The sequence below is a fragment of the Pongo abelii genome, chromosome 6 (genome assembly GCF_028885655.2).
Source record: "Pongo abelii isolate AG06213 chromosome 6, NHGRI_mPonAbe1-v2.0_pri, whole genome shotgun sequence".
NCBI classification, from domain to species: Eukaryota; Metazoa; Chordata; class Mammalia; order Primates; family Hominidae; genus Pongo; species Pongo abelii.
This window is the reverse complement of record NC_071991.2, coordinates 79900234-79968078: the sequence shown is the minus strand read 5'-3', so window position 1 is coordinate 79968078 and position 67845 is coordinate 79900234. Positions and strand designations below refer to the sequence as shown.

The 67845-nt window shown below is 38.3% G+C and overlaps 1 non-coding gene across 1 annotated transcript; it reads left to right on the top strand.

The window, feature by feature from the left end:
• Positions 1 to 27105: 27105 nt before the first annotated feature.
• Positions 27106 to 27169, top strand: LOC112134471 (U7 small nuclear RNA). Its single transcript, XR_002915896.1, has one exon. It is a non-coding gene; the product is annotated as a U7 small nuclear RNA (small nuclear RNA).
• The last annotated feature ends 40676 nt before the right edge of the window (positions 27170 to 67845 follow it).

Genomic DNA, 67845 nt, shown 5'->3' with positions numbered 1-67845 from the left:
TTTATTGTTGCTGTTCTTCTGTATTTCATAGACCTTTAAAACCACCATACTTATTTGAGTGATTTCAACTAATATGTGTGTCCAAAAACGATCAGCCTGCAGAAGGGGGTGAGTTATAAAATTTTCCATGAGAAAGTAAACCCAAACTCAATTCTTAAAACATGGCTTCCATGAATCAGTTCCACTTCCTGCCACAAAAGTGCCTGATCGAATGTTTCGTTTAAAAGTCATGATTTTGTCTGACTGGGCATGGTGGCTCACACCTGTAATCCTAGCACTTTGGGAGGCCAAGGTGGGTGGATTGCTTGAGCCCAGGAGTTTGAGACCAGCCTGGGCAACACAGTGAGACTTCATGTCTAAAAAAACCAAAAACCATGATTTTGGTTTGTAAAGAAAAGTTTTATTGATGAGCACTTTATTCATCAGAATTCCAAGGGCAGGCCAGGTGCAGTGGCTCATGCCTATAATCCTGGCGGACTTGAGCTATGATCACGCTGTTGTACTCCAGCCTGAGCAGCAGAGCAAGACTTTGTCTCTAAAAAAATAAAAATAAAAATAAATAAATACATAAATAATTCCAAGGGTAGGGAGGATTTTTTGATGAGCACTTTATTCATCTTTTTATCACTTTACATCATCTATGATGAGCATTTTTATCATCTTCAGCTTTTATTGATGAGCACTTTATTTATCAAAATTCCAAAGGAAGTGGGGAGTCCTGGGGCAGGGAAGTTGGTCTAGTCCAGCTGGTCTAATAGAGACGAAACTGCGGAGAGAATTTGACTACACATCTGAGGAGTGCACGCAGCTGCAAGATCATAGGGTGGTAGGGTACATTTTTGGACGGCAGTGGAATGTGAGAGGGAGAAACAGTGGAGGGTTTGACAATGCTTAGTGAAGGTGTTTCCACTACTCTTCGATTCTTTTCTTAAGTTACTCAATTCTAAACCATGAGTGTGTTGAGATTCCTTGTGAAAAGCAGCAGAGTGACTCCAGGCAGAAACAAGGTGGTTTCTGACGATGGAGATGCAAAGAAAAACAGGATCCAAAGGCCAGACATTAGCAGAAATCATGAAGAAACTCTGGATTTGCAGAGGCCCAGGAAATTTTAAGACTAATTAACCTAAATATCCAAAGTCCAGTGAGGTCCCAAATGACAGTTGCATTGTCCATGCGTAGTCATAATTCTGTTTCCTGAACAACGAGGTCTTTGGTGACAGATAAAGACTGTAGAAATCCAGTTTTCCTTATCTTTCTATTTGCAGCAGGTGAAACTACCCTACTCCTCTCTTTAAAACCTACTCCCTCATTACTGGCTCACAAATTCTAACAGCGTCATTTGGTTCTTAGATTTTAAGTTTCTTTTATTATCCACCTTAAAATATATTTAAAATTAGAAAAGCAATAATCATTTCAAACAGGCAAGAAAGTTACAGAAGAAAATTACATTTGGAATCCTCAGAGGTAATTACTGTTTAAATTTATTTTGTATATTTTCAGACATTGACCAAACATAATGTGTGTGTGTGTGTGTGTGTGTGTGTGTGAGAGAGATATATTTCTTTAACCAAAGGTGTTCTCATAATTCAAAGGTCTGCAACTTCTTTTATTCGTTTAACAACACATTTCCATATGAATACAGACATATAGACATCTCTTATTGTGTTTACTGTTTTTGTTGTAAAAAGTTTCTTATATATGTAAAAGAACATATAAAATGTATATGAAAAAAGTTTTTCTAAACATAGTTTTCTATATTCCAATTTTGTCAATTGTCCCCATTATGTGTTTACAGTATTTTGCCCTCAACAGTATAGAATCCAGTCCAGGATCACATACTGTATTTAGTTTTCATGTCATTTTGTTCAACTTTAATCTGGAATAACTTTTCTTGACATAAAGAATTTGATGAACATGGACCAGTTAGTCTATAAATATTCTTCAGTCTGGTATTTTTTGGTTTGAGAAGACAAGTTAAAAATTTAGCAAGGGGTACATATTTGATACCGAGTAATTAGAAAAAGTGAAAATGGGGAATTGGCTTACCAAGGAACAAATTCACAGAACTTAAAATACAGAGTATGCTTATAACGATCCATTACATTGACGCCAAGAACTATTCTCTTTAATGACAAAGAGAAGGCTAACATTTATTGAGTGCCCATTGTTCGTTAGAAACAGTGATAAAGATTTATTTCCATTATTCCTCTTAGCAACAGAATGAGGCAGCTACTGCTTCCATCTTACAATGTAGGAACCTAGGATTGATGTGGTTAATTGATTTTCCCCAGATCACACAGCCAATAAGTGGTGGAGCTGGCCCTCAAATTCATGTTTCCAACTTTCATTTTCCATTATACTGTGGCCTCTAAAATGCTTTTCCTCTGGCACAGTTGTTATGGGCTGTTAATCCTTGGAACAAACACTACTCAGAATTTTCTGGGAAATAATTGGTCCCAAATACAGTCATTCTCAGCTGCATTTGACTTACCATCAACAGATCATAAATTCTTTTGCCACTTGGCCTCCAAGATAATCTTGTCTGGTGGTTATCCTCATTTCTCTGATCACGATATATAGGTGGGACCCAGGGTCAACCTTGGATTTCTGCTCTTATGTATTCTCACTTGCTCTTGCTGCTCCCATCTGGTCTCATGGATTTACATACAATCTACATGCTCACAAGTCCCTGCTTTACCTCAAACTACTCCCTTGAACTCCTGAGTATATCCAAGTGTCAAATAAACATTTCTACTTTGATAGAGGAGAGGCAGCTCAACTTGGCATGTCCAAAAATGAACTCCAAATTCTGTCCACCTCAAATTTGTTTTTCTCATAGTCTTCTTAAGAATATGACAATCCCAATTTTTTAATTGCTCAGTTACAAACTTCTGAGTTACTACTGACTCTTTCTATTACAACCCTCCTTCAATCCATAAGCATCTCCACCTTAAAAAAATATACCCAGAGGTGACTGGGTGCAGTGGCTCATGCCTGTAAGCCCAGCACTTTGGAAGGCCAAGGTGTGAGGACTGCTTGAGCTCAGGAGTTCAAGACCAGGCTGGGCAACATGGTAAAACTCCATCTCTACCAAAAATACAAAAATTAGCTGGGTGTGGTGGCACATGCCTGTAGTCCAGGCTACTCAGGAGGCTAAGGTGGCAGGATCACTTGAGCCCAGGAGGTTGAGACTGCAGTGAGCCATCATGACACCACTTCACTACAGCCTATTGAACCCCTGTCTCAAATATATATATATATCTAATCTCCCACTGTTTTTCCCCTGCTTCTGCCTTTGTGTTATAGAACCAAACTGGGGCCCGCTTGCTTGGCAAGCTAAGACCAAATATCCACACCGAGTTTGCAGCAGTACAAAAAAAGGTGTTTATTTGCAGGGTGCCAAGCAAGAAGGACTAGGCAACTAATGCCCAAATCTTGACCTCTCCCTGGCTTACAGGTAAGAGGTTTTAAAGGCACAGGTAAAATTCAGGAAAGCAGAAGTTGTAAGCAAAATTGTAAATCAATACATGGAGCTTATACATTTGTTTTGGCCTAAAAGTGCAAGATACCTTGAAGGGGGAAGTCTTACAGGTCATAGGCCGATTCAAAGATTTTTCTGATTTACAATTGGTAAAGGAAGAGAAATTTTGTTTAAAAAGTTTGGATCAACAGAAAAGAATACTAGCTCAGGCTGAGGAGAGGGGGTGATGCCCTCCAGGACCCTCAGGAAGAAATTTAATAACAAAGAACAATGGTCAGAGTTCAGCCTTCAGTTCTCTCTTATCTGAGGTCTACCTGCCAGTGAATCCATTTGAAGGGTGTATTCGTCCATTCTCACACCGCTATAAAGAACTGCTGGAGACTGGGTGATTTAAAAGAAAAGAGGCTTAACTGACTCACAGTTTCACATGACTGGCGATGCCTCAGGAAATTTACAATCACGGTGGAAGTCTAAGGGGAAGCAAGTACCTTCTTCACAAGGCCGCAGGAGAGAGAAGCATGAAGGAAGAACTTCCAAACACTTACAGAATCATCAGATCTCCTAAGAACTCACTCCCTATCACAAGAACAGCATGGGGGAACCACCCCCATGGCCCAATCACCCCTCTCCCTCAACAAGTGGGGATTACAATTTGAGATGAGATTTGGGTGGGGATACAGAGCCAGGCCATATCGGTGGGGGTCCAGGTTTCTGAAAAACAACTCAGGACATCTTTTAAGATGTTATCTTGGCCAGACATAGTGGCTCACACCTGTAATCCCAGCACCTTTGGAGGCCAAGGGGGCAGATGCAGGAGTTCAAGACTAGTCTGGGCAACACAGGGAGACCTCATCTCTATAAAAAAAATAAAGAAAGTGAGTAAGGAAGAAAAGATATTATCTTTAGTTTCTATAGGGGAGTAAAAATTCTCCTGACTCTAACTTTCTTGGCTATTGTTTTAGGTTACTATTACCTCCTTGCTTATCAAGTTGCTTCTTTACTTCCAGGGTTAGCTAGGTGTCTGCCATTTCCCTTCAAAGAACTCAAGATTTCCCTTTATTTCCATGCTTGGGGCCCACAGGCCCCTACAAAAGGGTTCCTGCACCATCTTATTTGCTTGTCTTTAATCTGTCCCTACCACAGTAGCCAAAATGATCCAGAAACATAAGTCAGATCATGTTCTTTGCCTGCTGGTGGCAACTCCTACTCTTTCTGCTGCCCATAATCCTCCAGACTTGGTCACTTTGCTGTATCTAGAACATGCTAGGCACACTCCTCCCTCACGCCTTTGCACTTGCTGCTCTTGCTACCTGGAGTTCTCTTCCTTCAGAAACCCACAGGGCTCACATCTCACCTCTTTCAGGTCACCTCCTTATTGAGGTCTTCCCTGAATACCCTATGCAAAATGCCCCACCCTCCAAGCACTCTATTCCTCCTTGCTTTATTTTTCTTCTAATGATTTAGCATTATTTAACATACTATATTGTACATATGGTGATTTTTAATTTCATTTTACTTTGGTCTGTCTCCCCCTTTAGGATGAAAGGTCCAGAAGCAAGAATTTTTATCTGTTCTGTTCAGTGCTGTGTTCCAAGTGCCTAAAACTGCCTGGCACACAGTAGGTGCTCAATAACTATTTGTTAAAAGAATGTACAAATGCCTGAAGGAATTCTTTAGCCAACTCAGGCTAATTTTTTTAAAAGAACATTCATTTATCAGAGGCAGTTCCAAGTATCTGTCTGTCCAAGTATCAAGCTTAAGAAAGTTTGAACTTCTTTCTTTTGAATAGGCTGAGAATTATATACAGATACGGATGAATTGCATAATTTCTTATTATAAAAGTAACACAATTATTGTAGGAAACGTGGAAAATGCAGAAAATGAAAATAAAATTAACTTGTAATGCAGCCACCCAGAGACTGGTAATATTTTGGTATGTTTCTTTCCAGACTCATTTAATTTCAATGATATTTTATGTTCAAGTTTCCTTATCCCCATGACAAGGAATGGAACAAACAAACTGAGGACTGTGGTTTCATGCTTCTAGCAAAATACCATCCTCACAGTTCACTAACAGCCGCAAGCACTTCCATGGAATTTTTGGGCGCTACTATCTTCCTTTTCCAAGAAAGCATGCTATAATTTGGATATTTAGGTTACCCAAACTTCCACAGAAGGATCTCCTTCTAAAGTGACCTCAGAATTCCCAGAAAACTAAATATTTGGAACTCGAGAGATTCAAGTTGATTAATATTATCACAAACTCACTGGACTCAAGGCAGAAGCCTGGGATTATAGTTCCAGTTCTACAACTTCCTGGCTGTGAAGCATTGGGGAGGTCACCCTTTTAAGCTATGGGTTCCAGAACTGAAAAACGGAGACAATAATATAGCCTAGCTAGTTACTGCAAGGATCAGGTACAGTAATGGATACATGCTTTAAAAACTTATGGGGCAGGCGCAGTGGCTCATGACTGTAATCCCAGCACTTTGGGAGGCCGAGGCAGTCGGATCACGAGGTCAGGAGTTTGAGACCAGCCTGGCCAACATGGTGAAACCCCGTCTCTATTAAAGATACAAAAATTATCCAGGCGTGGTGGTGCAGGCCTATAATCCCAGCTACTCAGGAGGCTGAGGCTCAAGAATAGCTTGAACCCAGGAGGTGGAGGTTGCAGGAAGCCGAGATGGTGCCAATGCACTCCAGCCTGGGCAACAGAGCAAGACTCTGTCTCAAACAAAACAAAACAAAACTTATAAAGGGCAGCAAAAGTGTAAAAAATTAACATTGTAATTTAAATGTGAGAAAAGAAAAATAGCTCAGAGCAGAGAGAGATATGTGAGGTATGAAAAATGTATCAGCCCTAGAGAGACCTGGGTATGGGACTTCAGTCATGCCCCTGTTCCAACCTATGTCTGGGGCAATTATTTAAAGGCATTTTGTTTCTGACTAGCTGCCTCACCCATTATCTTCATGTTCCTGGAACATGTGATACAAAGAATATCACAAACAATGTGTAACCAATCAATAGCTTATGTTATTTTAGTGTAAATTCTTGGTGAACAACTTAGGAACTGCCTCTTCTTTGCTTGCATTTATTTATTTATTTATTTATATTGAGACAGGGTCTCACTTTGTCGTCCAGGCTGGAGTGCAGTGGCACCATCAGTGCTCACTGCAACTGCGCCACTGCAACTGCGCCACTGCAACCTCCACCTCTCAGGGTCAGGAGATTCTCCCACCTCAGCCTCCGGAAGCTGGGACTACAGGCGTACCACCACACCCAGCTAATTTTTGTATTTTTAGCAGGGACAGGGTTTTGCCATGTTGCCCAAGGTGGTCTCTAACTCCTGAACTCAAATGATACTCCTGCCTCAGCCTCCCAAAGTGTTGGGATTACAGGCATGAGCTACCATGTCTGGTCTTTTTTCTTTTAAAAACCCATTTGTAACTGCTGCTAATTAGAATGTACATTCAGGAAAATTTGAATAATTGGCCCAAATAAACTGTCTACTTACATTAATTTTGCCTCAGGGTTTTTGTTTGTTTGTTTTTTAGATAGAGTTGTGTTCTGTCACCCAGGCTGGCGTGCAGTGGCGTGATCTCAGCTCACTGCAACTTCCACCTCCCGGGTTCAAGCAATTCTGCCTCAGCCTCCCAAGTAACTGGATTACAGGTTCCCGCCACCAGGGCTGGCTAATTTTTTACTTTTAGTAGAGATGGTTTTATGGGCAGGTCTTTGTTCTCAGAGCTCCCAGGATGGTGTCAGGCCACTCCCAAGACGGGGCGGCTGCTCCCAAGGTGGCGGGAAGCCTTTTGTTCTCTTACCTGGGGTTCTTGGCCTCATGGATTCCAAGGAATGGAACTTTGGGCCATGCAGTGAGTGTTACAGCTCTATTAGAAGACTGGGTCACAGAAGAGAACCATGGAACCCAGAGACCAGTATTCAGCTTGATTGGGACGAGCCTAGGCACTTAGCTGTGCAGGAACAATGGCGAGCCTTTAGCCGGATCGGGAGCAGCAATGGGTGCCTCGATGGATCACAAACACAGCGGACACCCTGCCGGATCCAGAGGGGTGGAAGTCAGTGGCTGGTCTGAGATGGCGGCAAACAACAGTGGTGGACAGTGAGCGAAAGCTCAGCTTGAGCCATAACAAACACGGACCAGAAGAGTGTGCAGTTGCAACATTTAATAAGAGTGAAAACAGAGCTCCCATACAATGGGAGGGGACCCAAAGGGGATTGCCCACTCCCTGCTCGAATGCCTGGGTTTATATCCTGATCATTGTCCCTCCCCCTGAGCTCTCAGGCGATATATGATTTGACTGTTTCTTTACCTCCTGCTTTAGCCTAATTTGTATTTTAGAGAGCCCTATTTACTACCTGATTGGTTGGGTGTGAGCTGAGTTACAAGCCCCGTGTTTAAAGGTAGGTGTGATCAGCTTTCCCAGCTAGGCTTAGGAATTCTTAGTCGGCCTAGGAATTCCAGCTAGTCCTGTCTCTCAACAGGGTTTTGCCATGTTGGGCAGTCTCATCTTGAACTTCTAACCTCAGGTGGTCTGCCTGCCTCGGCCTCCCAAAGTGTTGGCATTACGGGTGTGAGCCACTGCACTCAGGTTTTTTTTTTTTTTCTTAGGTTTCCTTTAGGGCAGTCATGACATATATGGGACATGCCACCACTCTCAACAAGCCAAGGAGAAAGGCTAATCAATCGTAGCAGACTGTCCCATTCTGGCCCTAGAACATTGTCTAATTATGGATATATGGTTTTCCCACCAGAATATGGATTCCTGAATGAGAGAAAAACTTTCTTCCCCGTTGATGTGTCCCTATTACTTATCACAGAAATTCTCAACATAAAAGATTTTTTTTTTTTTTTTGAGATGGAGTCTCACTCTGTTGCCCAGGCTGGAGTGCAATGGCGCGATCTTGGCTTACTGCAACTTCCACCTCCCAGGTTCCAGCGATTCTCCTGCCTCAGCCTCCAGAGTAGCTGGGATTACAGGTGCCTGCCACCAGGCCTGGCTAATTTTTTTTTGTATTTTTAGTAGAGACGGGGTTTTACTATGTTGGCCAGGCTGGTCTCGAACTCCTGACCTTGTGATCCACCCGCCTTGGCCTCCCAAAGTGTTGGGATTACAGGCATGAGCCACCACGCCTGGCCAACATAAAAGATTTTTAAAATATCAATTAAAAAAATGCCATGCTAAAATTATTAGATGCTGTTGTGAGTGCTTTTATATATGTTAATACAGATACAGCAATATATAGTAGAGAATGACCAGGTGGAGAGTCAGGAAAACTGTGTCCCCATTCAGTCTGTTGGTAACCAAATATGACATTGGCTAAATCAGTTTCCTCATCTGCTGGATAGGAAGATACCTAAGGTCTCTCCCAGCTCCAAAATTCCATGAACTTTGACCCTTGCAGTGACAGATGCAGTTTCTGATTAAACTATTTGTTGAGAAGAGGAATTGAGTCAATCATTAGCTTAATCTACACTTGCCTTTAAAAAATAAGCTTCAGTTCTCTGTGCTGTAGGATAATGTTTGGAATTTATGAAATCATTTACAGTTGGTTGTTTACAGTTTAGAGTATAACAATACTCTTTGATGTTTCCTAATTATCATGCAAGTTTTCAAATGAGTTCTGAACCACTTCTCTGCCTAATTAAACCTCACTGAAAATTTTTTGAATTTTAAAGAAACATTTGATTTGCAAAAATAAGTCAGTAACTTTTGGTATTTCACAAAGGACCCATAAAACATTTTAACACACGATAAGGTACTGTGAATAAGATATGCCTTGAACTAAATAGGAGAAAATTTGGAAAGTATAATTTTTCAAACTACTCTTTTTGCTCACAAGTTCCTGCTGATAGCTTTTTTCCTGCTATTTTTAACAGCCATTAGCTCTCCTATCTGAAAGTCTATGAAATATCTATAACCCTAAAAATTAATTAAATTGCTTAGGAAATTGGGAATAAATCATTATGTGGTAATGTCAACTGGTTAAACTCACCCTAAAAAGTGGTAAATTAAAAATAGAGATGTGTTTTTATACGAGGACAAAGTTAATTCAACATTTATCTCTTCTTACTTACAGCCATTTATTTGAGGATGTATACTCTGGATAATGTCTTAAAGTTGGTAAGCCTGACTTATACATCATTGGTATACATAAATTCATGGAAATATACTCTTCACTTCTAAGAATTTATCCTACAGATATAATTACATAAATGTGCAAAAGTAGATGCTCATTTAAACGTTATTTATATTAACAAAACACTGAAAATAACTTCTATACAAATAAATGGAGCAGGGAATAGACAGATTAAATTAAGGTGCATTCATACAAAACAATAAAATGCAAATGTTAAAAAGATTTATGTACTAATGGAAAATTGTAACCGTCCAACAGGTTCTCCAGTTTGTAACCCCACAACAGGGTCTCTGTGCCCACTGCCCAGACAGAGCCGATTTATCAAGACAGGGCAATTGCAATAGAGAAAGAGTTTAATTCATGCAGAGGGGACTGTATGGGAGACTAGAGCTTTATTATTACTCAAATCAGTCTCCCTGAGAATTTGGGGATCAGAGTTTCTCAGGATAATGTGGTAGGTAGGGAGCCGGTGAGTTGGGAGTGCTGATTGGTTGGCACTGAGATGAAATCATAGGGAGTGGAAGCTGTTCTCTTGTGCTGAGTCAGTTCGTGGTGGAAGCCTCGGGACTGGTTGGCAGGTCCATGTGGGGTTGTCCAGTAGTCAGAAATGCAAAAACCTGAAAAGACATCTCGAAAGGCCAATCTTAGGATCTACAAAAGCGATGTTATTTTCCAAGGTAATTGGGGAAGTTGCAAATCTTATAACCTCCAAATAATGGCTGGTAATGATTTAGAATTCAGGCCCCTCTCATGCTAACTTGGTGACCTTTTGTTAGTTTTACAAGCACAGTTTAGTTTGAGGGAAGAGCTATTATTTAAACTATAAGCTAAATTTCTCCTAAAGTTGGATTGGCTCATGCCCAGCAACGAGCAAAGACAGCCAACTTGTGAGGCTTGAGACAAGATGGAGTCAGCCATGTCAGATTTCTTTTACTGTTATAATTTCCTCAGTTATAATTTCTGCAAAAGTAGTTTCAAAATAATCTCTAAAATATTTTATCAGGTGTTTACCATAGTGCAAACACTATGTTCCCATTGTAAACAAATGGCTTTTACCTGAATGCATACATTATCTCTGTAAGGCTATGCAAGGTATCCATAGTGATAGTCGCCTCATTTAAGTAATTTTTATTTAATATATTTTATCTTTTGAGCAGTTTAGGATTCAAAGCAAAATTGAGAGGAAAGTACAGAGATTTCCCATTTACTCCCTGCCTCTCATACGTGCATAACCCCACCAGAGTGGTACATTTGTTACAACTGATGAGCCTACATTAATATCATTATCACCCAAAGTCAATAGTTTACATTAGGGTTCATTCTTGATATTATATATTCTATGGGTTTGTACATATTAATAATGACATGTATCCACTATTATTGCATTGTACACAGTATTTTCACTGTCCTAAAAATTTTCTGCGCCCACCTGTTCATCTCTCCCTATCCTCTTGGCCCGTGACAATCACTCATCTTTTAACTGTCTCCATAGTTTTGCATTTTTGAGAATGACATATAGTTGGAATTATATAGTATGTAGGTTTTTCAGATTGACTTCTTTCACTTAGAAATATGCATTTAAGTTTCCTCTGTGTCTTTTCAAGGCTCGATAGCTCATTACTTTTTAGCACTGAATAATATTTCATTGTCTAAATGTACCATAGCTTATTCTTTCACCTACTGAAGGGCATCTTGGTTGCTTTCAAGTTTTTACAATTATGGATAAAGTGGCTATAAACATCTGTGTGCAGATTTTTGCATGGACATATGTTTTCAATTCCTTGGTAAATACCATTGAGTGTGATTGCTGGATCATATGGTAAACCATAGGGTGTTTAGTTTTATAGCAACCTGTCTTCCAAAGTGTCCATAACCATCTTCATAACCATCTTGCATTCTTTATTTTATTTATTTATTTTTTGGAGACAGAGTCTTACTCTTACTCTTTTTTTTTTTTTTTTTTTTTTGAGATGGAGTCTCGCTCTGTCACCAGGCTGGAGTACAGTGGCATGATCTTGGCTCACTGCAACCTCCACCTCCAGGGTTCAAGCGAATCTCTTGTCTCAGCCTCCCAAGTAGCTGGGACTACAGGCACATGCCGCTATGCCTGGCTAATTTTTTGTATGTTAGTAGAGACAGGGTTTCACCATGTTGCCCAGGCTGGTCTCAAACTCCTGAGCTCAGGCAATCTGCCCACCTTGGCCTCCCAAAGTGCTAGAATTACAGGTGTGAGCCACCATGCCCAGCCTAACCATCGTGCATTCTAACCAGCAACGAGTAAGAGTTCCTGTTGCTCCATATCCTCACCAGCATTTGGTTTTCAGTGTTTTGAATTTCGACCATTCTAATAGGTGTGTAGTGATATCTCGTTGTCGTAATTTGTATTTCCTTGATGACATGATGTGGAAAATCTTTTCATATGCTTATTTGCTATCTCTATTTCATCTTTGGTGAGATGAAGGGTCTGTTATGGCCTTTGACCCATTTTTTAGTCCATTTGTTTATGTTATTACTGCTGAATTTTAAGAGTTCTTCATATGTTTTAGATAACAGTTCTTTATATGTCTTTCACAAATATTTTCTCCTACTCTATAACTTGTCTTTTCATTCTCTTGACAGTGTCTTTGCAAGCAGAAATTTTTAAAATTTTAGTAAAATTCAGCTTCTCTGTTCTTTCTTTTATGGATCATGCTTTTGGTATTGCATCAAAAAAGTCATCACCAAATCCAGGGAGATCTAGATTTTCTCCTAGGTTATCTTCTAGGAGTCTTCTAGTTTTACATTTTACATTTAGATCTGTGATCCATTTTGAGTTAAGTCTTGTGAAGGCTGTATCTAGATTCAATTTTTCATGTACATGTCCATTTGTTCCAGCATCATTCGTTAAAAGACTATCTTTGCTGCATTGTATTGCTTTTACTCCTTTGTCCAAGATCAGTTGACTATAGTTATGTGGGTTTTTCTTCTGGGCTCTCTATCCTGTTCCATTTTGTCTATTATTTTGTCAATACCACACTGTCTTGATTACTGTAGCTTTATAGTAAGTGTTGAAGTCAGTGTCAGTCTTTCAGTTTTGCTGCTCTTCAATTTTGTGGCTATTTGGTCTTTTGCAGCTCTACATAAACTTTAGAATTAGTTTGTTAATATCCACAAAATAACTTGCTAGGATTTTAATTGAGATTATACTGAATCTGTAGATCAAATTGGAAAGAACTGATATTTTCATAATCATTTAGTTTGTTACTAGTAGTAATTATTTAGTTTGTTAATATCCACAAAATAACTTGCTAGGATTTTAATTGAGATTGTATTGAATCTGTAGATCAAATGAGAAAGAACTGATATTTTAGTAATTCTGAGTCTTCCTTCCATGAACATGGAATATCTTTGCAATTATTTAGTTCTTCTTTGATTTCTTTCATCAGAATTTTGTAGTTCTCTCATCTATATCTTGTAAATATTATGTTAGATTTATATGTAAATAATTAATTTTTGGGGTGCTAATGTATATGGTATTGTGTTTTTAATTTCAGTTTCTATTTGTTCACTGCTGTTATAACATAGCAATCGATTTTTTTTGTATTAATGTTGTCTCCTGTAACCTGGTTATAATGGCTTATTAGTTCCAGGAGGTTGTAGGTTGATTCCTTTGGATTTTCTATATGAACAAATCATGTCACCTGTGAAGAAAGAATTTTTATAATTTTCTGTTCAATCTGTGTACTTTTCCACATCTTATTGTATTAGCTAATACTTCTAGTGCAATGTTAAAAAGCAGTGGTGAGGCGGGAACATTTTGATCTTAGTGGGAAAGCATTGAGTTTCTCACCATTAAGTACAATGTTAGCTGTAGGGTTTTTTTTTTATTTTTTAATAAGGTTTTTTACAGATTGTCTGTATCAAGCTGAGGAGGTCCTCCTCCATTCCTAGTTTATTGAATATTTTTGTTATGAATGGGTGTTGAAGTTTGTCAGATGCTTCTTTTGCATCTATTGATATAATCATGTAATTTTTGCCTGTTGATATCTTGGATTATATTAATTGATTTTTGAAAGTTGATCCAGAATTACATGCCTGGGATAAATCCTACTTGGTCAGGATGCATAAATTTTTTATACATTGTTGGATTAAATTTACTATTTTGTTGAGGATTTTGTATCTATTTTCATGAGAGATATTGATCTTTAGTTTTTTGTTTTTGTAATATCTATGTCTGGTTTTGGTTTAGGGCAAACCTGGCCTCATAGAAAGAGTTTGGAAGTATTGCCTCTGCTATTATCTTCTGAAAAAGATTGTCCAAAGTTGGTATAAATTCTTTCTCAAAAGTTTTGTGGAATTCACCAAAGAACCCATCTGAGACTAGTGCTTTCTGTTTTGGAACATTATTAATTATTAATTTAATTTTTAAAATAAATATCAGCCTATTCAGATTTTCTATTTCTTCTTACGTGAGTTTTGGCAGATTGTATCATTCAGGGACTTGGTTTATTTCTTCTAGGTTTTGTGGGCATAGTTGTTTATGGTATTTCTTTATTATCTGTTTAATGTCCATGGAATCTCTAGTGATATCCCCTCTATGAATTACAGTAATTTGTGTCGTCTGTTTTTTTTTTCTTAACTTGGGTAGAGGCTTATTAATTTGATATTAGTTACTTGTATTCTGTCTTATTTTTGTTGTTGTTTGTTTGTTTGTTTTTTAGTTAGCCTGGTGAGAGGCTATTTGATTTTATCATCTTTTCAAAGCAAAAGCTTTGGTTTTCTCTATTAATTTCCTGTTCTCAAGTTTATCAATTTTTGCTCTAATTTTTATTCTTCTGCTTACATTGGAATTAATTTGCTCCTCCTTTTCTTTTTTTTCCCACACAATATTACACATAAAGGGTTAATATTATTATTATTATTTTTAACATCTTTATGTAAATCTTTATTTGGATCAGCTCTGTGTTTAGCATACATAGATCAAATATTTACAAGTATTTAATTTTTTTTATTATACTTTAAGTTCTAGGGTACATGTGCACACGTGCAGGTTTGTTACATAGGTATACATGTGCCATATTGGTTTGCTGCACCCATTAACTCATCATTTACATTAGGTGATTCTCCTAATGCTATCCCTCCCGCAGCCCCCTACCTCCTGACAGGCCCTGGTGTGTGATGTTCCCCGCCCTATGTCCAAGTGTTCTCATTGTTCAATTCCCACCTATGAGTGAGAACATGCGGTGTTTGGTTTTCTGCCCTTGTGACAGTTTGCTGAGAATGATGGTTTCCAGCTTCATCCATGTCCCTGCAAAGGATACGAACTCATCCTTTTTTATGGCTGCATAGTATTCCATGGTGTATGTATTCCACATTTCCTTTTTTTTTTTTTTTTTTCTTATTCCTGGACTCTGTCATCCAATTTATTTTATTTTATTTTATTTTTATTTTTATTATCATTATTATTATTATTATACTTTAGGCTCTATGGTACATGTGCGCAATGTGCAGGTAAGTTACATATGTATACATGTGCCATGCTGGTGCGCTGCACCCACCAACTCGTCATCTAGCATTAGGTATATCTCCCAATGCTATCCCTCCCCCTTCCCCCCACCCCACAACAGTCCCCGAAGTGTGATGTTCCCCTTCCTGTGTCCATGTGTTCTCATTGTTCAATTCCCACCTATGAGTGAGCACATTTCCTTTTTTAGATTCCTGAGGTAGAAGCTTGAGTGACTGATGTTAGATCTTCCTTCTTTTCTAATACATGCATTCAATGCTATAAATTTTCCTCTAAGTACTACTTTCACTGCATGCACAAAATTTTGATAATTTGTGTTTTCATTTTCATCTGGTTCAAAATATTTTTAACTTTCTCTTGAGTTTTCTTTGACTCATGTTATTTAGAGTTGTGTTGCTTAATCTCCAAGTATTTTGGGAGTTTTCCAGCTTTCTGTTATTGATTATCATTTAATTCCATTTTGGTATGAAAGCAGACATTGCATGATTTCCATCCTTTTAAATTTGTTAAGATGTGTTTTATGGTCCAGAGTATGACCTATTTTGGTGAATGTTCCATGTGAGCTTGAAAAAAGTACATTTTGCGTTGTTGGATGAAATAGCCTATAGATGTTCATTATATGCACTTGATTGTGTTGTTGAATTCAACTATGTTCTTAACTGATTTTCTGCCTGTTGGATCTGTCCATTTCTGATAGAGGAGTGTGGAAGTCTCCAATGATAACAGTGGATTTATCCGCTTCCTGCAGTTCTATCAGTTTTTGATGCAAGTATTTTGATGCAATGTTGTCAGGCACATACACATTAAAGATTGTTAAGTCTTCTTGGAGAATTGACTGCTATATCATTATGTAATGCCCTCTTTATTCTCGATAGATTTCTGTGACTTGAAGTTTACTCTATCTGAAATTAATGGAGCTACTCTGCTTTCTTTGGATTACTGTTAGAATGATACATCTTTCTCCATCCATTTTCTTTTAATCTATATGTGTCTTTATATTTAAAGTGAGTTTCTTATTTATTTATTTATTTATTTATTTTTTATTTATCTTATTTTTAACATTCAAAAAAATTTCGGCCAGGCGCAGTGGCTCATGCCTGTAATCCCAACACTTTGGGAGGCCGAGGCAGGAGGATCACAAGGTCAGGAGATTGAGACCATCCTGGCTAACACAGTGAAACCCTGTCTCTACTAAAACATACAGAAAATTAGCCGGGTGTGGTGGCAGTCGCTTATAGTCCCAGCTACTTGGGAAGCTGAGGCAGGAGAATGGCTTGAATCTGGGAGGCAGAGCTTGCAGTGAGCCGAGATTGCACCACTGCACTCCCGCCTGGGTGACAGAGCAAGACTCTGGCCAAAAAAAATAATAATAATAATAATTCAACAGCTTTTGGGATACACATGGTTTTTGATTACATAAATGAATTGTGTAGTTGTGAAGTCTGAGACTTTAGTGCACCTATCACCCAAGTAGTGTACATTGTACCCCATATGTTGTTTTTTTATCCCTCACGCCCCTCCCTTCCTCTCCTCTTCTGAATCTTCAATGACCATTATACCACTCTGTATATCTTTTTGTACCCATAGCTCAGCTCTTACTTATAACTGGGAACATATAGTATTTGGTTTTTCATTCCTGAGTTACATCACTTAGAATATGACCTCCAGCTCTTTCCAAGTTGCTCCAAAGACATTATTTTGTTCTTTTTTACGGCTGAGTATTATTCTATGGTGATGCATATACACCACATTTTCTTCATCTACTCATCAGTTGATGTGCACTCAGGTTGGTTCTAAATTTTTGCAATTGTGAATTGTCAGTGATAAATATACATATGCAGGTGTCTTTTTGATGTAATGACTCCTTTTCCTTTGTTTGGATACCCAGTAATGGGATTGCTGGATTGAATGGTAGATCTACCTTTAGTTTCTTTGAGAAATCTTCATACTGTTTTCCACGGAGGTTGTACTAATTTGCATTCCCACTAACAGTGTATAGGTGTTCCCTTTTCACTGCCTTCGTGCCAACATCTATCGTAACTTAATAAAGCGAGTTTCTTGTAGACAACATATAGTCGAATCTTGTTTCTTGATTCACTTTGACAATCTCTGTCTTTTAATTAGTGTATTCAGGTGATTAATGTTTGAAGTGATTATTGATATAGTTGAATTAATATCCACCATATTTGTTACTATTTCCTATATGTTGGCTTTGTTCTTTGTTTCTATTTTGTCTGCCATTCTTCTTTTGCCTTTTATGGTTTTAATTGAGCATTTTGTATAATCCCACTTTCTTTTCTTTATTAGCATATTAGTTATACTTCTTTTTTTTTTACTTTTTTTTAGTGGTTGCCCTCGAGTTTGTAATATGAATTTACAACTAAATATGTATTTATATCTCCAAGCTTACTTTCAAATAACACTCTACAGCTTCTCTGATTGTGTAAGTGCCTTATAATAACAAAATAATCCTAATTCTTTCCTCCCTTCCCTTGTATCATTGCTGTCATTAATTTTGCTTTTACATGAGTATAATAAAGATATGTGTATATATATGCAGAAGTATACATAATTGAAGACATTTTTGCTATTATTATTTGAGAAAATTCTTATCTGTTAGATCAATTAAAAATAAGAAAAATAAAAGTTTTTATTTTACCTTCACTTGTTTCTTTTCCAATGCTTTTTTTCTTTGTGTAGATAGAGTTTCTGACATTTATCATTTTCTTCCTTCCTTTCTTCTTTCCTTCCTTCCTTCTTTCCTTCCTTCCTTCCTTCTTTCTTAAATTGAGACAGAATCTCACTATGTTGCCCAGGCTAGTCTTGAACTCCTGAGCTGAAGCAATTCTCCTACCTCAGCCCTACAAAGTACCGGGATAACAGGTGTGAGCCACCATGCCAAGCCTGTTTTATTTTTAAGAATTACTTCTGGGCCAGGCACAGTGGCTCATGCCTGTAATCCCAGCACTTTGGGAGGCCGAGATGGGTGGGTCATGCGGTCAGGAGATCGAGACCCTTCTGGCTAACATGGTGAAACCCTGTCTCTACTAAAACTACAAAAAGCTAGCAAGGCATGGTGGCAGGCTCCTGTAGTCCCAGCTATTAGGGAGGCTGAGGCAGGAGAATGGTGTGAACTCAGGAGGCAGAGCTTGCAGTGAGCTGAAATCATGCCACCGCACTCCAGCCTGGGCGACAGAGGTAGACTCTGTCTCAAAAAAAAAAAAAAGAATTACTTTTGGCCAGGTGTGGTGGCCATGCCCGTAATCCTAGCACTCTGAGAGGCTGAGGCAGGTGGATCACCTGACGTCAAGAGTTTGAGACCAGCCTGGCTAACATGGTGAAACCCCATCTCTACTAAAAAAAAGTATACAAAAAAATTAGCCGGGCATGGTGGCCCACACATGTAATCCCAGCTACTTGGGAGGCTGAGGCAGGAGAATCACTTGAACCTGGGAGCTGGAGGTTGCAGTGAGCTGAGATGACCCCACTGCACTCCAGCCTGGGCAACACAGTGAGACTCTGTCTCAAAAAAAAAAAAAAAGGAATTACTTTTAGCATTTCTTGCAAAGCAGATCTACTGGCAATAAATTCCCTCTGTTTTTGATTGTTTGAGAAAGTCTTTATTTCCCCCCTTCACTTCTGAAGAATAATTTCACAGAATGCAGTTGGTAGTTTTTTCTCTCAACATTTTAGATATCTACCTTCACTCTCTTCTGTTTTTTTTTGTTGTTGTTGTTTTTTTTTGGTATTTGAGGAAAAGTTGGATGGAATTCTCTTTTCTCCTCCGTAAGTAATGATTTTCCCTTGTGCTTCTTTCTTTCAGTATTTTTTCTTTATCTTTGATTTTCTATAGTTTAAAATGATGTGCCTATTTGTTGTTTTTGTTTGTTTGTTTGTTTTGTATTTTTCTTTCCTTTTTCTTTTGCATTTATTCTACTTGGTGTTCCCTGGGCTTCCAGATTGTGGTTTTGTATCTGATATTAATCTGGGGGAAATTCTTAGTTGTCTGTTCTTCTGTTTCTTTCTTCTCCCTGTAATCCCATTAGATGTATTTACACCTCTTATAGTTGTCCCACAGTTGTTGGATATTTTATTCCGGGTTTTTTTTTCCAGTATGTTTTCTGTTTGCTTTTATGTTTTGGAGGTCTATTGAGATAGCCTCAAGTGCAGAGATTCTTTCCTCAGCTGTGTTCATTCTACTAATCAGTCCACCAAAGGCATTCTTTATTTCAGTTACAGTGTTTTTATTCTCTCATATTCATTTTTGATTTCCTTCACAACATTGCTGTCTCTGCTTACACAATCCATCTGTTCTTGTTCTTGTATACTGTTTACTTTGTCCGTTAGAGTCCTTAGCATATTAATCCCTGCTCTTTTGAATTCCTAGTCTGATACTTCCAACATCCTTGCCATATCTGAGTCTGGCTCTGATACTTTCTCTGTCCTTTTTTTTTTTTTTTTGCCTTTTAGTATGTTTTGTAATTATTTCTTGATAGCTGTACATAATGTATTGAATAAAAGGAATTTCTGTAAATAGGCCTCTAGTAACATGGTGCTAAGGTCTTGGAGGAAGAGAAGCATTGTATAGTCCCATGATTAAATCTCAGCCCTCTGAATTATGAACTTCACACATGCCTCTTAGCCCCCACCAGTGATGCTCCCCAGCCCAGATCAGTTAGGCTCTGATAAAACCCCAGCAGTTTAGGCTCTTGTTAAATGGTTTCTCCTGAGGGCAGGGCTTTTTTTTCTTTTCTTTTCTTTTTCTTTTTTTTTTTTTTTTTTTAGACAGGGTTTTACTCTGTTGCCCAGGCTGGAGTGTAGTAGTGCAATTATGGCTCACTGCAACCTTGACCTCCTGGGCTCAAATGATACTCTCACCTCAGCCTTCCGAGTCACTGGGACTACAGGTGCTTGTCACCATGTGCAGCTAATTTTTTATTTTTTGTAGGGATGAGATCTTTCTATATTTCCCAAGCTGGTCTTGATCTCCTAGGCTCAGGCAATCCTCCCACCTTGGCCTTTCAAAGTGCTGGAATTACAGATGTGAGCCACTGTGACTGGCCAGATAGGTCTTATTGAGAACAGAACACAATGACGTATTCCACAGTGGTTTATTGTCCCCTGCTCTTGCCAGAAACATAAATGGATTTTTCTTTACTATTCATTATGAGAACTTAATAGAGCTCCAAGAGATAAAACTTACAAAAGTTCAAGTGCCCTCTGATGATTGAATCCCTCTGGAGTCTTTATCTCTCAGATATGTCCACACTAAGCCTCCAGCAATTTGCCAATTAAAGTTTAGATTTTCCTACCATGGTGCCGGTTCCCATGGAAGTTTCAGCTCATGAGTTTCTCCTCCAGTAAGTTGTGATTTTCTGTTTTATCTGTTGGTTTCTCCAACTTGAGAGGCAGTGGTTCTCCCTGTGACCTCATTTTCTTATAGATCTAAGAATTGTTGATTTTTCAATTTGTTCATATTTTTGTTTGTTGTTATTAGAGCAGCAATTTTCAAGCTTCTTACATGCTGGGCTGAAAACTGACTTGCTTCATTTTCAAAATTATGAGTACGGATTGCTATTTCAATAAGTAATTAATTTTTAAAATTTGACTATTTCTCATTAGATCATATTGTCAATAAGTATTTCTGGAGCCTTAATCGGTGTACCAGATAATATGGTTTGAGAGACTTGATTTTTATCCCCAAAGATCTTATAATCTGGTTTAGGAATGATTGATTTATCCTAAGCGTTAGATTCTAATATAAATTTAGTGCATTAAAATGCTTAGGAAACTCTGATTTGCATTTTAGTCAGTAAAAATATATCACCCACATGAAAAGATATTGCATTTAAATACTTTTATTGTACTTTAAATAATAGAACAAACATTTTTACCTATAAGCAAATTGTAATATAAGATCATTAAGTTATGAAAATAACTCAGTATCATGACATCATGTACCATTTGTAATAAGTAAGTACATAATAAAACAGGAGTAGCAGTGTTTGACAAGGAGATAATATACATGGTAATTGATTGATGTCTAGATAGAATAAGTATTTCAGCATTTATTTCAGCCAAGTAAAACAAAATAGCCAAACTTAGCTGACTTGTCAGAAAGTTTGGAAACCTTGGTTAAAGTGATATTTTATGGCTTTTTCAGCTACATGCCAATTTACAAGTAAACTTCAGTCATTGGTTGTTCTGGATTATAATTTTACATATTTTAACCTTTCCTGTGTTTTTTGTTTGTTTGTTTTAGACGGAGTCTCGCTCTGTCGCCCCAGCTGAAATGCAGTGGCGCCATCTTGGCTCACTGCAAGCTCCGCCTGCCGGGTTCATGCCATTCTCCTGCCTCAGCCTCTCGAGTAGCTGGGACTACAGGCGTCTGCCACCATGCTTGGCTAATTTTTTGTATTTTTTTTAGTAGAGACAGGGTTTCACAGTGTTAGCCAGGATGGTCTCAATCTCCTGACCTCGTGATCTGCCCACCTTGGCCTCCCAAAGTGCTGGGATTACAGGTGTGAGCCACCGCACCCGGCCTAACCTTTCCTCTGTTTTTATTGATGACATATAAGGGACTTTTATTACAAATAAAAGACAAAAGAAAGATACAAATCAGGCCAAGTGTGGTGGCTCATGCCTTAATCCCAGCACTTTGGGAGGCTGAGGTGGGTGGATCACCTGAGGTCAGGAGTTCGAGACCAGTCTGACCAACATGGTGAAACCCTGCCGCTACTAAAAATACAAAAATTAGCTGGGCGTGGTGGCAGGCACCTGTAATCCCAGCTAATCGGGAGGTTGAGGCAGGAGAATCCCTTGAACCAGGGAGGCAGAGGTTGCAGTGAGTCAAGATTGTGCCATTGTACTCCAGCCTGAGTGACAGAGTGAGACCCTGTCTCAAAATAATAATAATAATAATAAAAATAGAAAAAAGAGAAAAAGAAAGATACAAATCAAAATGTAGAAACTATCCCCAAGGAAACCAAAAAAATTTTAAGTTCAGAATTTGGGAAAAGTAATGACTCTGGAATGGTAAATGTAGATTATGTCTTATATTTATCAAGGCAATTATATTTTTTATTATTTTAAATTTTTTTATTTGAAAATTTATTTTTATTTTTGTTATTTTTTTTTAGATAGTCTTGCTCAGTTGCCCAGGCTAGAGTGCAGTGGTGTGATCATGGCTCACTGCAGCCTCGAACTCCTGGACTCAAGTGATCCTCCCACCTCAGCCTCCTTAGTTGCTGGGACTACAAGGGCAGGCCATGCCTGGCTTCTATTGTATATTTCTTATTATGATTAAAATATTTAAAAATAATAGCTCCTCCATATGTGTGTACATACTCATAGATATTATTTGCTATTGGTAGAAGTCATTGTGGTTAGCACCCCAACATCTATATCATCCTAGATCATTAATCTAAGTCAATCATGAAAATTCCATCCCCTTTACCAGTGATTGGTTCAGAAGTGGGCATGTGACATAATTCTACTTGATGAGGTATAAAGGGCTATCTGCTGGAATACATCAGGGAGTTTCCCTGCTTCTAAGAGAAAATTGGAGAAAAGATGCTTTTTCTTCTTGAGTTTGCTATTTCTTCTCTGAATATGAGTTCTAGAACTGATGCATCTCTTGTTATCAGCAAGAAGCTGAACTCAAGAATGAATGGTGGAAAAATGGAGTCTTTGATAAATGTCATTGGGCTACTGAATCAATCTAACTTGAAGACTGTTGCATTCTTACTTCTATAATAGGGCAAGGTAGGTTATGTTTATTCTGCTAGATAACAAACACTCCCTATATCTCAGTAGCTTAAACTAACAAAGACGTAATTTTTGCTTATACCACATGTCCATCATGGGTCAGCAGGGACATGTTTTCAATGTCTTCTTTACTGAGGGATGCAAGCTGATGGCTCCTCCTTCATCTGAAATGTTCCCTTTTGGATACTGTGGCAAGCAAATGGGAACATGATAAATTGTGCATCAACCTGTAAAGGCTTCTACCTGGAAGTGATGAACATTACTTTTGCTTACATTTCATCATGCAAAGCAATTAATATAGCTATCTCTAAACTAAAAGGGGTGGGGAGGAGCATTTCTGCCATGCGTGTGGAAGAGAAGAAGCAGTCAATGTAGATCAAAAGGACCACAAATAAAGATATAAAGAACTAAAAGAAACATAGTTAATAGGATAGATAAGGTATATATACACATGTATTTCTCAAAATTTGTACTCCAAAAATATAAAATATATCTTTTTAGTTGCTTTCTCAATATATACAAAAAGTAACTGTTATGTCAGTTAAAAAACTCAATAAACTCCAAAATGTAGAAATAATACAACCAACATTATTTAATACAATGACTAAAATTATAAAGTACAAATTAATTCATGAAAAAATTTAAGTTCACTTTTAAACAACTGGGTTAACAAACATAAACTAGTATCATAGAACTTCTATAAAAGAACAATAATGGGAATAGTAAATATCCATACATATGGGATAGAACTAAAGCAACATTTAGAGGAAAATTCAATAGCTCTAAATAATTTTCTTAGAATTCAAAAAGTGAAAAACTAATAAAGTTTTAGCACCTGGATGAAAAAGATAAAAATTAAGCAAAGCAAATGGAAGAATTTAATAACAAAATAATTAGTGATTTAGAACATAGAAATATAATACTAATAACTAAATATAAAACATTCCTTAAAACAACAATAAAATAGATAAAACACTAAGTCAACTAATCAAAAAAGCAACAAAAGACCCAAATAAATAAAAGAAGAAATGATCATAGGGAAATAAAGACAGAAACAGGAAATTAAAATAATCATGAGAACTTCACTCAGCTCTGTGAAAATATGTTTGGCAATCTGAATGAGAAGAGTAACTTTTTGTTTTTTCTTTTTTTGAGACAGGGTTTGGCTCTGTTACCCAGGCTGGAGTGCAGTGGCTCAATCTCGCCTCACTGCACCCTCCACCTCCTGGGCTCAAGCGATCTTCCCACCTCAGCCTCCCAAGTAGCTGAAACCACAGGCACCAGCCACCTTGTCTGGCTAATTTTTGTATTTTCCATAGAGACGGGATTTTATATGTTGCCCAGGCTTGTCTCCAACTCCTAGATCAAGTGATCCTCCCGCCTCGGCCTCGCAAAGTGTTGGGATCACAGGCATAGCCATGGCATCTGGCCAATGATAACTTTTAGCTAAGAAAATACAGCATATCCACACTGAAATCAGAAAAGATATAGACAAATCTAAACAAAATGATCCCCTTAGAAGAAACAGAGAAAATTAATAAAGAAAAGCTTCAGGCCCATTTGTTTCTATGGAAAGTTATACCAAGTCTTTAGAGGGAAGACAATATTAGCGCTATTTAGACAGCCCACAGCATTTAAAAAAGTACTATTCCAAATTATTTTTATGGCATGAAGGTGACATTTGATTCCAAATTCTGACATATTGTTTTAAAGAAAAGACCTACAGATCAATTTGACGTGTAGATATTGATACTAAACTCCTAAATAAGTTCTAGGAACAAATTTTAAGATTCAAGTGTCATTAGCAAGGGGAATTCATTTCATGAATCAATGACACTTCTATATTAAAAAATTATTAAATTGGAAGAACTAATGAGAAAAATCACACCATCATCTCCATAAATGCTGAACAGGCACCTGCCAAAACTCAGCAATCATTTTTGACAAAAACGCTCAATTAAATAGCAACATATGAATACTTTTTTAACTATGATATAAATGTATATTTCAGCCCAAAAGCCAGCATCATGATTAATGGGAAACATTCCACTGAAGTCAGGAAGAACTGATCTCCATCACTATTCTAGTGTAACTTTGTAATGGAGGTAATAGTGCAATCAAATAGGACAGCTGAAAATTTGGAAAGGAAGAGATGAAACATCCGTCAACACAAAAACTGATAAATCTTGGAATATCTGTTCAAATGAATACTATATGGCAGTGAATATAGAGGAATTACTGCTGCATACATTTATATGGCTGAATCTAAAAAATATAAGATTGTACAACAGCAACAATAAGTAATACACAGAAAAATGCATATGCTATTATTCTATTTATATAAGTATCTAAACTGATGAAACTATAGTATTAGGTAGTAAAAGCATGTAGTTCTGCAAAGGAATAGTTAGCTCAAATTTCAGCATAGTAGTTACTTCCGGGGCAGTGACGGGGAGGTGATTTATATGGAGCCCTCAGGATCTTCTAGGGGTACTGATAATATTATATTTCTTAAGCTGGTTGATGGATGCACAGGTCTTTATTTTATTGTTATTCTTTAAACTACACATTGATAATACATTTTTTTCTGCCCCCTAGGATTGTGGATTTTTATTTCATGAGCTGGACACAATTTCTCGTGACATTATGCACCTGGCTCCAATGCTGCTATTATTATAATGTATTCTTTATATATGATATTTTCACAATTAAATGAAATCATTTTTAATATTTTTGCTTGTGATTAAAATAGAACTTATATTGATTATGTGTGTGTTTGGCGGTTTAGTATTTCGACATCTCAAATGTCAAAATAATGAAGAAATCATCACATGTGTACTTTGAATATGCCTGGAAGACAGGCTGATATCAACATAAAAGGATTTTTTTCTTTTTTTGAGACAGGGTCTTACTCTGTCACCCAGGCTGGAGGGCAGTGGCACAATCCCAACTCATTGCAACCTCTGCCTCTCAGACTCAAGCGATTCTCCTGCCTCAGTCTCCCCAGTAGCTGGGACTACAGGTGTGCACCACCACGCCTGGCTAATTTTTGTACTTTTTGTAGAGACAGGGTTTCATCATGTTGCCCGGGCTGCTCTCAAACTCCTGGACTCAAGCAATCTGCCTGCCTTGGCCTCCCAAAGTGCTGGAAGAACTCTCTTTCAAAAAAATAAAAATACCACTAACACATCTATAAAAGTAATAATTCATCCAGTCAATGGCCAAAGTTCTAATTTTCTCTTAAATGTAATAAATATGCTTTAAAAAAGTAATGTTAAATAAGAATCTAAGTAGAATTTTACATATTGCAATTGATTGGCATATCTTTTAAATCTCTTTCTTTCTCTTTTTGTTTTTTTTTTTTTTGAGACAGAGTCTCGCTCTGTTGCCCAGGTTGGAGTGTAGTGGCATGATCGTGGCTCACTGCAGCTTCGACCTCCTGGGCTCAGGTGATCTGTGCATACCACCGTGCCCTGCTACTTTTTTGTATTTATTTGTAAAGAGAGGTTTTCACTGTGCTGCCCAGGCTGGTCTTGAACTCCTGAGCTCAAGTGATCCACCTGCCTCGGCCTCCCAAAGTGCTGGGATTACAGGCATGAGCCATGGGGCCTGGCCTAAATCTCTTTTAACCTATATATTCCCCTTTCATCTTTATTTAAATTGCAATTTATTTATTTAAGACACACGGAGTGTTTTTTTCTTTTAGACTTGCCCAGAGTCTGGTTTTGTTGATAACATCCCCATGGTATTATTTAACATGTTTCTCTGTCCTTTGCAGTTTCTGCAAATTAGCAGGTTAATCTAGAAAATTTGCTTTCAAAAGATGATCATGGAGTGTAGCCTCAGCACTCCCACTTGTTAGAAATGAAAATGATTGGACTTTACCCTAAACCTATTTAATCAGAAACTCTGGACTTGCAGTCCAGCAATCTGATTTAACAAGCCTTTTGGGTTCTCCTAATCCCACTGATGTTTGCAAATGACTGACCTAGGTCTTTGGTCCATTTTAGGTTTGATTTTTTGGCAAGACTACTTCATAGTAATGGTGTATTCTTTCAAAAGGCATATAGTATCTGATTATCTTTTATTTTATAACCAGTGATGCTCAGCACTTAGATACATGAGGGTATAGTAGAAATTGAAAAATGGAGATAATGTATTGTCCGTTCTTCACTTATTACCTGAAACACAGAGTGTTACAGCTCTTATGGAATTTGTCTAGCAGGTTTTTTGGTCTTCACAGGAAACTTCCCCTTCCCCCACAAAACAAGAGAGAAATAGTCTTCATTTACTATTTAATAACCCAGTGTCCTTAAACAATCTTAAACATGCTGAGAAGTTGAAAGAATAGTACAATGAAAACCCATATACTAGAATTGGTTCATGGTTCTACAGGCTATATACAAAGCCTAGTGTCAGCAACTGCTTCTGGTGAGGGGCTCAGGAAGCTTACGATGCTGGCAGAAGGTGAAGAGAGCCAGCACATCACATGGCAGGAGCAGGAGAGAAAGACAGAGAGAGAGAGAGACAGAGAGAGAGAAATATTCTTTTAAACAACCAGGTCTCACACAAACTCAGAGAACTTATTCATTATCATGAGAATGGCACTAAGGCATTAATGAGGGATTCGCACCTATGATCCAACACCTCCCACTAGGACCCGCCTCTAACATGGGAGATTATAGTTTAATATGAGATTTGGAGGGAACAAACATCCAACCCATATCACATTGCATATGGTTGTCATGTCTCTTTAGTTTCCTTTAATCTAGAATAGTTCCCTCTCCTGTTTATCTTTCATGGCATTAACATTTTTGAAGGGTTAGAGCAATATGTTTCAGAGAATGTTCCACAATCTGGATTTGATTGTTTTCTTGTGCTAATATTTAGGTTAAATATTTTTGGGAAAATACAATATAGATTATGTTATATACTTCCAATACCATCACATCAAGAGTCATATCATGACAATGTGTTCCATTACTGGAGATCCTATATTTGATCACTTGGTTAAAGTGATAACTGCTAGATTCTTCTATTGTGAAAGAAGAAAAGTTTATTTTATGAACCTGATTTTATGTAGCTTAATTAACACCATGTAAGGAAAAACTTGAAGTGACTTGTTACTATCATAAAATAGATTTAAAATCCAGTTATAATTTTCCAAATAGCATTATTCTACACAGAACCTACCTTATTCTATTTTTTCCAAGCCGTCACAAAATTCACTCTGGAGATCTTTTCTTGGCAAAAATGCCTCAGCTGAAATTTTTGTTCTTGTTTGTTTTTCTCCATTAAATACATGCTTAATAATGTAAACATTTACAGTCTCTCTTTAAGAAACTTTGCAAGAAGATTAAATTATTTCAGGCTCTTGAGATGAAAGAGATAAAAGAAATTTTACCTATATGCTCATAGAATATATATATGTATGTATATATATATATATATATATATATATATATATATATACAGCAACTACTGATACACACACACACACACACACACACACACACACACACACACACACACATATAAGATTTTCAGCCTTTGGAGAAAATAACTTTACTCTCCTTGAATTCTCAGTATCAAAACCAGAATTCTTTCCTTCATTCTGTATATGTTTCAAGTAATTTTTGTTGTGACTAGAAAGGAAGACTAGTTGCGTGTATATTGTTGTAGTTGTACAGTGAAATGATTCTCTTATTCTACCTGGAGTTTTGGAAAATATCTCTGTTCATGTATTACTTTGATATTTGAGTGCCCTTCTTTGGCTACTTTATTAATCACATCATTTCAGATGTAATTTTGTTTTGATTTCAAATTCTGCCTTACTTTTTCCTTAGTTGTTTTTCCTTACTCGTCTTTCTCTTTTCAGTCCTTCCTTGAGTGCTCTGTGTGTGCACATGAGTGCACATGCTAGTGAAGAGAATGGCTGCTTTCCAACTGAATTACCTTCCAAGAATATTTAGAGCAAATAATACAATGATATATGTGGTAACCTTAGCTTACGAATATTTCTGTTAATAATGATATACTACAAGATGTGAGACTGGTTTCTAACCATCCTTAATAATACAAACTAATTATTAGTCAATTAGGCTAATATGTATCACTAACCTCACCTCACCCTTTTGTGTCATGGACAGGCCTTGACTATAGCTGAGTGCCTTCAAGAACACTGGAGCCACATCTTCTAATTAGGACCCTTCTCTTCCCAGGTGCTTCTGATCTCTTGTCTCTCTGTTCTCTACCACTATACCACTCCATCCCACGGTCTTTTGGTTTTTTTGCAAGTCTGTAGCCACACATTTGATATTACAAGCACAATTATTTTTTATTGAAGGATACCAGATCATTCCTTTCAAATAGAGTGTGTTATTTGGCTCACAGTTCTATTTTTCATGCCCCATCACATTTCTCTACACGGCAATGGAGAAAGGAAATGTAGCAGGAAATGATTTGGGCCAAAACTACTGTGGGACAGCCATGGGAGGCCTGAGAAGCAGTTCTCTGGGAGGTAGGGCCAAGTGTCGAGTGTCAGTGTCTTGGCTGTCTGACAGGGCTTGAAAGGGGATCCCAGGCTTTACCTGATTGGGGCTGAGGGGCTGTGAGACCTTGCTGATCTGGGAGCCTCAGCACCCTAGCGGGGATCTATCACCAGGCCGAAGGCAGGCATGCACAGTCAGGCTTCTGATACCCCTGAGACCATCTAATTCTCAGAAGCCACTCCCTCAGATCCCACAGAGTGGTTGGCCTGCCCTCCTCTAGCAACCCTTGTGGTGGTCTTGAGCTACATATAACTCCAGAGTGTTTGCTCAGCTGCTGTGGGTCTCCTTGCCCAAGAGACCTAGCCCTGTGAAAAAACTGTGTGACAGTTTGAACCAATAAAACATCTTGGTTCTCCATGGCAGAAAAGAAACTTGGATTCCATGAATGTGAATAGCATACCTTTTTCTTTTCTAGGCTGGTAAATATGCTACTGTATAAACTGACTTACTTTTCATTGCTCAAAGACGAATGCTGATCATCCAAGTCATATCTTTAAAAGAGCCATAGATCTTTAAAAGTATTTCATTCTTAGCTGCCTTCAAACTTTTTAGAAAACTGCCTTTCATAATGCACTATAAAAATAAAAACAGTCACCACTGTCTCCTGGCTTACACCAACACATTGTTGTCTTTTTATGTTTTCTTTTTGGTCAAAGTCTCTACTTAACCAAAAAAAAGAAAAGTTTTTATTTTTGTTCAGAACAAAAATCCAGTGTCAACAAAAACAGAACACAAAAGAACACATTCCTTTATATTTTGAAGTTTGGTCACTGCTGCAGAAAGAACAGCCTGATATTGGTGTATCAACACTATGGCAAATAAGATGTTAAAAAACCTAGACGTTTATTATGAATCCTTGACATCTTTTATCGAACAGGAGAATCATACATATAGTACAAGGAAATCTTCAGATTCATTAATTCCCTCAATAGAACCTTAAAAAAATGAGAATTGTATTACATTTTATCAACAGTTTACCCACTACATATGACGGCATAAAAATAGTCACCATGCCATGAATTTTTTAAAAAGAGAGGCAAATATATACGGCGAAGAAGTAAGAGGATTTATGGATCACATTTTAAACTACAAAGTGATAAAATTACCAGCTAGTGGTCTATTTTTAAGCTCATACGTGGAATTTAGGTTGTTACTAGGGAACAGATATTGAGGACAGGTGAGCCACCTTTTCCTTGGGTTCCTAAATGGCCACCATGCAGCAGGGGTACCATCTGGCAACATATATCTCAGGCTGGGACATGACCAAAAAGTCAATTTATTTGTTTCTTTAAGCCTGTAAGCTTTGGTTGTGGGAGATCCTCTTTGATGCAGCAGTTTAGCCTTACCCTGATGAACATATCTGTGTACATGTGCCTTCACTATGCAGGACACAAACTGATTGAATAATAACATTACAATCGCATCTTGCAACAGGCATATTTTATGTTTTTTAAGAGAAAGTTTCATGGTGTTCCCGCTTTTGTATGTTGAAAGAATCTCAACTAGGAAGTAATCCCTCCACAAAAAAATAGAAATTTAGATCTTTGTTTCTCACATTGAAGATGATAGTCCTGATAAGGCTGAAGACTCAGCTCAGGCTAGATATACTGGGATCTATGATAGAAATGTGTTATCACAAAGAATAAGTGGCTTGAAGAATCATTCTAGGTGTCACAAGATCCTGAAAGCGGAGGAAATAAAAGCAGTAATCAGAATGCACTGTGGAATATATTCTGTATAGTTCAGTAAAATTTGTATTCTTCAGTTCTCTTTGGAGAATGAGTTTGGTCACTCTTTTTTTTTTTTTTTTTTTTTACAGGGTCTCACTCTGTCACCCAGCCTGGTGTGCAGTGGCATGATCTCAGCTCACTGCAGCCTCAACCTTCCCTACTGAAGTGATCCTCTCACCTCAGCCTCCTGAGTAGTTGGGATCACAGGCACATGCCGCTACACTCAGCTAATTTTTTTGTAGAATTTTTTGTAGAGATGGGGTTCTGCCATTTTGCTCAGGCTGGTCTTAAATTGCTGGGCTCAAGTGATCTTCCTGCCTCAGCCTCTCAAAGTGTTGGGATTACAGGCGTGAGCCACAGCGCCTGGCTGGTCATTCTTCAAAAATCACTTTGTTGTCTTCATAAAGCTTATGTACTGCAAAAAATATATATTATACTTTTGGCTCCTAAATTATTCTATTATCATAAAGACTCTAATGGCAAGTGTGAGAAAAACAGCAGTATCTCTTAAGGATTTCCCTTTTAACCTGGTTTATTTTATATGAAGCATATTCCAGTGAATCTCAGAATCATTACTGTTTTAGGTGCAGAAAAGATGAGAAAATCTGGGGCACTACCTTCCCCGCTTTTCAATTTATAGGTAAAGAACCTAAGGCAGAGAGAGAGGGGGCAATTTGCCCGAGTCTCCTAGTTCACCATCTGAACCTAGTTACTCATCCACTTAGAGCACAGATGAGAAACACCTTAGTGTGTGTTTCCGGTGGGGGATTTATGCACAGATAAAATAGGTAGCTGTCAATGTGGCACCATATGAAGTGTTCTTGGAAGAGCCAATATTCTCCTGTCATTTTGCCAGGAGGGCTGAAGTAGCTGCTCCTAATGAAAGACATACACACCACGTGGGAAATATCACATTAAGTAGTAACGCGCTGATAACATGACCACATACACAAAGTTTTAAGTTTGGCTTTTTAATGCTGAGAAAGAATATAAGATAGGAGCCTGGGCATGGTGGCTCATGCCTGTAATCCCAGCACTTTGGGAGACCGAGGTGGGTGGATCATGAGGTCAGGAACTTGAGACCAGCCTGGCCAATATGGTGAAACCCCGTCTCTACTAAAAATACAAAAATTAGCTGGGTGTGGTGGCGTGCACCTGTAGCCCCAGCTACTTGGGAGGCTGAGGCAGAAGAATCACTTGAACCCAGGAGGTGGAGGTTGCAGTGAGCCGAGATCACACCACTGTACTCTAGCCTGGGTGACAGAGTGAGGCTCTGTCTGAAAAAAAAAAAAAAAAAAAAGAATATAAGATAGGAAAGATAAGTTGTGATGGTGAAGAGGCAATGGTAGCAAATGCTCAGTGTCTGCAGTAAGGATGAGAGAATCTTCAAAACTAATTATGTAAAATGTACAAGATTCTCTGAGGGCTTTGGGCCCCTGGAAATTGATACCCCCTCAAAATAGAGTAGCACTGATAAAGGAGGTTTGAATGGCAGCAAATATGAAATATGTCACTTGTATAATTTTGCTTAGAAACAGGTTTTTATATAAACAAAAGACGATTAGAGTTGTGTAAATGTGCTTTCTGCACTTCTCACTGGACATAACATAAAGAGAAGGTGTGGAATTAACCATGGTTTATGGCACTAGTGAATCCAATTTATTCACTTTCATAAGACTTAAAAGTTCATGAATGTTTCCAAATAATTCTCTCAATAATCTTTGAGGAAAGTATTGTAATTGTAATTATAATTATTCATATTGCATTTATTCATTTATTTGTTAAACTAACTAATATTTTTTGAACACCTTTCATGTGCCAGGCTAGAGATACCTGATGAACAAAAGAAACAATAATCTCTGTCCTTGGAGACCGTAGAGGTATGGGGACCTTCTTATATATAACTTTGGAGGATATTCAGCTACCTAGGACTCAAAAAATATCAGGGCATTTGAAAAAAGAGGTTGAGAGGAGACTTTCTTTTAGAAGACCACATGAAGTCTAGTTGGGAACATATATCATTCAAGTACATATCTGGAAAGTTTCATAGTTAGAGGAAGTGGATGTGGGAAATGCCAGTGAGGCTGAGGTCTTGAATTCAATTCTGTCCAAACTAAGATTATTACCCTTGAAACAGATTTGTTGCAATATGGCTTAATTCATATGCCCATGCTAATAATCTGATCGCTCCCTATTTCTATTTTATTATTATTACCAAACTTATGTTACCATTCAGGAGCTAGTGTTACATTATAGGATCATTTGTAAAGCCAAACTGAAGGTTTTCAGACACAGGAGACCTAGGAATGTGAAAAACCAACCCAAGTCTCCTGGAAGCAAGAAAAACCCACAACTGAGCTAAACTTTGCAAAAGCCAGCAAGCTGAGCAGGCATGTCATATCGGGGAGCAAGCCAAACACATTTCCCAGACCTGCAAAGAAACCAGTGATCATCCATCAGCAGAGAGAGAGAGTCTTTCGTTAAATGGGCTGGCGCGCAAGCCATCAGAAGCTCCTCAGCCCAGCAAGATCTCAAACAAAAGAACAGCATCTCTAACTATGCAGTCCAGCAAGATCTCAAACAAAAGAACAGCATCTCTAGCTATACAGCCTAAGTTCCTGTGTGACTTATTTACTGAATAAAATGCATTTCCTAGGGTAGCCCACTTTAATAATATAGTTTAACAACAGCAGGCTTCTGTTTTTGACCAAGGCTCAGTTATTCCTAGTCACTGAAATTGGATTTAACTGCAGCACCTGAGAGGCTCAAAGACTTAATAAGGATGCCTCAGTGACAGTTACAGATTGACAAGGGCCAGGTGGCCACACACAAACATTTAATCAAAGATTTTTGAGGAGTCTTTTGTCTTGCTTTCTTCTTCATTCTCCTCATTTGGTTCAAGAGTTGGTGCGTATATGTGTTAGTCTGTGTGTGTCTGTATGTGCGTGTGTGTCTGTGTGTGTGTGTGTGTGAGACAGACAGAGAGAGAGACAGAGGCACGTGCGCTATGAATCCCTTTGTAGTCTTATGACATCTATTGAAATCTCAGAATAATCTTTCTAAGTTTGTTAAATAAAATATCATTACAAAGGTAACCAAATATGATGAAATATAGTTATCGAAATATTAAAATAAAAGCAAATCCATGATGATGGTGTTGTATGTGATTCTTCATTAGTATATTACACAACAAGATCTAGGGTAGATCTACAAATTGCCCATTTCAAAGTGATGATGAGCGTAGAAGACATTTTGAGACACTGCAACACTGTAGTATAATATGAAAATATTTGTGATTTCTATGGGTGATATTTACAGGTATTCCCAATAGTACTGTGGTCTATGACTGATGTTCATAAATAAGGAGAGGCTAAATTTCTATTAGAGGTTAGTAAAATAAAGATATAATATTTATTTTCTATGTTTAAATATAGAGATGTATGAAGAGATATGTAAATTATGTCCTATAAATTAAAATAAGACACTTTTTTTCCCATTCATATTCATAGACTCCTGAATTCTATTTCAGACTCCAGGTTTAGAGTCATTGATTAATTAGCCAAGTCTTTTATTTGTCTTAAACTAGAGTTTGCAAACTAGTAGAATGTGGGCCAAATTGGTCCACAGAGGTGTTTGATAGGAGTTGCCAGTGTTAAAGTTTTTGATTATTTATATATAAATAGCCAGATTTGCAGTTCCTCTTGAAAAATGGAAATACGTAACAACATTGGGCTAAATATTACATGGTTAAAACTGGCTGGAACTCAGTTGCAGCTTCCTCATGTACACAGGGCATGGGCCCTCCTCCTGCCCTAGGTCCCAGCTGGCTCACTTCACTCACAGATACCACCTCTGTGGCCATTTCAGATTTCTGTCCTCCAAAAATCATAAGATAATAAATTTGTGTTGTTGGCCGGGCACAGTGTCTCATGCCTGTAATCCCAGCACTTTTGTAGGCCGAGGCTGGTGGATCACGTGAGCCCAGGAGTTTAAGACTGGCCCAGGCAACAGCGTGAAATCCCATCTCTACAAAAAATACAAAAATTAGCTGGGCATGGTAGCACATACCTATAGTTACAGCTACTCAAGAGGCTGAGGTGGGAGCTTTGCCTGTGCCTGGGAGGTCGAGGCTGCAGTGAGCCATGATCATGCCACTGCACTCAAGCCTGGGCAATAGAACAACATTTAAAAAAAAAATTGTGCTCTTTTAAGGTGCTAAATTTTGGTAGTTTGTTGCAGCAGCAATTAGAGACTAATACAAGTATTAACTATGGCAGGCACTGTTACAGAAAGCATCTTGAAGTTATTCAGGACGTTTTCCAGCGTAAGACTATAAACTTCCTGTGGCCAAGTACTGTGTCTTATTCAGTTATAAATTCAGTACCTACAAGTGCCTAGTACAAAAGAAGAAATCAAAAAACACTTGTGGAATTCAACAGAATTCATATTTATTTATTTATTTATTTATTTATTTTTCTTGAGATGGAGTCTCACTCTGTTGCCCCGGCTGGAGTGCAGTGGTGCAATCTCAGCTCATTGCAGCCTCCGCCTCCTGGGTTCAAGCTATTCTCCTGCCTCAGCCTCCTGAGTACCTGGGATTACAGGCGCTTTTATACATCCAGCTAATTTTTGTATTTTTAGTGGAAACGGGGTTTCACTGTTTTGGTCAGGCTGGTCTTGAACTCCTGACCTCGTGATCCACCCGCCTCGGCCTCCCAAAGTGCAGGGATTACAGGCATGAGCCACAGTGCCTGGCCTTGAATTAATATTTCTTAAACCCTATGTCTCTCAGTCTGCATGATGATAGTGGTGGACAGTGATTTAACTCTGTTTTGTTCTTGGCTTTCTGGCAACATAACTGTGATCACAATCAGACAGTCTTAGAGATGGATGGAACCTCAAAATATGGAGTACTTTAAGGAGTTGCTTTGAACCTATTCTGGTTGAGTGGGGGTTACCTAATAAATTTACAAACATTAAAAAACCCATGAAACTATTTCATGCAACAATTTGCTTTACAAATTACCTGCATTTTACTATTACTTTGGGGTAGTCACTGTTTCATTTGTCAATCATTTTGTTTGATAAAGAAATATTTCTTATCTAGAGCCAAAAATTTGCTTGTCATTTTTTTTTCAAGCTCCTAGTTAAGCTAATTTAAACTTAGCTTAGTTGAGCTAAGCTAGAGCTACTAAGAATAAATCTTGCTTGTAGATGATAGCTTTTGGATATGTGGAGGTAGCTATCAAGAAGACTCCCATTACCACCCCTACTCCTGCTCAAGTTCCTAAAAAATAGGCCCGGTGCGGTGGCTCACATTTGTAATCCCAGAACTTTGGGAAGCTGAGGTGGGTGAATCACCTGAGGTTAGGAGTTTGAGGCCAGCCTGTCCGACATGGTGAAATCCTGTCTCTACTAAAAATAGAAAAATTATCTGGGTGTGGTGGTGCATGCCTATAGTACCAGCTACCTGGGAGGCTGAGTCAGGAGACTCGCTTGAATCTGGGAGGCCGAGGTTGCAGTGAGCCGAGATCATGCCACTGCACTCCAGCCTGGGTGACAGAGTGAGACCCTGTCTCAAAAAAAAAAAAAAAAAAAAAAAAAGTTTCTAAAAAATAACCTGGGCATATAATCCAAATATCTCTACCTATTTCTTATAGAAATCCCTTGGCATTATGGTTTCTTGATTAACAATCCTCTCAAAATGCAGTGCCTAGCATGAAACACAGTTTCCAGATGTTATCTAAACAGCGCAGAGAACAACAGGCTATGATTGCCCTTGATCAGCACATGACATTCTGTAACTTATATTAATTTTGTAGGAGAAGGGAACAGCCTATTAATTCATATTTAGCCTGTAGTGCTAACTTTTTAAAGACATGTTTTAATTTATACGTTAAACTGGGCTTTCCAAGTGCTATAGTTGTACCATTGATTATTTGAGTCCAAAAGCACAAAATTCACTTATCCCTTTTCAATATCATCATATTTGTATTTTGACTTTCAGCCTAATGAACTTATTTACAATTGTGATTTGGTCACATAAAGTATCAACAGTTTCCTCTCCATTAAACTCAACAAACATTTATTGAACAATTGCTAAGTGCCTAGAATTGCACTAAATGAATTGGGTCATTTGTACAACTAACAGCATATGTTGCTATCTAAGTGACTATAAATTTGAGGAACAGGAAAGGGTTAAAATTAGAACCCTTCCCACAATATGACAGCAATTCATTAATCAACACCTTGTGGATACTGTCAGATTTGAATCATGCTAACCATACAACCTTATCCAGTCCTCATTTCCTCACCTTGTTCCTTATCCTGAAACTTTGCCAAACACTTCGTTGAAATCCAGATGCTAGTATATAATATTGCTATTACTCAATATATGGTGTCATATGTTTTAACAAGGAAATGAGTGTAGATTTGGTACTTGTATGCCTCATAGCACCTAGACTTGAGCAATATATTAGATCAGACGCATCCTTTCTCTTTCCCTATCTACTTCTTAGAATGGTTTTCAAACAAATAGAATAATAGCAAATGAAGTCTGAAAATATCAGAAAATAAAATCCAGTTTGACTGGGAAGTCCAGGTTTCCTTAGAAAGGGAGAGTCTGGGGTGGTGAAACTGGTAACAGAAATAAAATGGTTGCTAGAAAGCAATATCTAAGTGGTGTTTCTGGAAAAGGTAAGTGAAGAAGAGGCATTTATAGTTTAGGTTTGTAATTTTCCAAGCAATCCCAGAGGGTTTAAGCAGAGGGCAGGCAATGTGGAAGGCCTTGGATGGAGTTGTCTTAGCAACGAAGCCCTTTTCCTTCCTGACTCAGCTAGGCAGGGAAGTGAGAGCAGCTTTGAGGAATGTGCTGAACTTTGCAAGAAGTTGGTTTCCAGCTCTCAGGAAAGTTAAATTAAAATTTCCTCAATGTATGTGATGTTCCTGTTCCTCAGGCTTATGGTTTAAAAAATTGGCTCAAGCAATGTTCTGACAAACAAGGGGTAGCGAGAGACTTTAACGATATAACCAGGCGGTTTGAACATAGGTTCTTTCTCCAGCTCTTCAGAACAAGCCTTAGTTATACACTCGGCTAGGGGCCCCCACCATGCTTTGGCCACCAACTGGTCACTTGGAATGTGGACTGGGTCTTTCTGCTTTCAATCTGCCTACATATTACTCATCTCTTTTTCTTCCAGCTGCCAGAGGGATTTTTCTAAAGTGAAAGTCTGCTCTTTGTATAAAATGCTTGGGTGACTTCCGTTGTCTTTAGGATAAGAGCTAAACTTCATGTGGTATATGAGTCATTAGAAGATGTGGCTCATACATCATTATGGTCACTCCTCTCTGTTAACCCTTCTGTACTGCAGCCCTTCACAACTACTGGCATTTCTTGATTCCATTAAATTCCCTGTTGCCCCCTTTGCTTGCTGCTGTCTGTGCTTGGAATATCCTCCCTATACCTCCTTCTCTATGTGGCCTCCCTATATCTTATCTTTTAGATCTCAAGGTCATCATCCACTTCTCCAAAACCCTTCCACAACCCCCTCTTTCTTTCCCCACATTGAGGGAATAGTAGCCACATATAATATTATTTTTGTTATAATGATGCTTTTAAAAGATAAAACCCTTGTTTGAATGTGTGGAGTATTCCTCAGAATTCATAAATTGTCTATCCATCATAACAATTAATACTAATGAAAAGCTAATCTAACATCCACAGTTAATTGGCTAAGTCAGATTTCTTCTGTGGTCAGATTGCAAGTTAATCAGAAGCACTCACATCTCCAGGAGCTTCTTCCATTAAAATTGGGCTAGGACCTTGATCTTTCCACTTCCATCTTCTCTAGTCCCTGTCCCCTGATTCAAAATCCACTTAAATGGGTATTTTTCACAAGCTTTCCATGTTCCTTTCAGTCAGAACTAACTCTAATCATCAATGTTTACCTTAGCTTATCCATATTTTTATTTAGGAAAACTCAGCATGTTTTTGTTTCCCCAAATCTATCCACTAAAAAGAAGACTCCTTAAGGAAAGGGCTCAGCTTAGCACTTTGCATTGGCTTAAAGCATCTGACCCAGGTTAAACTGGATGAACAAAAATATCATTTATATTTATTCAGGAACCTTACAGAAGTCTACAAAATAGCTTGTTTGGGATGTTACAGCTTCCACTAGCTATTGGCTAGAGTTGTGATCTATAAGTATGGTGCACATAGACCAATTCCTTTTTTTTCTTAAATAATCATGCTTTGCTTATTTGTCTCTATTATCATTCCTGCCACACCCAACTACTTTATGTACCTTAGTTCTACTCTGTTTTTTTTTTTTTTTTTTTTTTAGACACTCTCACTCTGTCACCCAGGCTGGAGTGTAGTGGTGAGATATTGGCTCACTACAACCTCCGCCTCCTGGTTTCAAGTGATTCTCCCGCCTCAGCCTCCTGTATAGCTGGGACTACAGGCGTATGTCACCACATCCGGCTAATTTTTGTATTTTTGGTAGAGAGGGGATTTCACCATGTTGGCCAGGCTTGTCTTGAGCTTCTGACCTCGAGTGATCTGCCCTCCATGGCCTCCTAAAATGCTGGGATAACAGGTGTGAGCCACCGCGCTCAGACTACCCTGTTCTTTATGCAGTTTTCTCTCTCGGAATGCTCTTTCTTACTCCATCTTTGTCAAATTTCTGTGTAGTTTCAAGGGTCATGTTAAATGCTATCTTCCATGAAGACATCCTGGTTTACCAATCTGAGTAGGATTTCTCTGTTTTCACCCCTCCCTCACAATGTCATTTGTTTATACTGCTGTAGGGCACATACCTTTTTCTATTATTTGCTTTTATTATTTCTGTGTGCATTTCCCTTCCAAATAAATGGGAACTGCCTTCAAAACAGGATCTTATCTTACTTATTGTATCTGCTATGGCTCCTAAAACAGAGCCTGCTACAGAGTGGGTGGCCAATAAATATTTGTTGAATAAATGAAAACAAATGAGAGGTATTCAATAAGCATCTTTTATAGTGAACTAATCACAAAATTTTCCAGTTTTTGAAGAATCTAGATATTTTTTGAGACTTCATAGGACCCACGTGAGTGCTGCAAATTTTGATCAACTTCTTGAGATCTTTTTCCTTTTGGAAGTCTCTTCTGAGGCAGTCAGTCCCCAATAAGAAGAATGAATGACACCGACTGAGAGCAGCAGGCAGAGCATCAGATTGGGGAACAGTACACCTCTCTACCATCCTCTCTCAGATCACTCCTGAGAATAGGCAGGCCAGCTGAGTTAACTTGATGGTCCAGGGAGAGATGTCATTTCCATATGTCTCTTACTGAGTGGGAATATTCGTTTCCATTTAGCCTTCCCAACCCCTCTGTTCAGGGTGGAGCTTAAGCCAGGAAAGAGCCCTTGGATTTCTAGGAGTGTGGTTCTGAGAAGGAAAAAAACCTTTTAATGTGAAGAATGTGAGCCCTTTTAAATTATTAGGCCCAGAAAGGCGTTTAAAATGTAACAGCAGTTACATCTCACTCTCCCCTGAGCCAAATAATTATCTCTTGAAGATACTTATTATGTAGGCTCTAGACTGATGCTAAATAACTATAATGTCATATACCTTACAGTGTAAGAATATACATCCAATCACGAAGCAATGTTACTTCTGTTAACCAATGAGAATTCCTGATAACATTTGTAATTGTCCTTTTTTCTTTAAAAATTTAAGCCTCTAGTTTCTTCTCAGGAGCACCCCCCTCAAGGAAACTTGGAAGTGTGTTCTGGGCTGCAATCCTCAACTGTGGCCCAAACTCTCCATATTAATTTTGCCTCAGTTTATTCCTTTTAGGTCAACATTTCTGGTGCTGTTAGCAAGAGTCACAACAAACCCATCCCATCCTCTAACATTTTTCCCGAACTTGACCCCTGGTCAGCCTTCGAAACCTTTGTGTTCTTCCTATTCTGAGATAAATTATTAGATGTAAAGTGGTGGATGTTACTAAAATTCCAGACCTAATTCTTCCACTCTTTGATTAAAGGTCTAGACTTTACTTGGGCTATTCTTTCAAACTCTCTCTAGAACAAAGGTTTTTGGTATTTATCTTGTGGGTAAGAGATTTGGGTTGTAGGGAAAAAACTGCCTTTTTTCTGCCTCTCCCTTAGGACCAGAGATTCAGGTTAAGGATTTTTCCATCTCTGTCTCACAGCATAAGGTTCAAGTCAAAGGGCTGGCAGTTTGGCACCTGTGGTCTTGTTTTCCATAGCATACTTTAAAAATTGCCACTGCATAGCCAATCACTAACCAATGTCATTTTTGTAAACCAATACAAATTGTTTTTAATTTTTTAGTATTTTTAGTTTTAGTTTTTGTGGATACATAGTAGGTGTATACATTTGTGGGGAATATGGAATATTTTAATACAGGTAGGTATACAGTGTGTAATAATCACATCAGAGTAATTGAGGTATCCATCACCTCAAGCATTTATCCATTGTGTTACAAACAGTACAATTATACTCTTTTAGGTATTTTAGAATTTACAATTAAATCATTATTGACTATAATCAACCTGTTGTGCTGTCAAATATTAGATCTTGTCCATTCTTTCTATTTTTTATACCTATTAACCATTCCTTCTCTTCTGTCCCCCTCCCTCCCCATTCCGCCCCCACCCCTGGCCCCACCCTACTATCCTCTGGTAACTGTCTTATTCTCTATCTCCATGAGTTCAAGTGTTTTAATTTTTAGCTTCCACAGATAAGTGGGAACATGTGAAATTTGTTTTTCTGTGCCTGGCTTATTTAATTTAACATAGTGACCTGCAGTTCCATCCATGTTGTTGAAAATGACAGGATCTCATTTTTTATGGCTGTTTAGTATTCCATTCTATTTATGTACCATATTTTGTTTGTCCATTTATCTATTGGCAAACACTTGGGATACTTCCAAATCTTGGCTGTTGTGAATAGTGCTGCAATAAACATGGGAGTGCAGATATCTTTTTGATATGCTAATTTCCTTTCTTTTGCTTATATACCTAGTAGTGGGATTGGTGGATCATATGGTAGCTCTAATTTTAGTTTTTTAAGGAACCTCCAAACTGTTCTCCATAGTGGTTGTACTAATTTACATTCCCACCAACAGCATATGAGGTTGCCCTTTTCTCCACAGCCTTGCCAGCATTTGTTATAGCCTGTCTTTTGGATAAAAGCCATTTTACTGGGATGAGATAATATCTCATTGTAGTTTTGATTTGCGTTTATCTGATGATCAATAATGTGGAGCATCTTTTCTTATATCTGCTTGCCATTTGTATGTCTTCTTTTGAGAAATATCTATTCAGATCTTTTTCTCATTTTTAAATCAGATTATTAGATTTTTTTCCTGTAGAGTTGTTTGAGCTCCTTAAATATTCTGGTTATTAATCCCTTGCCAGATGGGTAGTTTGCAAATATTTTCTCCCATTCTGTGGGTTGTCTCTTCACTTTGTTGATTGTTTCCTTTGCTGTGCAGAACTTGATGGGATCCCATTTGTCCATTTTTACTTTGGTTGCCTGTGTTTGTGGGGGTATTGCTCAAGAAATCTTCGCCCAGTCCAATGTCCTAGAGACTTTCTCCAGTCCCATGTCCTGGAGATTTTCACCAAAGTTTTCTCCCAGTAGTTTCATAGTTTGAGATCTTAAATTTAAGTCTTTAATTCATTTTGATTTGATCTGCCCACCTCAGCCTCCCAAAGTGCTGGGATTACAAGCGTGAGCCACCATGCCCAGCCTTTTATTTGTAACTTGTACATGAGATTACTTTGTCATTTTCTTTTTCAGAAGTGTTTCCTGTTGGCATATAGAAATGCTACTGATTTTTGTATGTTTATTTGGTATCCTGAAACTTTACTGAATTTACCAGTTGTAATAGTTTTTTGGCAGAATCTTCAAGTTTCTCCAAATATAAGATCATATCTTCTGCAATCAAGGATAATTTGATGTCTTCCTTTCAAATTTGGATGCACTTTATTTCTTTCTCTTGTCTGATTGCTCTAGATAGAACTTCCAGTAATATGTTGAATAATAGTCGTGAATGTGGGCATCCTTGTGTTGCAGATCTTCGAGGAAAGGCTTTCAGTTTTCCCCCATTCAATATAATACTAACTGTGGATATATCATATATGGCTTTTATTATATTGAGGTATGTTCCTTCTATCCCCAGTGTTTTGAGGGTTTTTATCATGAAGTGATGTTAAATTTTATAAAATGCTTTTTCAGTATCAATTGAAATGATCATATTGTCTAACATATGGCCTATCCTTGAGAATGATCTATGTACTGAGAAGAATGTGTATTCTGCAGCCACTGGATGAAATGTTTGGTAAATATCTATTAGTTCCATTTGGTTTATGGTGTAGATTAAGTACAATGTTTATTGGTTGCTTTTCTGTCTGAATGATCTGTCCAGTGCTAAAAAGTAGGGTGTTGAAGTCTCCAGCTATAATTGTATTGGGGTCTCTCTCTTTAGCTCTAATAATATTTGCTCTATATATCTGGGTGCTCCCCTGTTAGGTGCATATATATTTACAATTGTTATATTCTCTTGCTGAATTGACCACTTTATCATTATATAATAACCTTCTTTGTCTCTTTGTGTAGTTTTTGTCTTAAAATCTATTTTGTCTGATATAAGTATAGCTACCCCTGCTCCCTTTTGGTTTCCATTTGCATGGAATATCTTTTTCCATCTTTTTAGTTTCAGTCTATATGTGTCTTTTTAGGTGAAATATGTTTCTTGGGGGCAACAGATCATTGGGTCTTTTTTTTTAATCCATTCTGCCACTCTGTGTCTTTTAATTGGCCAGTTAGTCCATTTACATTCAATATTATTAATGATAAGTAAGAACTACTCCTGCCATTTTGTTATTTGTTTTCTGGTTGTTTTGTGGTCTTCTCTTTCTTCTTTCTTTTCTTCCTGTTTTCCTTTTAGTGAAGGTGATTTTCTGATCTGATTTTCTCAAGTGGTTGTTTAATTTCTTGCTTTTTGTTTTTTGTGTATTTATTGCATGTTCTTTTTTATTTGAGGTTACCATGAGGCTTGCAAATATTATCTTATCTCATTATTTTAAACTGATGACAACTTAGCACCGATTGCATAAGCAAAGAAAAAACAAATAATATCTCCACACTTTAACTTCATATCCCTGCTTTTTAACTTTTTGTTGTTTCTATTTGTATCTTACTGTATGGCCTATGTCTTAAAAAGTTGTAGTTATTATATGTCATTCATCTTTTCATCTTTCTACTTCAAATATGAGTCATTTACACACTGCAATCAGTGTTATACTATTCTTTGTTTTTCTGTGTACTTATTATTACCAGTGAATTTTTTTACCTTTGAATGATTCATTATTTCTCATTAATGTCCTTTTTTTCAGATTAAAGAACTCTGTTTAGCATTTCTTGTAGGGCAGGTCCGGTGTTGATGAAATCCCTCAGCTTTTGTTTATCTGGGAAAGTCTTCTTTATTTCTGCTTCATTTTTGAAGGATATTTTCACTGGATACACTATTCTAGGATAAAAGCATTTTTCCTTTAGCACTGTAAATATGTCATGCCACTCTCTCCTAGCCTATAAGGTTTCCACTGAAAAGTCTGCTGCCAGATGTATTGGAGCTCCACCGTGGTTTGTTTCTTTTCTCTTGATTTTAGCATCCTTTCTTTATCCTTGGGCTTTGGGAGTTTAATGATTAAATGCCTTGAGGCAGTCTTCTTTGGTTTAAATCTGCCTAGTGTTCTATAACCTTCTTATACTTGAATATTAATATCTTTCTTTAGGTTTGGGAAATTTTCTGTTATTATTACTTAGAATAGGCTTTCTACTTCTATCTCTCTCTCTACCTCCTTTTAAAGGCCAGTAACTCTTAGATTTGCCCTTTTGAGGCTGTTTTCCAGATCTTGCAGCTGTGCTTTATTCTTTTTCATTCTTTTTTCTTTTGTCTTCTCTGACTGTGAATTGTTGAATAGCCTGTCTTCAAGTTTACTAATTATTTCTTCTGCTTGATCAATTCTGCTATTAAGATACTCTAGGCTGGGTGTGGTGGCTCATGCCTGTAATCCTAGCACTTTTGGAGGCCGAGTTGGGTGGATCACCTGAGGTCAGGAGTTGGAGACCAGCCTGGCCAACATGGTGAAACCCCATCTCTACTAAGGATACAAAAATTTTCCAGGCATTGTGACACATGCCTGTAATCTCAGCTACTTTGGAGGCTGAGGCAGGAGAATCGCTTGAACCCGGGAGGTGGAGGTTGCAGTGAGCTGAGATCATGCCACTGCACTCCAGTCTGAGCAAAGAGTGAGACTCTGTCTCAAAAAACAAAAACAAACAAAAAAACCTGATGCATTCTTCTGCATTTTTCAACTCCAGAATTTCTGCTTGATTATTTTTAATAATTACAACTTCTATCTAAAATTTATCTGATAGGATTCTGAATTCCTTCTCTGTGTTATCTTGAATTTTTTGACTTTCCTCAAATATGAATTTCTCAAATTTTGAATTCTCTGTCTGAAAGGTCACATATCTCTTTCTCTCCAGGATTGGTTCCTGATGCCTTATTCAGTTTGTTTGGCAAGACCATGTTTTCCTGGATGGTCTTGAAGCTTGTGCATATTCATCTGTGTTTGGCATATAAGAGTTAGGTATTTATTGTAGCCTTTGCACTCTGGGCTTATTTGTACCTGTCCTTCTTGGGAAAGATTTCCAGGTATTCTAAGAGACTTGGGTATTGCAATCTAAGTTTTTGCTCACTGCAAACATATCTGCATTAGGTGGCACCCCCAAGCACAGTAATGCTGTGGTTTTTGCAGATTCGTAGAGGTACCACCTTGGTGCTCTTGGATAATATCTGCAAGAATGTTACAGATTACCAGGCAGAGACTCTTGTTCTTTTCCCTTAGTTTCTTCCAAATGAACAAAGTTTCTCTGTCTTCTTTGAGCCACCCGGAGCTGGGGGTGGGGTGACACAAGCATTCCTGTGGCCACCAACACTGGGACTGCACTGGATTTGACCTGAAGCCAGAACAGCACTGGGCCTTGCCCAAGGCCCACTGTAACCACCACCTTGCTACTGCCTATGTTCGCTCAAGGCCCTAGGGCTCTATAATCAGCAGGTGGTAGAGCCAGTCAGGCTTATGTCCTTCCTTTAAGCATCCCAAGTTCCCCCAGACCTGGGACGGGTCCACAGATGCTGTCTAGAGGCCAGGGCCTATAGTCAGAATCCTTAGAAGCCTACCTGGTACTGTATTCTACTGCAGCTAAGCTGGGACCAAAACCACCAAAGTCTTTCCCATTCTTCTTTCCCCTTTTCCCAGGCAGAGGAGTCTATCCATGTTTCTACAACCACCACAGGCCCACAGGGAATACTGTCAGGTTACCACCAATGTTCACTTAAGGACCAAGGGCTATTTAATCAGCTTGGGGTTAATGCTGCCAAGCCCAGGACTCACCCTTTAGGGAAGTGGGCTTGCTTCTTGCCCAGGGATCCAGAGATCCATCCAAGAGCCAAGGCCTAGAGCTGGGGACCCCAAGAGCCCTCTTGATGCTCTTCACTGTGACTGAGCTCATACCTAAGCTCAAGAAAAAGTCCCCCTTACTCTTCCTTCTGCTTTTCTGAAGCAGATGGGGTCTCTCCTCATAGCCACCACAGCCGTAAATGTGCTGGGTCACATGTGAAGCCAACATGTCTCAGAGTCTCACCCAAGGCCCATGGCATGTAATATCTGGTTAGCACTGCTGATTATTCAGGGTCCAAGGGCTCTTTACTCAGCAGGTGATGAATCCTGCCAGGACTGGGTCATTTCCTTCAAGGCAGTGGATTCCTTTCTGGCCCAGGGTGTATCTAGAAATTTCATCTGGGAGCTAGAGCCTGGAATGGGGGCCTTATGACTCTGCCCAGTGCTGTATGCTACTGTGGCTGAGCTTGGATCTAAGTTGTAAGATAAAGACCTCTTTGCCCTTCCTTCTCTTCTCCTGAAGTGGAAGGAAGGGATCTCTTTTTGAGCTGCAACCTGCACTACCTGGGATTAGGGGAGGGGTGGCTCAAGTACTCCCTTAGCCACCCTGGCTGGCGTCTCACTAGGCTGCATACCCTCCAAGTCCACTGGCTCAGAACCCAGCACAACACTAGGACTTGCCTAGGAGTTGTAGTCCTTGTGGTGTAGGCAGCTGTTCAGGTTTATTTAGTACCCCAGAGTACTTCAGCCCACAGTGGCAAGGCTTGCCGAAACTCAAGTTCCAGCCACTGGGATGGGTGACTCTTTTTTGGTTAAGGCTGGACCCAATGCTTCCTCCATGGGTGCAAACTGAGTTCTGGCTGGTGTGGCGGCACTGCATTCCAATGCAAAGTCCCACAATCACTGCACTCTCCCTCTCCCATGTATACAGATTCCCTCCTCTGTGTGTCACATGGCTGCTGCTCAGGGGATGGAGGAGGGGTGGTGTCGACAATTCAAGATTGTCTTTTCCACCCTCTTCAGTGCCTCTTTTAGCTATGTGAAGTTAAAACCAGGTACTGTGATTGCTCACCTGATTTTTGGTTCTTATGAGGGTGCTTTTCTGCATAAATAGTTGTTAAATTTGGTGTTCCTGTGGAGAGGACAACTGGTGGAGGCTTCTATTCAGCCATCTTGCCCTGCTTCATCCCAATAAACATTTTTGACAAACAACTTTTGTAATCGCCCTTCTGATTTGTCCTTTTTTCTTTAAAACTGAATCTCTGTTTTATTTTCTGGAGGACTCCCCAAAGCAATTTGGAAGTGTGTCCAGGGCTGCAGTCTTCAACCTTAGCCTCAAAAAACTCTGTATTAATTTTGTCTCAGCTTCTTACTTTTAGGTTGACATTTCAGAAAAATGTTCCCTTGATTGGGTTTTTCCATAAAATAGTATGAACTGATATGTTAGGGAAAAGGGGTGAAGAAAGTAATCATACAAGTGAAGGGAGATAATTAGGAATATTGTCAGCAATATCAGAGTGAACTAGATCTTTGTAGAAATAGAAGATCTCAGGGCTCTGTCATTTGAACAAACTCTTTGTCTCAGGACCAGAATGTCTGCTTCTATGGAATGTGCACTTGCCTTAATTGCAAACTAAATTAAAGATGATTCTAGTAGTACTTTCCACTTTCTCTTTGTTTTTTCACTTCACTAAGTTGCCATGTCAGAAATGTACACTATATTCTAATGGAGCAAAGAAAACATTCCTGGCCCAGACGTCTTTCTTCAGCTGTGAGGGTTTCACAGCTGGGTTCACTTTATGATTGTTTGTTGTTGTTGTTGTTGTTGTTGTTTGGAATGGAGTCTTGCTATGTTGCCCAGGCCAGTCTCAAACTCTTGGACTCAAGTTATCCTCTCACCTTGGCCTCCCAAAGTGCTGGGATTACAGATGTGAGATACCATACAGGCTCACTTTGTGATTCTTTACACACCTGTATAGTTTGGGTTCATACACTTTTCTGTATTTATGTTATATTTCAATAATAAAGTAAAAAAAAACAATATTAGGCTGAGCAGTAGAAAGGTCAAAACAAAAGAGCTAAGTGTAGTGAGTTAGAAATTGGGGCCAAGTATTCTGTTCTTATAGAATAGAGGACAAAGGAATAAATAGATGATAAATATACAAGATAAATTAAGAAACCTGTATGAAATGTCTGCATGTTTTGAAGTCTCTTTAATGATATGTGGTTACCTAAGGTGGGTCTGGAGGAATAAAATAGAGATAATGAAGCAGATCCTTAAATAAATAAAAGAAATAACACCTGAAGAATGAAATGAGCTCTCAGATTGAAAGCTAACACTATGTGCCAAACAGAATGAAACAACTTCACAAATGCACACAAATGTATGACATTTTGGCTCATTCAAGAAAAGAGAAAATTAAAAAGCTACTCTAGATAATTAAACTGAAAATCCACAGATTTTTCATCTGCAATACTGGATGAAAAAAGATAATCAAGCAAAATCTTCAATATTGAAGGAAAATAACTTTTGAGTTTAGAATAAAGATCTGGCCATAGGTGGTGAGGGTTTCAAGAATTTATGGTATAGACTACACCCCATAGTCCAGTCAAACGAGTATTCTCTGCTGCTGGTAGAGTCCTCTTTGATAGAGGTGTACATGTGATTCAGGGATGAGGCAAGACAAACTCAGTCACACATCCCAAGACTTGGCCCCTACTTCCTTAGGCATCCTAGCAAACAGGCTGGCTCACCAGGGATACCTATGAGGTGGGTGTTGATTTTAATCTAAAAGACACAATTCTGAACACCAAAACCTTGAATGCTGAAATTCTGAAAAATAAACATCCCCAAACTATAATTCTGGAAAAAATTTAAAAAAAAATTAAAAAGATATTTATTTACATTCTTAAAATGGGATTTATTTGAGAAACATGTAAAAACATGTCAGAACACTTCATAGGCCACTTTACCCAGTAAAATAGGTAATAATAACATACATAATTTTGCAAGCATAAACACTCAGGTATATACCAGTGACAGTTGCATGAGTATAACAGTTATGAGCAGATAAACTGTATTCATAATAGGTCAAAAAGGAAAATGTCTAAACACATATCACTATAGTGCTAGTTGTGTACACCCACTTTTATAACTGCAGTTATCTGAAATACCTTGATGAACAACCTAAGTGTTTTGATGAGATTGATCATAAATCATGATGTGTCACCACTGGTTATACAGTCATCCAAAGAGCTGAGATCTTGAGAAATTTTCTCTTTCACTGAAGATTTACAAAAAGAATAGTGCTTCATTTATTGAGGAAGCACTAATTTTCACATATACACACAGTGTTGACACACAAAGTTAACATTGTGATAATACACTTTCATGAAGTCAAATTTGCAAAAAAAAAATTGTGTAAAACATTAGAATTCTCTATAAGTTTCTACATAATTCTTAGTTCCAATATTGGAAATAATGTGAAGATTAAATGTAGAGCATTAGAAATTGTAAAAAATAGTGTTGACAATTTAAAATAGTGAAAAAAACTAAAATAAAGAAAAAGAAAAAAACTAAGGAGAAAACATGACTTATGGAAAAAACACATTTCAAGGATAGATTTTGGGGAATTGGACAGTCCATAAGAGCTAGCCCTTCATGAGACAACCATTCTGTGATAGTGATTTCTTGGATTTAAGACATTAGGAAGTTTGGACTTCAGAGATTTTGATCTTTTGGGATTTCAACATTTGGGAGTATGCTGTTTGGAACTTTGTCTTTTGGGACACCAGAACTGGAAAGCAAACTTCCCCTAGATGGCTGCTGTCCAAGTTCCACATACTCTCAACAGCAAGGCCATTGCCCTGATGGGAAACTCCTATTGCTACAGGACTGGTTAAGTATTTCCATGCTGCCCTAGCTTCCCCATAAATGCGAACGCAGTACAAGCACAAGCTCTCTGTCCAAGGGCACTACCCATGCTGCAGCCTGCTTTGTCTGTTTCAAGCACAACTCTCTGTAGAGACTAAGGGCATTCTGGGGAGCCTTTTGCGCAAGTGCTCTCCAACCAACCATGCATAATCCATATCCCAAATTGATAGTGGCATTTGTCCCACCTTCTGGCCCAATAAAGGGTAAATCTTAATTAGGCTACTCTAATTGTAGTAATCCCATTCCTTTTGACAGTAATTGGTTATAGAAAGGGCTGGTTCACTTAGTCCTGACCAAATAGATGTGAGAAGTCTGCCCAGAGGCTTATGTGAAAGGTCTCCTTTTCTTTAAAGAGATCAAGAGAGGAAGAAGCAGAGTCTGCTTCCATTGGACATTGTCATGACTGACTGTGATTCCTGGGACTGTGACATCCATTGCCAAGAGAGGACTTAACACCAGAGCAGAATAGAAAAGTGGAGGATGGCAGGGTGGGATGATGAAAAGGACCTCTCCTTTATATGATACCTTTGTGCATGGAGCTGCCTTTTAAAAAACATTTGAGTATGGATTTCTCTGTTACTTGCAACAAAAAGTTTTCTAATGGAAACATATAAGACTTAAAAAATTTACCATACCCAGACCTTCTCATAAAGAGTTTACTCCAGAAAGAAGAAAAATAAATTCAGTAATAAGTAATGGGATACAGGAATACCTGTGGGCAAAGAAATGAGTGAAACTTAGTGTTACGTATAAATAAGAATGAATGCTGGGAGTGGTGGCTCATACCTGTAATCCCAGCACTTTAGAAGGCTGAGGCAGGAGGATTGCTTGAGCCCAGGAGTTCGAGACCAGCCTAGGCAACATAGTGAGACCCTGTCTGTATAAAAATAAAAAAAAATCTGGGTATGATGGTACATGCTTATAGTCCCAGCTACTCAGGAGGCTGAGGCAGGAGGATTGTGTAAGCCCAGGAGCTTGAGGCATCAGTGAGCCATGATTGAGCCACTGCACTCCAGCCTGGGTGATAACAGAGCAAGACCCTGTCTCAAAAAAATTTAAAAAGATAAAAAATAAAAATAAATGAGAATGAATGTAAAGCAAACATTTGTGAGCAATTAACTATAATATCCTACATAAGTAAATAAGTGCTAAACAGATTTTAGAAAATGTGCTATGGTAAAATAAAGGAATTATGTTAGAGGTTCAAAGAAGGCTTTATAGATGCTATGGTTAGTTATATGTGTCAATTTGAGTGGGCCACCTGATGCACAGATATCTGGTTAAACATCATTTCTGGGTGTGTCTATGAGGATGTTTCTGGAAGAGATGAACATTTAAATAAATACATAAATTTGATTAAGGAAGATTGCCTTTCCCAACATAAATAAATATCATTCAATCCAACTGTTTCAAAAAATAAAAAAAGATAAAACTTAAAAGTAAATAAATAAACAAGAATGAATATAAAGCAAACATTTGTGAGCAATTAACTGTAATTTTCAGTTGAAGGCCTGAGTAGAGCAAAAACACAGAGGAAAGAATAATTCTCTCTCTCTGCACCTGACTGCATGAGCTGGGACAGTAGCATCAGTCTTTTCCTGTCTTTGGACTGGGACTTACATCATCTGCCCTCCTGGTTCTCAGGCCTTTGGTCTTGGACTGAAAGTTATACCATTGCCCCTCTAGTTTTTAGGACTTTGGACTTTGACTAGAACTTATGCCATTATTTCCCAGGGCTTCAGACTCAGACTGGAATTATACCACTTGCTTTCACGAGTCTTCAGCTTTCACATGGCAGATCATGGGACTCCTGACTCCATAACCACATGGGCAGATTTCTCATAATAAATTTATGTGTGTGTGTGTGTGTATAATTTCCTATTTGTTCTGTTTTTCTGGAGAACATCAACTAATACAATGGAGGAGGCTGCATTCAAGCCAAGCCTTGAAATTTGGTGAGATTGCAGAGTAGGGGAAGGGGTCTCAAGTCCAAAGTGCTCTTTTGCCTCTGATATGCTTCAGAAATAAAAGGGAAAATGTTATAGTACTTATGTGCTCAAATGTAGGACATACATATCTCTTAGTGTGGCAACTCTGGTTTCTCTATATCCAGAAAAAACGACAATGCTAGAAAAGGTCAAAGGAAGGGTACTTTTAACCATGTGGGGAGCAGAGACACTTCTGGGGATATGATGATAGACCAGAAAATGAGGGACTTTCCAACTGTATTGCCAAAACAACAACAAAAAAAGCCGGAAGGCTTTCTGAGAGACTTGCTAAATCTCAGTCGAGTGTGGAAATGGTAAATATAAATTAGTTCACCAAAGACATTTTTATTTTAATAGAGTTAGCAAATGGATGACTGAAAAATCTACTGAATTAAGAGTAAAAAAAATTAAAATAAAAACAAATAAGCAAACAGAAAACCTGTTATTTTCCTAGTTGTGCAACTCATTAGCTGTGTAACTTTGTTTTGTTTTGGTAAAGATGATGATATTGTTTGGTTCTGTGTCCCCACCCAAATCTCATGTTGAATTAAATCCTCAGTGTTTGGTGAGGGACCTGGTGGGAGGTGATAGGATCATGGGGGCAGATTTCCCTTTTGCTGTTCTCACGACAGTGAGTTCTAATGAAATCTGGTTGTTTAAAAGTGCATAGCACTTCCCCCTTTGCTCTCTCTCTCTCCTGCTGGCCATGTGAAGATATGCTTCCTTCCCCTTCATTTTCTGCCATGATTCTAAGTTTCCTGAGTCCTCCCCAGGCCATGCTTCCTATACAACCTGTGGAACCGTGGGCCAATTAAACTTCATTTCTTTGTAAACTACCTGGTCTCAGGTAGTTCTTTATAGCAATGTGGGACTATAATGGACTAATACACATGGGGTCTCACTTTTTGCCCAGGCTGGTCTCCAAATTCTGGCCTCAATCAATCCTCCCACCTTGGCCTCCTAAAGTGCTTGTATTACAGGTGTGAGCCATCATGTCTGACCCTAACTGTGACTTTCACAAATTAATAAATCTCTCTGTATCTCAATGACCTCATTGATAAAATGTCAACTCCTTGATCTACTTTACAGGGTTTTCTTGAAGATCTTAGAAGATAACTTAAGTGAGGGGGGATGGAGAAAAAATTTAGACCCTATAGAGGCATATAAGGAATCTGCTCTTTTAGAATATATTTTTGAAATTTGGTGAGATTGGCCTGTCACGAGGAGTGATTGAGATGCTGCACTCTCAGAGAGTGAAGAACTCAATTCCAGGTGACTACAGCACAGGATGCCAGTAGGTTTGGTTTAGGCAAATTTCAAGAAGAGCAGTATGGGCATGGAACCAGGCTGGAGGTGGGATTGGAGACACAGATAGAAAGAAATTATTGGATTTTTTATAGTTTGGGAGCTATGCCCAGACTTGCAGCTTTGGTTAGGAGGCTGCAATTAAGGGTGAACTTAGAAGGGAAAAACGAAATGGAAGAAAGAGCTTAATCCTTTTTTGCAGCTTTAATAAAGTAATTAGAATGTTTAGACCATGAGCTTCCACCATACCATAGTCAAATTGTTCATGTACTTCCCTATATTTAGGGAGCTTGACATAGGTGGTACATGAAGTGTCTCAAGAGGAAGGCAGAGAATAAGATCTCAGTTCCACAGTCTGGGCAAGAATACAAGAAAATTACCCAAAAAACTGTGACCATCAGAGGAGCTTCCATGTTAGAGTCTCTGGGCCTCTATCTCTTCAGAATCCACCCTGGAAAGAGTGTGCATCAAAACACTTTGGAGTTCTTAGAGGCACTTGGAATTATCTGTTGGCTTCCCACCTCTAAAGAGACTGGGCTAGTTAAATATCCCCCTCTGTTCATTTTTTAAAATTTGTGAGTTTATTTTTTGATTATTACTCTAATTGCGGGCTATCATTAACATTTACTGGGCAAGTGTCAGGGAGGTCAACATTATGCATGTTTGGGATAGTCCTTTGCCATGAAGAATTGTTCTGTGTCCCATGTAACTTTTGTATGTCCAACTGGGCAGTTGTGAATTTGGAAAACCTCATGTATAATTATTCAAACTCAAAGCCTAACTCCATTTTACATGCAAACACAATGTATTTATTACAGAGTTTTAATACACCCTAAATTTTCTAGGAATAAAACTTTGTACTTTGTTCAGAACTTTTTTTTTTTAAAGTAAGTTGTTCATTGTTTTGGAAATTTGCATAACTGTTAGACAATTGTTCAAGGGATTTAGTTGTCTAAATAGCACATAAATCTTGGTTTGTATTTGTAGTTGCTGAATTCAAAAGCAATTTGTCACCTAAAGCCAGCTTTGACTGCTTCATTATGTTTTCCAATGTAGTTATTTCTAAGCATTTACATATTGAAATACATATTATTTTACTAAAAATTATTTTCTTTTTTTAAAATTTATTTTATGCTTAAAGCATCATTTTGGCTTAAAAATTAATAGGTGTCTATGGGTTATATTGTTTGTGAATTTCATTTAAGAATAAATAAATGGAACTTAATAAAATATTTGTTGTAAAAAATGGCATTTAGCCCTATGAGGTTGAGAAATACTGGACAAAAATGTGATTGAAAAGGCAGGAGTTGCGAGCATAGGTTGTGCTAAATGCCCATTGCCTGTACATTATACCTCTCCCCAATTTAACTGAGGGAAAATTACAACAAATGTGTAGGTGAAGCGGGACCAAAAAAAGCAAAGAATGCTTTTGGGGTTAACCATAAGCGCTTCAGGTAAGATTTTCAGTCCTTTGGTTTTAAGACAGGAGTTTGTCAGTTCACAATACCAGAAGATCTGAAAGAAAAATAAAAACAAAACCCAGAACCTCTTTGGGCTTCTCAGGCAATAGAGAAAGACTTCCACGTACTCAGAAGACCATCGTCAGTTAACAAAAGCCAGGTAAGACCAGAGAGACCTCTGCTTCCCTCTATGGAGACATAACAAACTCCAGACTACAAGGGCTATAAATAAGAAAAAAACAGATCAAAATTTTTATTCTTTACAAATAAAAGTTTTCCTTTTTTAGGAATGAAGTTTTGATATATGCTAAAACATGGATGGACCTTGAAAATATTATGCTTAGAGAAATAAATCAGATACAGAAGGATGAATATTGTATGATTTCAATTTATATGTGGTACCTAGAAAAGTGAAATTCATAGAGAAAGAAAGTTGAATAAATGTTGTTAGGGTCTGCATGAAGGAAGGAAAGGGGAGTTTATTGTATAATGAGTACAGAGGTTTTGTTAGGGATGATGAAAAGGTTTTGGGTATAGATAGTGGTGATGGTTATATAACATTATGAATGCATTTAATGGTACTCAATTGCACACTTAAGAATGGCTTAAATAATGAATACTATGTTATACATATTTTACCAGAATTTTAAAATTAAATGAAAAAACAAAGTTTTCCTTTTTTAAAAGCTCAACCTCCAAATACAGCTCTATTCCTGGAGTCTGTAGATTTTCTTTTTGCTTTCCTACTTACATTCTTCCTTTCCGACTCTGTATATTAAGCCATAGACACCATTTTATTAGGAGGGAAAGAGAACAAGAAAGCCCTGTGAAGGAAACTTTCACATCATTGTTTACTTTTAGATCTTCAAATGCTGCTCTCGAAGCAGAAAAGATGACTGTTTAACATACAATTTAACATACATTGAAGATTTATCATTCTTGAAATAAATTTTAATGAATTCAAAAGGCCTTAACACCCCTTTCTTGGATTGTCTTGCCTGCTATTCTTTTTGAAAGCTGTTTAATTTCTGAGAGCAGTTAGAGGCTGGAACTTGTGCTTGCCGAAACAATCATACACATGATCACTTGTTTTTTGGCAAAATAAAAGTTATAAAAATAAGGCAATATGCTTCAATATTGAATTTGAGGGTTCGATATGAGTTTCTAGCTATTTTTTAAACTGAAAGTAGTTTTCTAATTATTATTTTTTCAGGTACATTTCCTTATGATCTTTAATCCTAAGAGCAGATTTCCATCATGTATCTAGATAATCAGGAAGACACAAGTATAAACTGGGTCTGTAAGCTCTTCTACCAGATTTGAAAGGTGATAGGCCAGGCTGATTCATCCTTACTGTGATGCCCTCACTCATGGAGCTTCAATCTCTCCAGCCCCATCTGTGACTGAAGTCAGGGCTGCCGTGGGCCACGTTATATTTTTAGATCTCTTATTTTCTGGTTGAGAGACTGCTTGGAATAAGACATCTATCTTCATAGTTCTATTACTCTGTGAATGAAAATACATGTCTATAAAATGTTAGTCAGGACAGTCATATCTCTGTCCTGGTAGTCAAGATGCCAGGAAGACCATTAAATATACATGGATGGGCAAACAGGTTGATGCTGAGTATTGCATGGGGCTGCCGACCTGGGCATTTCTATCACAGGTCAGAGGCCAACAGAAGCATATCACCCTCTAGATCATCTGGGTAGAGCAACAGAAACTTAAAAAAAAAAAAAAAGAACCTGCTTTCTTGGAAACCTCAAAGTATTTTTTTTTCTTGTTTAATTTTATGGATATGGCAAATAATAGAGTCTTTGTATTTTATCGGAAAAGTTAATGAAGTTTACTTCTTTAGAACTCGGAGTGAATAATAAACAAAATTAAGCTGTCACTCTCCCTGGAGTACATCCAGTGCTGTCACATTAGGGAAACGTATTTCTTCTCATGAGAACATAGCACTTGATGGCTTGCGCAGGCTGAAAGAGCTGAAGGATGGAATAACATGATGCATTTGGAGCCATGTGTGATGGGAAAGACAAGCAGGAACTGCCTTTTAACTCTCTGTAATTTTAAGTACTAGAACAATGATTTTGGGGGCCACCCTATGTGTCACTGGGGATGCACTTAGCCCTGAGAGCCTCTCACAGGGAGAGGACAGGTGTCTGGGGTAGTGAGGGCAGGGCCGCAATTCTTGGTGAGGCAGTACTAAAATTAGAGGTGACTTTGGGGAGCCTCTTCTGACCAAGGCATGCTTGGCCTGGACTGAGCAGATTTAATAAACTCACAGGAGGAGCCTCGTTAGCACAATAACAACACATCTCTCTCCTTCCTGGATTTCATTTCTCTGCTGCTCCCTGCTTCTACTGACAGCTTCAGGGAGCAAAGTCATTGCAGAACACAAGGACTAAGTGCCAGCAGCAGGAGAGGGGATGGAACCAGCTGGTCAAACACCCTAAGCCAGAGTTTGGAAAGCTGTCCCCAAAATAGAGTCAGGCCTTTGGGGTAAACAAGTTAGCTCATTTTGAGGAAGAAACATTTATGCTCAAACATGACAGGTATAAAATGCTGGGAGAAACATCTTTATGGGCTATGAGAAAAAGTGGGACAGTTTACCCATGGGCATTAAAAACCCTTCTCTCCCCTTGTGGTTGTTGGCAGGAGATGGTTCTCACTGGCAAGACCTGGTTGTACTGCCTTTCCCTTGTCCTTAGTAAAGTTGCTCTGGACTCTGGCTGGTGCCCTGTTGGACAGTCACCACTGACTACATTTCAAGTGGCATATGGGGTACAGCTGGCAGGAGAATTGTGTTCTCTTGTGGTCAAGGAGCATTCAAAAGAGCAGGAGAAGGAACAGCCACGTCAAGGCCCTGGCTTGTCCATGGGATGTTCCTTTGCCAGGAACCACGGGACGCCCGACCCCCATACAAGGAAGGCCACATGGAGGAGCTGGCAGAAGAATCAGCCATCGGCAGACCAAAGGAAGCAGCTTCTGCGGGTTTTTGGAGTGGCCACACTGCCAGTGTTACACAATGTGATATAACGGGGGAAAAAAAGTGGTTTCTCACGCTCTTCCAAATTAAGATAGTATTTCTTTGACAAATTAGGAAAAAATAAGTTTTTTAGAGTGAAGGATGATCTGGAGCGATGTGCCTATTAGCTGATGAAATAAGAGACACATGAAAGTTTGAGATGGAAATGGATAAATTGCAGTTTCTTTTACTCAGCTCACTCTAAATGCTGAGACAGACAAGCCTGTTTCATCCTGGTCAAAAGCATGTGGTTTGATGGTCAGGGGATGGGCAAGGGAGTCAGAAAGTCTGGGTTGTATTCCCAGCTTTGCCACTGACTTACTGGGTGACCTTGACCAATAGATGCACCCTCAGTATCTCCATCCAGAAAACAGGGATTTAATGACAGCCCCCAGAAAGGAATGTTTGAGCAGTTTCTAGGCATACAGGGCTCGATACTTTGAGGTCCCAGGCAGGCAAAGATGGCAAGACTTCCAAATTTAGTTTTCCTGCACAGGGAAGCATGGTTGAGAGCTTTTGGAAACAATTGGAGTAGGGAACAAAATAAATCCCCATAACTGTCAAAGGCAACCTTTGATATATGGCTTCAAAAACTCTCAAATCTCCAAAGCCACCTTGTCACCTTCCAAAGTTACATGCTATTGGACCCTGTAAATTTATTTAAAAACAATTTAAAATTAAATTCCATGGCACTGAGTCATCTCCTGCCAGCCACAAAATACTAAGATGAAAATCTCTTGTGACATTTAACACAATGGCTGTTCAGAGGTCTTGCGTTAGATATTTTAAAGACTTTTATATTTTGGTTTGCTACCTTCCATAAGAACCTTAAGAAGACAAAACACACACTTATTCTTCAGCCAGCAAACGAATAGCTCAGACTGGGCACAAGGACATTCATCTTTCGTTGGGTCTGATCTTTTGTTTGTCCTAAAGGGGTTCTTTCTTGTGAGAATCCAGGATGGTGCTGGGTAAACAGCCACTAACAGAGCAAGTGTCATGAAACTACATTCTGATCCTGGCATTTCCATCCTGGTCAATAAGTAATTTAGTCTCTAGGCATCAGTTTTCCTATTTGCAAAAGAAGGGTGTGTCTCATAGCTTTGCTTTTGCTGCCATACAACCCTTCTTCCAAAAGAAATGTTATGTATCATTCTAGGATGAAAAAGCCAGAGGAGAGGGATCTCAGCCCCTCTTTCCTATGCTGACAAGTCTGGTCAGCAACTTTCTGAAACCCAGCATAAATACCACTGGTTAGTCCTTGAAGTCATTTTTGTATATGAGAGAGTCTGTGGGTGAGAAGAGAGTGGAGGAATTCCATATGTTTACAGCCAAGCAATGAAGGTTAGTGACTACTGTGCTGGATTGAGAGATGCCTATTTTTGGTTTTGGTCCAGTCAGTAAAAATAGAAGGTCTTAAAAGTTTGGATGAAAGCCACTTTGTAGTGTTCCTTTTAATGTGACCTTGCCTTATACCCACATAGAGTCGGTATCGTTACTCTTTGTTAGCTGTAATACTCCATTTCTTAATCATTCTTGATACATAAAATTTACATTTTGTGCGTAGAATTTTTTCCTCACATGTGTAGTTTCCTTTGAGGAAAACAAAACCCTGATAAAACAAAATATTTTCGGTATTTATGAGCTAACTTTTCCTCCGAGTAAAAACAGCCCTTTAATTAATTAATTAATTAATTAATTAGTTTTGAGACAGAGTCGCACTCTGTCACCCAGGCTGGAGTGCAGTGGCGTGATCTTGGCTCACTGTAATCTCCAACTCCCGGGTTCAAGCAATTCTCATATCTCAGCCTCCTGAGTAGCTGGGATTACAGGTATGTGCCACCATATATGGCTAATTTTTGTATTTTTAGTAGAGACATGGTTTCACCATGTTAGTCAGGCTGGTCTCAAACTCTTGGCCTCAAGTGATCCACCCATCTTGGCCTCCCAAAGTTCTGGGATTACAGACGTGAGCCTCAGTGCCTGGCCAAACACAGCCCTTTAAAACTATGAAAGATATACATGCTTACAGAAAAAATTATATAACATGTAAAGTAGGCCTGGCACGGTGGCTCAGGCCTGTAATCTGAACACTTTGGGAGGCTGAGGCATGCAGATCACTTGAGGTCAGGAGTTGGAGACCAGCCTGGACAACATGGCAAAACCCCGTCTCTATTAAAAATACAAAAATCAGCAGGGCGTGGTAGTGCACGCCTGTAATCCCAGCTACTAGAGAGGCTGAGGCAGGAGAATTGCTTGAACCAGGGGACAGAGGTTGCAGAGTCGAGATCATGCCACTGTACTCCAGCCTGGGTGACAGAGTGAGACTCTGTCTGAAAAAACAAAACAAAACAAAATTTAAAAAAAAACACAACATATAAAGTAGAAGGATAAATTCACCTGTAATCCCAGCCACCAATAACTGCTGTTAACATTTTGACATATTTCTTTGAAGCTTTTTCTATGCATATACTCTCTTTACTGTAATAGAAAACCATTTTTGAGCTGCTTTGCCTATTGAGTAGCCATTCATTTATTCCTTTACCTCCTTAATAAACTTGCTTTCACTTTACTAAAAAAAAAAAAAAGTTGAAAAATGGCTCATACATTTGAAAAAATGGCTTCATAGCTTGTGTAACTATATATATAGTGAAAATACACACATTATTATTATTCATAGAGAAAAATATATTTTATAATTTTTTTTTGAGATAGAGTCTCACTCCGTCACCAGGCTGGAGTGCAGTGGCGCATTCTCGGCTCACTGCAACCTCTGCCTCCCAGGTTCAAGCGATTCTCCTGCCTCAGTCTCCAGAGTAGCTGGGACTACAGGTGTGTACCGCCACACCTAGCTAATTTTTTTTTTTTTTTTGTATTGTTAGTAGAGACAGGGTTTCACTATGTTGGCTAGGATGGTCTCAATCTCTTGACCTCGTGATCCGCCCGCCTTGGCCTCCCAGAGTGCTGGGGTTACAGGCGTGGGCCAACGCACTCAGCCAAGATTCACTTTTATAAACAACAATGTGATGAACATCTATGTGCACATATTTTAGTGTATGCATCCAATAATTTCTATTGATATTCCTTAAAGTGGACACCTTAGTCAAATTATACACACATTTAAATTTTTAATATTGGCCATCAGAAAGGCTGGTACAATCTATATTAGTAAAACGTGTTATCTGGCATGGAAATACAGAGAGGGTTTTGGGTTCTACTAGAAATCAGAATGGCACTGCCTATTATAAATCCTTGTTTATTGACTTTAAAATGCTTGGTCTTTGTTGGTAAAGGCCCAAATTGAACGCTCTGAAAGAATAATTATTGACTAGAAAGACTCCTTGAAGAAAAATGTTTAGACAGCCATGTAATTGGATTCCCAGCTGGAATAGTGGGTTTCTAAGATTCATGACTATTTTAGAATTCAAGGAATACAGATCCTTTATCCTTGTTCATTGGGAATAATTTCCTCCATCCCATTTTTAGGGGGCTTTAAATACTCACATGACCTATATTTGAAAATATGATTGGATACAGACAAAAGTAGAGTAAAATTGTTGTATAGCAGTAAAATGGTTAAGTAGGAAGCAATTACCCCACAACCTATCCCTCTTCAGTTACAGTAGGCTCAAGAACGACTTGCCCCTGAAGGATGAAATTAAGTTGTTTAAGATCCTCACTTTGATTTTACTCAAGCAGCTAAGGAAGAAGTACTATTATTTTTGTACTGAAAATTGATGTACAGCCCTGCACAAGGCTGGCCTGTCACTTGTGGTAACAGCACAGATAGCGGGCCACTTTGATCTCTAAAAAGTTAAGGTTGCAGGCAGGAGTCAGCATGAATGATAGAGTTCCTATTCCAGATTCTGGGACACAGAAACTCCAGGCAAGGAGGAAAACGAATTCTATGAAATATGGTAGAGGTAGTTTCAGCAGAAACTGTTCTATGTAATAAACACTGTTTGAGATACATGGGTGACTTTCTTATTTCTAGAAACACTGCTGTCATTACCTCAAAATTTTATATGCTTTGCAGAAATTGGAAATATAAACCAAGGACTTCCAGTTTAACTTGAAACTTGTGACTCTTTTAATGATGGAAGTCAGTAAACATATTCACGAATAGCTACCCACAAATATTCAAACCACCCATCATTCTCTACTGAATACATGTAAAAGACTACAGATAAAGCCCAAGAAGCTGCTTTGTGACTGTAGATACATGCACTGTGTGTTATTAACACATTTAATGAAAAACTGAAGAGACTATGGCTCACTTGAAACAACCTATCAATCTGAAATTGCTTATAATGGGAAATAAATATTTATAAATGGAATTAGACTTGGGCTTCAAGAAAACACATGCTATTATAAGGAAGAAATTGATTAATTGTTGCTCTCTCTCCTTACTCCACCTCCTCTCCCCTTCTCCACCTCCTGGGATACAGGTTTAAGTTTAATCTGGGGCTTTAAATTAGCATTAGAAAAAACTTTGTGATGATGTGTATATTTTAACTACTAGGATGGGACTATAACAGAATATATAAACTCATTTCCCTAGACAATTTTAAACGATGAGATTGGTATAATTGGTGTGGGTTGGTTTGGCTTTGCTTAAAAAAAGAGAGATGAATGAGGGGATTCCAAAAACTTTTTCAGTCACTTGAGTTTATGACTGTACTTTGGGCTTTGCCTCATTGGACTGTTAGAAAGCCCTGGGCAGTGATCACCTGTCATCCTGACGATAACCTCCATTGAGGAGAATGTTTGTTCTAATAATGAATACATAGGGCTCAGTTTCTACTTTCCTTAATTTTCCCAACAGCCACAGAGAGGTCTCTTGGTTCCTTAATAATATTATTTATTTTCTCTTCCTGGTGATATTACTGTGGCTTACTTGATTTTAAAGGCTTGGCTATACATTTTACAAATTCATTAATGATGGAAAATAAAAAAGATATATTCATACCAAATAATTATGCCTAAGGAAATTCAAACTTTCATTGTGTTTTAACCTGTTGGCCAGAGCTGGTCATTTGTATGTATTAAAAAGGCAGCTACCAACTATAATGATTGATTAAGGGACATACATCAACACCCCATTCCTCTTTGACCTCCATGTATCTGTCAAATTGGCTAAAGATCTTAACATTAGGATCATCCTTGAATAGCCATCTTAAGGATTTAAGAGTTTGAATTTACATGGGATAAGAAACATTTTACCTGGTTAATATAGGAGCTTGGCTAATTTACATGGATACCCCAATATCCCACTTATCTCTTAGCAGAGAGCAGGGCTCAGAGGGGAACTGAAAGTAAGAACAAAACTGAAAGGAAGTTGATAAAGAAAGACTTGGAACAGGAATTCCTGCCTAGGCCCAGTCCTGGATGCCTACAGAATGGCTCAAGGATGCTAGGTCTTACTTCTTATTACAACTTGAATGCCTAGCACAGGGCCTGGCGCTGAATGAATGAATAAAGGAATGAATGTGTGGGTGTCAAGGTGAAAGGGTGTTTAATAAGTGTTGATGGTGGGGGCAGCCTCATAAAAATGACAGTAGATGGATGGGGGTTGCATGGGTGTATAGGGGATACATTTTTAGAAATTTTTTTAAAGAGCAACTCTCAAGGCCTGGAATTTGTTTTGTGAACAGTCCCACAAAGCAGTTGCCTCTCACGGATTTACTGCGTTTAGAAAAGGCCGGGTCCTCTTCCATGGCTTTTCTCTCTGCACCCTAGCCCCAGAGTGTTAGCCATATTTTCCTCATGGCCATTGCATGGAACACCATCAATAAACTCAGCCTCTGTCCAGTAGACGGTGCTGTTGTACTCCGGCCCTGCTGCTGATGGCATCCTTCTTCCTCGTTAGTGGTTCATCACAGGATTTTATAATGAGAAGGTTCTCAGACATTTGGGGAAAAGCATTTTTCCCCCCCAGACTAGATGCAAAAATATCTTTTCACACGGGGCTCACCCCTCATGTCTTTTCAAAGAAGCACAGGAAAAAAAAAAAGAAAATATTCATGTTTTTCCTGTTCTGGGAAACAAAAGAAAACAAAACAACAATCCAAATCTCTCAGGGATGAAGTCCTGACATCTTTGGCTGAATTAAGCCGTTGGGAGACAAGGAAGAGGTAATGGTGGTCAGGTAATCTCAACACTCAACCGCCATCCTGTTTTGGTGGAGGGCCCCAAGTAACACACTTGGTGGGAGGCCTGGGCTAAGCAGGATGGGTCTTCCTCCCAGGAGCCTGGGAGAACACAAGGCCAATTGTGAGGCAAGGTGCATGGGCTGCTGCAGGAGGACTCGGGCAGCAGCTGTCCCCAGATGCCCACTACCAATGAGTCTACAGAGCAGCACTGGCTGTGGCCTCAAAGGGACCGAGGAAGCTGCCACCCTGGCCTGGGGTCAAACTGTGTGTGGTGACAGGGAAAGGAATGTGGACTTTGGCAGAGTAAAGAGCGGAAATATGGGAGCCCAAGAGAAAAGCCACCTGGGCTTGTTGAAGCTTTACCACCAGCCAGGGAGGGCAATGTTTCTTGTCCCTCAAGATGTGGTTTAGGAAGCCCCAATCTGTTAGCTGCTTTGAGAAGTCTCCCTCTCTATGAGGTACCATCTCACTAAATAAAAGGAGCTATTCAGTGCAGGGGAAAACTCACTGTTGGGTGCATTCCACGGAGAGTAAAGGCACATCAAAGAAAAAAGTCCTTTAACAAACACACAGATTTCTCCTTGACTTGGATTGTTGTAAAACTAGTGTGAAACTAAGAATTACAGAAAATCCTCAAAGGGAGAAATTACTTAGTGAAAAATTTTCATTATAGGCATGAATGGTGATAAGCAGGTTGGATTAGGGATGTGAATATCCAGGTCTTTCACTTTTCTAGGTCTGATGGATTTGGATAAGTCACAATATCTCTGAGTCTCAGTTTCATTCCTGTAAAACGGGATATTCATTCCTGTCCTATCTCCCTCACTAGGTTGAGCATTCTGAGACTCAGAGAAGTTCACTCATGTGGAAAAACAGTTTGTCACTTCTAAAGTTCCATGCAAGTGTGAAGATTTATATTAGCTAGGAATTACATCCTTTTCCTCCCATCTGCAGAACACTTCCCTGCCACAGTGCAGAATACAGAAGTTTTACACATAGTAAATATTAAAATGAAGAGACAAAAAGACAAAAACAAAAATACATGTGGTTATTGAGCAAACATTGAGGTGGAATGATTTCACACTGCAGTAAACAAAGGGACATTTCCAGTATTATTCCCTATCCTATACAGTTGGTGTTCCAAAGGCCAGGTAGTTGCATGTTACTGTAAAGCCCTGCATTCAACAATCATCAACGTTTAGCTTTTTCATAGCTTGACCCATTGTTTCTTAGCTGATTAGTACAGATGTAAACCAGAAAAGACTGGTCTGTGACCTTAGAAGGTTGAACAAATAATGCTCCATCCAAGTTGTAATTACACAAGAGATAAAACAAAGACACATGTGAGCCCATTTGTAATAATCCCTCAATGCTGATATGAAACTGTTCATGTCAAACTGATTTCTATAGAGAGCAGAGCAAATAGGAATTAAAATAGTATATACCAATAATATGAGATAAGATTCTAGGAAATATAATTAACTTCTATAACTGACAGAAATGCTCTAGGAACCGAAAAAAAGCAGAAAAAATTGCATTGTTAAAGACCTTAAGTTTTTCAGAAAACTCCCCAAAGTGAGCTGCTTTAAATTCTTTTTATAACAAGACAGGGAATAACCAAATGCTGATAGGCACACATTAAAATAAGTCCAGAATTCTTTTCTGTACATATTTTTAGTCTATGTCTATCTGGCCAAAAGGAATACAGAATTAGAATAACTGGCTGGTGAAATAAATTCACATAAGGGAACCAAATAATCATTTAGTCCAACAACTGAAAGCAGATATTAAAACCAGATTTTTTGGTTTGTTTTGTGCTTTCCCTGCTTCTCATTGTCTCCCTGCCCAACAAGAGCAGTTTCAATCGCTTATCTCCTGTCTGTCTCTGTTTTATGCATCATTGCTATGTCCTGCATGACTGAAATGGTCACTGGGACTGGGAGTGCAAAGGAATTTTGAAGTTAAAACTATAGAAGTTATGAAAAACAACCTCTTAATCACAAAATTCAATTCAACTTCCAAAGAATGTCTAGAGTTAGGAGGAGAGTTAGTTAAACAGCCAGCAGTATGATGAACTATTCTGCAGCCACTTAAATCAATGCAAATGTTTACAACACAAGGCAAGGAAGAATTAATAGAATTCATAATAGGACTGCACGTGATCTGAAATCTATGTACAAGTAGAAGGAACATAGTTAGAAAATACATGGATTATGGTCATGTACTTGCTGATAACTTACTCATTTTAATAGTTTTTGAATTGTATTTAAAAACATTAATGCTGCTTTTACTTAGTTTAAAAAAATTGTTGTTCAGACTGACATTTTGATCTTTCTAAAAAAGAAAAAAAATCTAGGACCTTATCCGTGTTCAACTTCAGGATGGGTTTATTTTCTAGTACATGCTGAAAGGCTTTGTATTCATGCTGTTTAATGTTTTCCTCTGGATGATGTCCAAAGTTCTGCTGCTGCCTCCTAAGTGCAAGGTTGCCTGAATTGGACAAATATATTTCTCCTGAATAAATTTAACCTTACTCAGCTTTTAAAATGTGCATATGTAATAAGCAGTATCATAATATGCTCCATGATATCTTTTCATTTCATTTAAATTTGATTTTTTTTAATTTTTTGACACTTGAATAGAATCAATTTTAATACAAAAAGGGAGGCAATTAGGCATTATGTGCTTCCTTATGTGTTGCTATAAAAAGTACTTAATTTTTAACATGAGTGTAAATATAACAAAATGGGAAAAAATAGTCTTTTTCAGTAAATGATGCTGGAACAACTTCATATCTACAGGTAGAAGAATGAATCTGGATCCCTACCTCAGAACATATACAGAAATTAACTCCAGCTGGATCATTAAATCTAAACATAAGAGTGAAAACTGTAAGCTCTTGGAAAAAAATGCAGTGGTAAATACTTATGAATTCGTATTAGACAATGGTTTTTAGATATGAAAACAAAAACACAAGCAACAAAGGAAAAAGTAGATTTGATGACTGGACATCACTATAATGAGAAACTTTTGTGCTTCAAACAACATCACCTAGAAAGTGAAAAGGTAACATGCAGAATGAAAGAAAAATTTCCAAGTCATATAACTGATAAGGGACTTGAATCTAGAATATGTAAAGAACTCTTACAACTCAATGAAAATAAGAAAACCCAATGATAAAATGGGCAAAGGATATAAAAAGACAGTTCTCCAAAGAACACATGCACAATAAATGCATGAACAGATGCTCTTATTAGCCATGAGGGAAATGCAAATCAAAACCACAATAGGATACCATA